This window comes from Humulus lupulus, chromosome 1 (genome assembly GCF_963169125.1).
Source record: "Humulus lupulus chromosome 1, drHumLupu1.1, whole genome shotgun sequence".
Taxonomy (NCBI): Eukaryota; Viridiplantae; Streptophyta; class Magnoliopsida; order Rosales; family Cannabaceae; genus Humulus; species Humulus lupulus.
The window spans coordinates 226,896,971-226,969,059 of NC_084793.1; the positions used below are offsets into that span (position 1 = coordinate 226,896,971).

Consider the following 72,089-nt stretch of genomic DNA (forward strand, 5'->3'; position numbering starts at 1 on the left):
CTGATGGGCTTGGACACTGCTGCGAGGACTGGATGGTAGCATCTTGGCACATGGGCAAGAACGTTCAAAGCAACGTTGATGGAGAAGCAAGGTAGGAGCTCCGGTAGCGGTGCAGTGGTGGAGTCAGCTCGGTGTTTTTTTGGTTGCGATGAAAGGCATGGCAGCGTTTTCCTAGTTGAAGTAATTTGGGACCTGAATTCAAAATGAAGAGAAATAGTCGAGCATTTATAATAGTTTTTGGCTTGCCGACTTTCATATCATGGATGGGTAGATATTTATCTTGAAATTCAATTAATTTTTTTTTTAAAACAGTATATATATTTAAAGCGAATTGGTTTGACTATAGTTTCACTTAATTGTGAAGTAAACTTTTAAAAGATTTTTAATTAAGTATATTCTAGTGAATTTAATTTGTAAAATATACTTAAAATAAAAATTATAATTCAGGTTTGAGGCAATTATATTAGTTAATATCTAAATTTAAGTTAATTTTTTTACTTATTTATATCTTGCAGCCTTGTGTATTGTAGCACATCAAATTTTATTTTATTAATTTTGTGTTTTATTTTTTTTTAATAATTGTTAAGTGTTAGAAATTATTTTAAATTTGTTTGAATTGTTTGGTAGGAATTATGTGAATTTAATTGTAGTTGTTTTATTTATTAATTAATTTAATTAGTAAGAAAATGAGTTTTGGTTGAATGCATCAAGATGCATGGTAGGTAGTGATGCACCTTAGCACTTGGGTGTATGCATGTGCATGGTTGCATGGTGAGCATGCAATAGTTTTTTTTTTCCTACACATTATTTCCTTTTATTTGATTTATTTATTTAATTATAAGAATTAAAAAGAAAATAAAAGAAAAGGGAAATGAGAGAGTGATAGGCGTGTGAATGGGAAAGGAAGAAGAGGTTTTACCTTTTTATTCCTATGCTAATTCCTTTGATTATTTTTGTAATTTATAATAATTGATTTATGTGAGGATAATAGGAGTTTGATTATGAAACATACCCATTTCATTAGGCTAGTTATTGCTCTAAGTTAGATAGAAAGGAAAGGAAGAAAAAAAAAAGAGCCATTGTGCTCTTGGTGCCGTCGGCTAGGAGAGAAAGAGAGAAGAGGCAGCATGTGGAGCTAGAGAGAGAATGAGAGAAAAGAAGGAAGAAAGAGAGAAAGAGAGAGAGACCAAGGAAGAAGTAGAAAGAAAGCTTGGCTCAAAGGTTGTAGGTGCCAAAGAGGAGAATCAACAATGTGAGATTAATTTTTATCAAGGAGGTAGTAAATCTAACCTTTTGGTTGTTGTTGTGATGAATCTTAGTTTATGATTTTTTTTGTTGGTTGTGGTTTTGATGGATTGTGTTGATGGGGGTTTCGGCGAAGGATGTGTAGGGGATTCCCATTATTTTGTTTATTTTGTGTCATGTTCTAGGGTTCTTGTTTTTTTTTTCTCTTGAACTTTGATAATCACACTTAAGGATTTGAGAGATGATTATTTTTTTTTGAAAAGCATGATGAGTTTAAATGATGAATTTTGTTGTATGCTTTTATTATAGACCTAATGCTTTATTTTCTTAAAAGGCAAGAAAATTTGGTGATATATTTTGTAAATGGTACTTTGGATGTTTCGGCCTTGTATGTATGATTTAAGATGGTTTGATGATTTATTTCATGTTGTTGGTAATGTCAAAATACTTAAAACAGGTGTAGAAACATGCTAGGGTTCATGTGGATGTGAATGAGAATGTTGATACTTTATGTGTATGTTCATATGGGTTTCAGCCTATAGGGTATTGATGCATGTTGGTATTTTTATTTTATATCACATACACACATTAGAAATATGCTAGGTTATTTGGCTAAATTGAGAATTTGTCTTAAGTCTCTTATAAATGATGATTTGATGATACATGAAGGTTTTGGTTTGAGTAATTGTTTAAGCATGACTTAAAAGTGAGTTTCATGTTCATTATGCTTGCTGTTTTTTTTATTTTTTTATTTGTGAATATAATGGTGAAACAATGTCACTACAAGAAATTGGACATTTACTTACCAATTTTATTTGTGGGTAAAAATGGTGCATTGGTAGGTAAATCCTTTTACCTACCAATTTTGACCAATAACCTATTGGTAGGTAATAGTTAGTCGAGAAAGGTATTATTACCTACGATTAGTATATTGGTAGGTAAAAATCGTGTGGACCCCACAAAAAATGAGTCATCATCATTGACTTAGTGTTTGACGTGGCATTATACGTGGCAAGTGATGTGGCACTCCACGTGGCGCATGACATGACAATTATGTATCAGGAAAGATGACATGGCAAATGACGTGTCTTCCACAGTGGCAGGTGGCGTGGCAAATGATGTGGCACGTGACGGTAGCTTATTGGGCCACGTGGCAGTGTATTAGGTTCGGACATTTACCTACACTTAAATATGTGTAGGCAATAATTTAATTTATTGGTAGATATTACATATGACAGTAGCTTATTGGGCCACATGGCTATGTATTAGGTTCTAACATTTACCTACACTTAAATATGTGAGTATAATTTATTGGTAGGTAGTATTGAATTATTATTTTGGAAAATATTTAAAATTAATTATTTATAGATGATAAATTAATTTAATTAATTAAAAAACAAACAACTTTTATAAAATAAAATAAAAATATATTATAAAATGTTCAAACAAATAAACATAAAAGATAAAATGTCCATAATAATTTATCTTTAAAGTTTTGAATTAAAAACATAAAAAAAAACTACGAATCATCTTGCTCCTCTAGAATTGAAGGGACGGGAGAATTTTCGACATTTGCATCAGAACATTGATCTGATGGAGGTGGTGGCATCATATTGTTTTTCTTTAGTATTTCCACAACAATACTTAGTTGGTCATTTGTAAAATCAAGTCGGTTGTTTGCTTCATCAAGGCGTTGGGCTAGCTTATTATATGTTGGCTTATTTGACTCAGTTGGATTGCGTTAGGAAGTAGAAGTTGTACTTGAAAAAGATCGACCCCAACCTTTCATGTGTGCAGAAGAGTGTCCAAGAATACGCTCCATAATGTCTTTATCAGACATTTCTTCTGGAGTGCAGAAGAGCGTCCAAGAATACCAAAGGCAATTTTCTTAATCTTATTAATTTAATTTTATCATAAAATAAATCATTTTATTTAAATTTTACCATAAAGTTTCTTTATTTTATTGAGTCAAATTTGATCATAAAATCAATTTTTTAAATTACTTTATGATTACATTTCATAAAACAAATTATAAAATTTTACTACTAAATGGGGAAACAATTTCTAAATTTTATTAATAAAATCTCTTTATTTAAAATTTACCCTTATGCACATTATTTTTTTAATTAAATTTATTAATAAAATCCCTTTATTTTATTTATTTATTTTCTTTGGAAATTTTAAAGATGAATGCTTTAAAAAATAAAAAAATAATATTTTTGGGTCATAAATTATTAATTTCAATAACATTTTAAAAAAATTACCATTTTGAAGTTACATTTTAAACTCAAATGAGTTGATCATTGAGAAAAAAAATTAAAAATGATAAAACATTGATGCTTTATTTGATTACTTCATAAAGACTTTTTTAATGGGTTTATACCTTTTTGGACCTTGTGTTTTTTCTCATTACCTGTTTGGACCATGTATTTTAATAAATTACTTTTTGGACCCTATGTTTTGTAAAATGGTTAAAATAGAACCATAAACTCAATTTTGATGAAGAAAAAATTGAATATAACAACACAGTTTTTAAGTAGAATGATTTTATTTTTGTTCTGAATTATTTGTTTGGTAAATTATTTGTGATTTTAGTTGAGAAAACATTGACCAAAATCGGGTTTAGGGTTCTATTTTAACCATTTTACAAAATATAGGGTCCAAAAAGTAATTTGTCAAAATACAGGGTCCAAAAAAACACAGGGTCGAAAAAGGTATAAACCCTTTTTTAATAGAAAAAAATATGAGTACATTAAGTTTATCACTTGTTGGAAAAAAAAAATTCATAACTAAACTTTTTTATCTTTGCAACTAATTTTTTACCAAAATATTTTTTATATGTTGCCAAACAATATTCATTGATAAGATAAACTTGAGGAACATGAGACAATTAAAGATAAACTTACTAAATATTCAATAATAAACTTAAGATAATATACAAACTTTTGTACAATCCGAATATTTCTACTTGTCATTCTTCAAAACTTAATACAATATTACATCATTATTGTAAGTTAATACAAATCAAATATCGCCACTTTAGCTCAACTTTCTCTCTGCCATGTCGCGGAGACGAAAACTTGTGCAGAAGCTAGTTCAGCAAGAAGCTAGGGAGGAGCTCCCTTCATCCAATGATGATTCAGCTGTTTTGCCTCCATCAGGGAAGGATAGCGAGACTGTAGACATAGAGAATATGAATTCAGAGATCCCTGAGATAGCTGGTAATGAGGAGATAGCTCCTTCTCAGGTAAATCAATCTACTCCTGATTTGGGTTCATCATCGTGGGCGGAGGAGGTAGAGGCCCAATCATTCCAAGAAGCTGCTAAGGAAACCTGGTCTCGATTTAGGGAATCTCTTCCCTCACATGGGTGTACAAAACTGTAATTTAAGGAACCTCTTCAGAAGGATGGTAAAAAAATTGTTCAGTTGGATATTGAGGAAATCGCAGTAGAAGCCTCATTCTGGAAGTCTGCCTTGATATGTGTGGTGATTGGTGCTAATCCTCCATTATCAGTTTTTGAAGGATTCATCAATCGCATTTGGGGGAAGCTAGGGGTTGAACATGTGGCAAGAATGAATTCTGGTTTCACTATGGTCAAATTCAAAGGTGAAGCAACTCGTGATTTGGTTCTAGAATCAGGGGTGGTACATTTTGACAAGAAGCCAGTAGTTCTTAGGCCATGGACAACTGATATTGATTCTTTGAAATCAATAAAATCGGTACCAGTATGGATCAGGCTTCCAGATCTTGGGTTACAATATTGGGGAATAAATTTTTTGAGTGCTCTTGTTAGCACAATAGGGAAACCTATAATGATAGATAAGATCACCAAAGACAGATCGATGATAAAATTCGCTTGAGTTTTAGTGGACATGGAGATTTCAGAAACAGTTCCTCAGTATATTAGTTATATCAATGAGAGAGATAAAGTTATGGATCAATTGATTGATTTTGAGTGGCTACCCACGAAGTGTTCCCAATGTAAAAAGTTGGGACACACAGCTACTTCTTGCAAGTTTGTGAATGGAGCCATTTGGAGGAAGAAGGAGGTTTTGAAAGCACCAGTAGCTGACCATACTGAACCTAAAGAGATTGGTAGTATTTCAGAGGCTGTTCAGACATCTTCAGCTCACGCTCAATCAAAGGAGAAAGATGGGTCTCAACTTGAGGAGCTTCCAAAAGATAAAGGGTGGGCTTATCCGAAAAAATTAGGGACTCTGACACCAAAAAATCCAGCTCCATCCCAGAAAACAAGGAATTCATTAAGTGTTCTTCAAGAACAGCAGCAGGTACTCATTGACCCTTCCCCGTTATTGAACTTGAATGGAGAGTTTCAACTTAATGAGCTGGAATGTTAGAGGGTTAAATAAGAGGAATAAGCAGATGTCCATTTTAGATATCTGCAAGTTGAATAAAATTGATATTGGGGCTCTTCTTGAAACTAAACTTAAAGGATAGAAGATTAAGGAGGTTATGGGTACTAGTTTTCTGGGTTGGGACTACTATAGCAGTTCGAGATTGGAGGGCAGAATTCTTTTGATTTGGAAGGCCTGTTGGGTTAAAATAGAAGTAATAAAGGATCATGTTCAATTTCTCCATTGTAGGGTTCGGCTATGTGCTACAGACCAAGCTTTTTTCCTTACTGTTGTTTATGGCTCTAACTAGCTGGAGGCCAGGAGAACTCTTTGGTCTGAGCTAACCAATTTAACTTTCCTTGTTAAACCTTGGCTAATTGTAGGTGATTTCAATGCTGTTTTTTATTCAAAAGATAGAATGGGAGGTAAGGCTATAACAATGAAAGAGCTAGAAGATGCTAGACATTGGCTTGATCTTGGCATAGTAGAAGAAATGAAGATTCTGGGTTCGTTTTATACTTGGTCGAACAATCAGGAAGGGGGAAATCGTATTTTTTCCAAGTTAGACAGAGTGTTCTTCAATGAGGATTGGCTAGATTCTTTTCCTAATGTCATTGCAATAGCGAATTAGGAGGTAGTTTCAGATCACTGTGTTATAATTTTGAAGCAATTATCAGTCCAAAAAGAGGGTATGCAACCATTTTGTTTCTACAATATGTGGAGCCAACAGTCTTGGCTAACTAGTATAAGCCTTTAAAGGCTGAGGGCCGAGGATTGGATCAGATAGATTGGAAGCTTTCTCGGCTTAAGTATGAGCTGAAGAAGTTTAATTGGAGGGTTATAGGAGATGTTGTCAGGAAGTATGAGGAAAGCAAAAGAGTTTATCAACAAGCTAGATCTAACCTTTTCTCTGACCCGAAAAATCAAAGCTTAAGTTCAGCTGAAAAATCCTCTTTTCTAGAATTTAAGAAGCAGGAGAAAGCCTATGCTTGTTTTCTTTATCAGAAGAGTAAGATAGATTGGCTCCATTTTGGTGATGAAAACTCCTCCATGTTTTATGCTAGTATGAAGAAAAGGAAAATCAATAACAGGATAGTGTCTTTTGTAACTGAAGGAGGCAGAGTAGAAGATAGTTATCCAAAGGTGATTAACCACTTTGTTCAGCATTTTCAGTCTTTCTTGGGTTGCTCAAGTAAAGCTTCAGGTCATATAGATTCTTCAATAATAGACTTGGGTCCGATTATGAAATTTGAAGACCCAAGTAGAGCTGATTAAACCTTTCTCTTATCAAGATGTCAAAACTGCCATGTTTAGTATAAATGCTATCAAAAGCCCTGGTCCAGATGGGTTTGGAGCTGGTTTCTTTAAAAGTCTATAGACAGACATAGGGAAAGAAGTGTCTAAGGCAGTTCTTGAGTTCTTTGACACAGGATATATTCCTAAGTCATTGAATAGTACTATTTTAGCTCTCATTCCTAAGGTTGATCATCCCACAAATGCTACTGAGTATAGACCTATCGCTTGTTGTACTACTCTGTACAAGTGCATCTCAAAAATGCTTTGTAACAGACTGATTTCTATTCTTCCTAAGCTGGTCAATCAAAATCAAGGGGCTTCTGTTAAGAATAGATCTCTTGCCCATAATGTCCTCATTCTTCAAGATCTAATTAAGGGTTATAATCGAAGACAAAGTTCTCCTCGTTGCTTGATGAAGATAGATATCAGTAAAGCCTATGATTCCATCGACTGGGATTTTTTAGAAAACTTGCTGAAAGCATTCAAATTTCCTGGCCAGTTCATTAGGTGGGTTATGATCTATCTTAAAGGCTCATCCTACTGCTTACTCATGAATGGTCGGATCTAAGGCAGTTTTCAGGGAGGTAAAGGGCTTCGTCAAGGTGATCCTATCTCTCCCTTACTCTTTGTATTAGTAATGGAATACCTTACTCGAGTCCTTCATGAGGCTTCTAAGGATAAAAAGTTCAGATTTCACCCTTTATGCAAATCCTTGAATATTATTAACCTTTGCTTTGCTGATGATTTACTTCTTGTTTGCAAAGCAAATGCTAATTCTATTCAGATTATTCAAAATTCTTTTAAAGCCTTCTCTGATGCATCTGGCTTGTTCATTAATAACCTTAAGTCCCGAATATATTTTGGAGGCATTTCAGATTCAGAGAAAGCTTCTCTGCTGAATCTTTCTAAATTGATAGAAGGGTCATTTCCATTGATTTATCTTGGCATGCCGTTGAGACCTACCAAATGGAAGGCTATGGAATGTGATTTAATTCTTACGAAAATAAGGCTGAGATTACATGGTTGGGCCAGTAGAAATCTGTCCTATGCTGGTTGTGTGCAGCTTATTCATTCTGTCTTGTTGGGGATAAGGAATTACTGGATGAGCATCTTTCTTTTGCCTCAAAGAGTCATTAAGGAGATAGATTGTCTTTGCAGGAATTTTTTGTGGGGAGTTAAAGGTACCAGAAGAAAGTTTCACTTAACGTCCTGGGATCAAGTTTGCCAGCCTAAAAGTCATGGTGGTTTAGGCTTTAAAGAGGGGCATCTCTGGAACAAAATCAAACTTGCAAGATACATTTGGGCTATCTCTTCTAAGCAGGACCTCTTATGGGTTAAATGGGTGAATTGTATCTATTTAAAAGGGGACCAGATTTGGGACTATGTTCTGCATCAAGATTCCAGCTGGTACTGGAAAAAGTTGATCAAGCTGAGTAAAACTCTATCTAGCTCGACCTTGAATGCAGCTGTCATACAGGGGAAACTCCAACTGAATAAGTTGTATCTGCTATCAATTCCTGGTAATCCCATTAATAGTATGAAGGCGGTTTGGTGCAAGCTTTCAGTGCCCAAATATAGGTTCATATTGTGGCAGGTGATCAACCAGAAATTACTCACTAGGGACTTGTTGCATTACTGTCACATATCAGTTTCTTGTCTGGCTTGTCCGGTCTGTGAGTCTAAATTGGAAAGCCACTCTCATCTCTTTTTTGACTGTATATTTTCCAAGAGAGTGTTTCAAGTTGTTGCTGGCTGGCTGGGAGATTTCATCTAGCCTGAGAAGTTTAATGACTGGTGCATCTGGCTGAATGAAACCAGAAAAGGCTGCATGGCTCGGGTAGTTTCAGCTGCTCTGGCTGCTTCTGTTTACTACCTCTGGCTTAATATAAATAAGTGTTGTTTTGAAAGTAGTTGTTATTCTGTTTATCACTTAGATTCCTTGATTAAAGAATCAGTCAAAGCTAGAGTTTCTAGTTTTAGCATTAGAACTAAAAAGCTGTCTTTCAGAGAGAAATTGATGATCCATTTTATCTCTAGTTTGTAATTGAGGGGGAGTTCTTTGCTCCAGCCTTTAGGTTGTTTCTGATTGTTTGATCAATAATATATCTTTTCTTGATCAAGAAAATATTCCCACTTTGATCATCACAAAGATTTCAGAAATTTATATAATATGAATTAGTAAGGGCATTTACATGACTTGATATATATATATATGGGCACAAGAAGCCACATAATTACCAAACATAACAATCATAATCATTTTTAAACATCATAGGCCAAAAAAAAAAAAATTAAAACAAGACAGATAATATATATATATAAATCAAGACATATCCAAAAAAAGATGCAGATTTTGAACATAGCAAATAAGGTAGATAGATTTCCAATTTAATTCCCCAATCTTTTTTTATAAGAATGGAAAAAATAGCAAAATAAATAACTAAGTACCTAAAAAATTAATAACTGAATAAACAAAGATACAAAATTTATACAAGTATAAATAAATGTTCAAAATTTTATTCAGAAACAAATAACTAGATTTATATACACAAAGTAATGTAAAAAGCATTTCTCTTCAAAATAAGAAAGCATAGGAGAAGTCTCTGAGCATAAAAAAAACCCCAACACAAATAACAGTTCAAAGACTAAGGACAATTAAAAAAAATAAACTAGAATATAACAATGAAAACATAAACTAGATTACAACAATGACACATAACTGAAAAACTCTAAACAAAATCATAGATAAATAACAGTGAAACAACTGAGATCTGAAACACAGTAATCATAAAAACAGAATTTTCTCAAAGCATAGCAACGAAAACATAAATCAGATTACAACAGTGACACATAACTGAAAAACTCTAAACAAAATCACAACTAAATAACAATGAAACAACTCAGACCTGAAACACACCCAAAACACAGTAATCAACAAAACAGAATTTTCTCAAAACATTCACAAAGCCTCAGAACAACAATAACAAAGCCTCACAACAAAAATAACAAAGCCTCCGAAAAATGAATCATCATTAATCTTTCAGATTAGTGGAGATTTAATAAAAAAAATCATAGATTTATACCTCAAAGCCACCAAGCCAATTTGTTCGAAACTCAAAGCCACCAAAAACCAAACTTTCAAAAAATTTATAGCCACCAATCCAACATAAAAGCCACCTGAAAAATCTCAAAGCCAGGCCAATCCACCCAATTCGAAATAATCAAAGCCTCTAAAGAAACCAAAATCAAACCTTAAACAAACAATCAGAGACATTACCAACAGTAATTACAAAGGAATTACACAAGTCTGAAAATGAAAAATTGCCCAAAGAGAATTGACCAACAATGGTGGTGGCATAGAGAACTCAACAAAGATGGAGGTTTCTCAGAGAACTCAAAAATGATGGAGGCAGCTCAGATAACTCAACAACAATGGCAGCGACTTAGAGAAGTGAACAATGATGGTGGCGGCTCAGGGGTTCGAAGGATGATGGTGGCAGTTCGGAGATTCGAAGAAAAATGGCAGCGGCTCAGAGCAAGTGTCGATGACCATGGACAGAGGTCTGAAAATGCCAATCGACCACAGAGAGAGGTTCGAAAATGGGAGAGAGATGTTGAGAGGGAGTCTGTAATGACCCACTAATCTAGACTCTTGGACCATTATCGAACTATACATACAAAGTCTTACTAAAACATACATTTGCGAAAATACCATAATTTATTATAAACTTGTAGAAACAAAGGTTACTTTCATAAAATTTAGTAGGATATGGGTACCCATTGTCTTTAAAACAAAAATAACTTAAGTGAAAAGAGTTACATAGAAAATGCGGAAAATACATTTAAAACCATAAAAACATAAACAAGACTACATCCTCGAATCGAATAACGCTCAGCTCCTTGACTCCATTCACCATCGATACACATCCTCTAAGCGTCACGAATCTTACCGCCTCTAAAGCTTATTTTCCTGCACATAAAACAGAAAGGAATGAGCCTAATGCCCAGCAAGGAAAAATCTAACACATAGTCATACACATCAATTTCATAATAACGTAAAGACATATCATAACACATAATACACTTATTATAATGGCCATTATTACTTGGGGTCCCTTAGACTAAACAAGCTTATGCCCATGAGATTAGTGGGGTCCTACCAGCTAAATAGGCATATGCCCACAATCTTTTTGGGGTCTTGTTAGTCAAAAAGGGCATAAGCCCAAGCCTACAAACATACACATTCATAACATATTCATAACATATCATAACATAACACATAAGATAACATAAACATAAACATATAGATTCTAGCCTATTTTCCTTACCAAAGTTACCGGGATATAATGGACTGAGTTGGGACTTTTGGAACACTCCTAAAACCATATGAGAAAGAGTGAGTCTTAAGAAGAAGAAGAAATGAAAATGAATAGGAAGACTAAACCATTGAGAATTATGCTTACCACAACTTATGTGCTTAAGAACTTGGATTCCTAACCAAAATAAGAATGAGGTTAGGAAACTGAGTAGAAGACTAAGAGAAGGGAAACATAAATCAAATGAACTAGAGTTTCGGGTTTACCTCAAAGACTTGAAAGACCAATCTACACCTCAACCGAAATACTATAGAACCTCACTTCCCAAAGTGTTTGATAAGCTTATGATGTTTAAGCTTATGATTTTCCCAAACCAGGTGTTTACACTCTCACACTCAATTAGCACTAGCATCTTCTGAACTTAGAGTAAAAGGTGAAGAAATGGCTGGGTACTAGGTCCTATTTATAGAGTTTGGGATTGAAAGTATCTTGATTTTACTTGAATAAAAATAATGGCTTTTTAGGTGAAAATCATTTGAATAATCGTTCAGCAGAGGCTGAAGACTCGTTCAAAAGATGCTGGACTGTTGAAGGAGTTTGAATGGCTGAAAGGAAATGAATTCAAAAACGTTTGAAAACATACTGGAGGAGGCGATATATCGCCCCCTGTAGGCGATATATCGCCTGGGCTAGTATGCCCGAGGCGACCGTGCATCGTCTCGTGTTTTCCGTATCTACGTACTGCGATATATCGCCCCCTATAGCTGCGATATATCGGCACACGCTGAATAATTAAACACGAAATTACACATTTTTAGCTAAGTTTGAATGGAGTAAACAGCCTTGACTAAACCCTCAACGTATTCAAAGCTGCTGACTGACCCTATAACATTCAAACTTTACTCCTTATTAAATTTAATCCTCAAAAATACTTAATCCTTAATCACCATTCATAACATGTGCTTAAAATCCTATTGGTTGATGTCTAAACCTTATAATATAATAAATATAATCCTTAATATCAGTCACATTAATCAAACCTTAGGTTAACTTAATATTCTTAAACTATAGATTAAACTTAGAAAATCTATAAGTACTACTATGAGTGTCCAAATAATTCCCGGTCTGAACCAAAAATCCACAGTAACAATGATAATACTATACATACTATCATACTACTATCTATCTTAGCTAAGTAAAGTTCTTAGACTCTACAGAGTCCAAAAATGGAGAAGAGGTCGTGAGTAAGGGAGGCGACAGATGTGAGATCTGGTGAGAGGGAGTCGAAAATGGAGAAGAGATCGTGAGTGAGGGAGGCGACAGATGAGAGATTGAGAGATAAATGTTAGGGTTAGATAGATTTTAGGTTTATATAAAAATATATTAAATTAAAAATAATATTAATTAAATTTTAATTTATATAATTTTATAATTTATTTTTTAAAATACATTATTAGTCCCACGTGTCACGTAGTGATATGCCCACATGTATTTGTCACTTGACATGTCACCATATTCATCACATGTCAGCAGTCACATCACCTTTTTTTTAATTATGTAAAAATGGGAGGGAAAAATAAGCGGGAATCGTTAAAAAATTTCCCAACAAAAATAATCGTAGGTAAATCTAATACCTACCGATACTAATGGTAGGTAATAATAAATTTTATAGCCCCACAAGTTTTCTTAAGGAATCCCCTACCAATAGTCACTACGAAAATATAATCGTAGGTAAAAGAAGTCTTTAGCTACCAATAAATATATGTAGGTAAATAATTGGTAGGTAAATGCCGAATTATTTGTAGTGTGTTTGATATGCTTAAGTGATGCCTCAAAATGATATATGAGTATATGTAAACAAAAATGCATGTTTATTTCACATTTAAATTGTGTTTTTATCCAATTAATACAAGCAGATTTTTCTATATATTTTATGAAGAAAAATATAGTTTTTAATCCAAATTTGTGATTTTGAATAAATAAATAGTTGCTGGAATTTCGAAATAAAATAAGAAAGGTCTTTTAAATGAGATAAATAATGCTAGTGCGTCAAATAAATTATATCCTAAGTTATGTATATATAAATGTGATATACTAAAAATGTAAATATGAATTTTTTGTTAGGGTTTTATGCCCTAATTAAAACTCAAATTCTTTGTAATCTCATTTTATAATCAATAAAAGAATAGAAATCATTTTTTTGACTTGGTCAATCACTTTGCTCACATGTGTTTATTTTCATGATTATTTGTTTAATATAAACTTCTATTAAATCCCGAGCATATAGCTAATCTTATTTATAGTGACGTAATCACAGTAAAATATAAATATGATTATATGTTCAAAATAAGTTAGTCCTAAGATTAGTCAGTGCACAAAATTTACACCGACTTGCCAATCTACGATATGATCTACTTACACATTACAGTGTTATGTTCTTTCCAGAATATTAGCAAAGTAGATAAGATCGGATGTATTTGTTACATCGGACTGGACTGATATTGACAGTTGATAAGACAAGCAAACATGCTGTTATTATCTATGCTAATCATATCATATAGTTGACCATAGGTCAATTCAATCTCAATTCTGAGTGGTTAGTATTCTCATTGATTGTATTATTTGAGTTCTTTGACTTATTCGTTACCAGCTTACCCTACGGACTAGCCCATACTTACATCTCGGGAACTCAGTAGTATAATTGACTGGGAGTGTTAATCATAGATATGAACATCTATAGTTTCTGATGAAGAAGTGAAACGATGGTTTCCTTTTAGTTTAGTTCAAGGTGTTAAATGATAGAGATCTAATTTCAGTAATTAAATTAGTTTACTGAAATATCATTTACAAGGAACCTAGTGTTTTAAGGATAAAATACAATGAGGGGGTAAAACGGTATTTTAGTCCTTTCTCATTTTAGACCGTCTATAGAGGATTGATTGACAATTATGGTTGTAACAATGGATAATTATTAGCGTATCTATATTCGTTATAGAGCGTTCTACGAATTTGAGAGTGCAATTCCGAGTCTATAGTGGAGTCACGAGGAATTAATAAGGTAGTAAATTTATTTGTTAGATTTATGATAACTTATTGGAGCTTGATTTCATAGGCCCATGGTCCCCATTGTACCTTGGATAAAATCATCTAGATAGTCTCAATTAATTAATTTAATTATCAATTAGAATTATCAAAGTTGAGTAGGTCAATTTTGGATAGTTTCACAGAGTTATGTATTTTTTAGAAGAAATGAGAAATTATGGAAGATTTATTAATTAAGATAAATTGGTATCTAAATTAATAAATAAGTTTAAATCAATGTTCAAATTATAAATAATTAATTTGATAAAGGATTTAAATGATTATTTAATTAATTAAATCAATAGAAAACAAATGGGCTTATAATCAAATGGGAAATTGTACGGGCCTAAAGCCCATGATAATTTCGACCTATGGCTTCAAATTGACTATTATTTTATTGATTTTTTAATTAAATTAAATGGCCTATTTGAGTCTATAAAAGGAGTGCTTAGAGAGAAGTCAGAAGTTTAGATTTCTGAGACAACAGATAAGTTTAATTACTGGTTTTCTGATAGTTTTAGATTCTCTCTAAACACAAGTCATTTTCTAAGCCTCTTTGTTATTTTCTTTTCTTCTCTCTGTATCTATCTCATGTGTTGAGAATTGCGACACTAGTCTAGGTGATTATAAGGATACATTGGAAGACTGTGAAGAAAATAGAAGATCGGTTCATTTTCTTGATAATACTCTGCGACAGAAAGGATACAAGGGTTAGAGAAAGTGAAGGAGGGACTCTTTCATTCCGCTGCGTATACTGTAAGTATTATTGTCTTTGTTTATCTTTGAATTCAATTTTAGAAACATGTTCTAGGCTATCTCATATTAATTTGTTTAATATTAGATCTACATGAAAATAAATAAAGATTATGTATAAAGTTTCTAACAACTAGCCTCAGAGCGTTTGATAATCTTTATTTTCATGCATGAACATGTTAAACATTGGATTATTTGATGTGTTTGAATAATTGGATGGATTTTCATATTTTTATGAAGCATATTGATTTTATGTGATTATTAGCAATTTTTAGGTTATTTTGTAGTGTATTCTATGCTATTAATTTTTATATATGTTTTATTTTGTGTAAAACATGATAAAAATTAATTAGAAAATAGTTTTAGTTTGAAAAATTTCTCAAAAATCTTTTTTTGAAAATTTTTGGCCTGACTGCCCATGCGCGCACCAGCCACCAGCGCTGTGAACAGTACCCATGGGTACTATTCATCCAAAAAAAAAATTTAATTTTTTTTAAATTTAAGAAAAATAAAATTTGTGAAAATAAATTATTTATAATCAAAACCAAAAATATCTTTTTTGTTTTATCATTTAAAATTATTTTTCTTAAATAAGATATTTTTGTTAGTTGAGATTTAAATAATTAAATATTTTCTACAATGAAAATAGACTAACAACTTAATTTTAAATCTTTTAATATATTAAAATATTATAATTAAGATATCAGATATTTAAGATATTTTATTTTAAATTATTGATATTTTTATTAAATCTTTATTTGAAAATATAAATATCTTTTTATTCTATAGTTTTTAATATTCAAATTATTTTAAATTTGAATATTGTTAGTTAGATATTTTCATGGATATTTGAATTTGATTAACTGTTTTAAGATATTTTAGGGTTGTTATAACTATTAATATATATTTATATTTCAAAATTATTAAAATATTTGCTTATAGTTGTAACAACACAAGATATTTTTGAAAAACAGTTAAGATATTGATTTTAAAATTTAAAATTGGTTAAATTTTGAAAAATATTATTTTTTTTAACCAATTAATAAAATATTTGTTTTAATAAATGGGACTTAAATTAACTTTGGTTGATTGTTTATAAATTCTATTTAAATTAAATGAATATTTTTTTCAAATTAACCTAAACCAAGTTGATTGTTGATAAATGAAATTTAAATTAACTATTGTTAATTGTTGATAAATTTCATTTAAATTGACTTATTTTTTGTAAAATTTTTATTAATTTGATTTTTTTGATAAATTCTAGATAATTAATTGTGGCATTTTTGCAAATGTAATAAATTATGGTATTTTTGCATAAATTCATAGAATTTCTCATATAGTAACATGATTAGGCCCATCCAATTATAACATGTTTGTCTGCACTATACGTGGTATTTTTGCAATTGGGCTTTGATGCATATAGTAGCCCATATGTTTGTTAGATATATGGTTTTTGCCATATAAAATATTCATAAAATGATAGGTTTTATTTGAGCCTATTAGAAAATGTAAAGTTTAAATTCCTCTCTTGTGGGTGATTCCACTTGTGAATGCCCATTTGTTTTGCATGAATATAGTGGGCCTAATCAATAAATAACAATTAATAAAACGAATGTTTAAATTCCTGCCTTTTGGACCTTGTATGGAAGATTGTGTGCCTTTGTAGTGGGAACGACATACTGGATCTAGCCCTCCTCCATACAAGCCCAATTGTTAAGGCCCATTTACCTGAGTTGGACTTAATTGTATGGGTTCATTATATTAGTTAAACCTAAATATTGATTAGCAACAAATTAATTCTAAATTAATTGGATTTGTTTCAATGTGACACTTTAGAATTAATAGGAAATTATATGACTTTGGTTTTAAAAATTTTAATCTATTTAATTTTTTTGGAAAACCATAGTCATTAATTTTCTAAAAATAAATAATAAAAATACTATTTTTTTAATTTAATAATGAGCTTATTTTAAGAATTTTATTCGATCGGTTTAACATAGTCAATAGCTTAATGGGGCCTCGATGCGCTTTGATTCGTCCCCCTACGGAAGGTGTTCATTAGCTATTTTGACAAGGTTAGATTTCGAAAGATAGATAATCATAGGTCAAATTCTACTAGACTCACCCCTACGGTGACTACTATGACTAAATCTATGATTATCGAAACCGTGGGTCAAGCTCATAAAATAAGAGATTTTGTTTTCTTATTTTGATCGAATAGTATGTTGTTAATAGTGGTGTCCATTATTAAATGAGTTTACAACTCTATTTAACTAGTGGTATTTTTGATTCTCGCCAACCGGGACAAGGATATTATAGATTAGTTAAAAACCTAAAGAAATAGAGATATGATTATTTTTGGTATTTTTTCTCATATCTTACGTATTTTTGGTATATGTTGTGCTATTTCTTGAAATTTGTGTGAATAGAAGTTTTATTGAGCAAATGTGATTGATTTCTATTTTATTGGTAATTTGTAGTTTTAAGTTAAGTCTGAGTCTACTCCCATCCTTTCTCAACTTTCGATGGAGAAACTCACTGGAGAAAACTTCCTTAATTGGAAGCAGAATATCAACATAGAGTTGATTGGTGACAACTCCGAATTCTTCATGATTGAGGAATCCCCAGAACGAGCACCGTGTTCACACGTTAGTGATGGCACCATTAATGCTCGTGATGGTACGGTAAATGCTTGGAAAGCACGGTCTCCGCACATACGTGAAGACACCGTAAATACTCGAATGGAATCGTGTCTACACATTCGTGATCAACTCAACTATGGTCTGATGCATCTCATGAGCGAGCTTCAGATTATTGAGCCTATCATGGGTGGACCTAGTAAAGGAGGAGAAGATAAGACTACTGTTGTTGCTGCTGATCCAACTAAGGCTAAAGCTAACCAAGCTTCGTCTTCGAAAGCTAGAAACAAGCGGAAAGGTGGACAAAACAACAACCCCAAGCCTGCAAAGACGAGTGCACAACCAAATGCACATACGCCTAAGGGGAAGAACAAGAAAAACAAGAAAGGTAAAGGTAAGTGTTTTCACTGCAAAGAGAAGGGGCATTTGAAACAGGATTGCCCCAAGTTTCTAGAAGCGAAAAATAAAGGTAATGATTATAGTTCATTTATCTTAGAAACATGTGTTTTAGAGAATGATAAATCTGTTTGGATTATTGATTCTGGATCTACCAACCATGTTTGCAACTCTTTACAGCTTCTTGAATCATGGGAGGAAGTGGATGAAGGCGGCTTAAAGCTTAGAGTTGGGAACAAAGCGTTTGTTGCGGTCCAAGCTAGAGGAAGAGCTCGTCTGAAGTTTGGAAATAAATTTTTAATTTTAAAAGATGTCTTTTTCATTCCGAATTTTAGTAGGAATTTAATTTTAGTTTCCATGTTGCAATTAGAACAATTTGTTATGACTTTCACAAGTTTTAATATGTCTATTTCTTTCAATGGATCACAATTGTGTATTGCATGTTTGGAAAACGGGCTTTATATTCTGCGACCTAATGAACCCCTTGCTCTTAACAATGATTTATTCAAAGTAGCTAAACCTAGGACCAATAAATGTCAAAAGACCGATAACGATAATATGACGTATTTATGGCACTTGAGACTATGTCACATTGGCTATGATAGGATTCAAAGACTTACAAAGGACGGGCCTTTGAGGGAACTCACCTTAGGTGAATTACCTGTCTGTGAATCTTGTCTAGAAGGCAAACTGACCAAACGTCCATTCTCTGCAAAGGGTGACAGGGCCAAAGAACCACCTGAACTTGTTCATTCATATGTTTGTGGACCTTTGAATGTACAAGCCAGGGGTGGTTTTGAGTATTTTGTCACTTTCATTGACGATTACTCTAGATACTCATGTCTTTACCTAATGCATAGGAAATCAGAAACATTTTCAAAGTTTCAGGAATTCCTAGCAATGGCTTAGAACTAATTAGGTAAAACGTTAAAGATCTTGCGATCTGATAGGGGTGAAGAATATTTGGATATGCAGTTCCAGGATCATTTAACTGAACTTGGGATTTTATCACAACTTACTGCCCCAGGTACTTCGTAACAAAATGGTGTAGCGAAACGCCGGAACAAAACTTTATTGGAAATGGTTAGATGCATGATTAGTTACTCAACTCTACCAACTTCGTTATGGGGACATGAAATTGAAACCACGAACGGAATTTTCAATGTCGTGCTGTCTAAATCAATCCCCAAAACACCTTTAGAACGCTAGAATGGTCGTGAACCTAGTTGACACCATTATAGAATCTGGGGGTGTCCCGCTCACGTCCTGAGGAAAAAGGAGGGGAAGCTAGAACCGCGAACTGAAGTTTGAATGTTTGTTGGCTATCCTAAAGGTACTCGAGGTGGACTTTTCTATAGTCATTTAGAAAAAAGAAAAAAAGAGTTTACTTCTACAAATGCTACTTTTCTGGAAAATGACTATGTCTAGAACTTTAAATCTCACAGCAAAGTAGTTTTAGAGGAGATGGTTAAAGAATTGACTCCAACCAATGTTCCATCGTCATCAACGCGAGTTGATGATGAAATTCCCACTCTTCATGTCCAACTGACACAAGTCAATTTAAATGAAGAAAATACCACTGTTCCTGAGCAAATAGTCATGGAGCCTCGTCGTAGTGGGAGGGTTTCTAGGAACCCAGTTCGCTATGGTTTGGATGGTGTAACCAATATGGTTGTTGGTGACACTAGTGATGATAATCCATTGTCTTTCATACAGGCAATGGCTAGCCCTAAAAAGGAACTATGGCTCGAAGCCATGAAACAAGAAATGGAGTCCATGTACTCAAATTTCATCTGGGATCTTGTAGAAGCACCTAGTGACTTTAGGGCCATTGGGTGCAAGTGGATCTACGAGAAGAAATGAGATGTTGATGGAAATATCTAGACTTATAAAGCTTGATTAGTTGAAAAGGGTTATACCCAAAGAGAAGGCGTGGACTATGAGGAAACTTTTAGTCCGGTAGCCATGCTTAAGTCCATTCGCATCCTCCTATCCATAGCAGCCGCTCTCAACTATGAGATCTAGAAAATGGACATCAAGACAGATTTTCTTAATGGAAAGCTTGATGAAGTCATTTAAATGGATTAGCCAGAAGGATTTAAAGTAGCTGGACGAGAAGGAAAAGTTTGCAAGTTGAATAGGTCCATTTATGGACATAAGCAAGCTTCTCATTCCTGGAATCTTAGGTTTGATGAGATAATCAAAACCTATGGCTTTGAACAAAATATTGATGAGCCCTATGTTTACCAACTGAAGGCAAATCAAATAGTGGTATTCCTGGTTCTTTATGTGGATGATATCTTACTCATTGGAAACAATGTTAAGAAATTATTAGATGTGAAGAATTGGCTGAGCACTCAATTCTAGATGAAGGTTTTGGGTGAAGCAAGTTATGTTCTAGGTATCCAGATTATCAGGGATAGAAAGAACAGACTTTTAGCTCTATCTCAAGCAGCTTACATTGATAAAGTGCTTGAACGTTTCTCAATGACAAATTCCAAGAAAGGGCGTCTACCGTCCCGCCATAGAATTCATCTTTCAAAGAAGCAGTCTCCCCAGACTCTTGAAGAGGAAGATGCAATGAGAAAAGTTCCTTAAGCATCTGCAGTTGGAAGTCTGATGTATGCCATGTTGTGTACTAGACCAGATGTCTGCTATGCAGTGGGAGTAGTGAGCGGGTATTAGTCAAACCCAGGACTGGAACATTGGATAGCAGTTAAGCATATCCTGAAGTATTTGAGACAGACTAGGGATTATATGTTAGTTTACAAGGGTGGTGTTCTGAACCCCATAGGCTACACTGATTCAGATTTTCAGACTGATGTCGATGACAGGAAGTCTACTTCTGGAATGGTATTTACTCTTGGGGGTGGAGTTGTGATTTGGAGAAGCGTAAAGCAGTCTGCAACCTCAGATTCCACTATGGAGGCTGAGTACATAGCCGCGTCATAAGCAGCTAAGGAAATAGTCTGGCTAAAGAAGTTCTATTCAGATCTTGGTGTTATTCTAGAAATGGATAAATCACTTGTGTTGTTTTGTGACAATACATGAGCGATAGCTAACTCGAAAGAACCTCAAAGTCACAAGAGGAGTAAGCATATAGAAAGGAAGTATCACATTATTCGAGAATATGTGGCCCAGGGAGATGTGAAGGTTATGAAGATTGCATCTGAAGACAATCTTGCGAATCCATTTACAAAGACACTACCAGAAGCTAGATTTGATAAGCATATCAAGGAAATGGGATTAGTAGAATTAAGGCATTAGTTTCAATTAGTGCAAGTGGGAGTTTGTTGGGGTTTTATGCCCTAATTAAAACCCAAATTCTTTGTAATCTCATTTTATAATCAATAAAAGAATAGAAATCATTTTTTTGACTTGGTCAATCACTTTGCTCACATGTTTTATTTTCACGATTATTTGTTTAATATAAACTTCTATTAAATCCTGAGCATATAGCTAATCTTATTTATAGTGATGTAATCACAGTAAAATATAAATATGATTATATGTTCAAAATAAGTTAGTCCTAAGATTAGTCAGTGCACAGGATTTACATTGACTTGCCAATCTACGATATGATCTACTTACACATTACAGTGTTATGTTCTTTCCAGAACATTAGCAAAGTAGATAAGATCAGATGTATTTGTTACGTCGGACTGGACCGATATTGACAATTGATAAGATAAGTAAACATACTGTTATTATCTATTCTGGTCATATCATATTGTTGACCATAGGTCAATTCAATCTCAATTCTGAGTGGTTAGTATTCGAAATGATTGTATTATTTGAGTTCTTTGACTTGTTCGTTACCAGCTTAGCCTACAAAGTAGCTCATACTTACATCTCGGGAACTCGGTAGTATAATTGACTGGGAGTGTTAATCATAGATATGAACATCTATAGCTTCTGATGAAGAAGTGAAACGATGGTTTCCTTTTAGTTTGGTTCAAGGTGTTAAATGATAGAGATCTCATTTCAGTAATTAAATTAGTTTACTGAAATATCATTTACAAGGAACTAAGTGTTTTAAGGATAAAATACAATGAGGGGTAAAACAGTATTTTAGTCCTATCTCATTGTAGACCGTCTATAGAGGATTGATTGACAATTATGGTTGTAACAATGGATAATTAATAGCGTATCTATATTTGTTATAGAGCATTCTATGGATTCAAGAGTGCAATTCCAAGTCTATAATGGATTCACGATGAATTAATAAGTTAGTAAATTTATTTGTTAGATTTATGATAACTTATTGGAGCTTGATTTCATAGGCCCATGGTCCCCATTGTACCTTGGATAAAATCATCTAGATAGTCTCAATTAATTGATTTAATTATCAATTAGAATTATCAAAGATGACCAGATCAATTTTGGATAGTTTCACAGAGTTATGTATTTTTGAGAAGAAAAGAGAAATTATGGAAGATTTACTAATTAAGATAAATTGGTATCTAAATTAATAAATAAGTTTAAATCAAGGTTCAAATTATAAATAATTAATTTGATAAAGGATTTAAATAATTATTTAATTAATTAAATCAATAGAAAATAATGCAGGCCTTGATTTTAAGTCCAATGGGCTTATAATCAAATGAGAAATTTCACGGGCATAAAGCCCATGATAATTTTGACCTAGGACTTAAAATTGGCTATTATTTTATTGATTTTTTAATTAAATTAAATGGCCTTATTGAGTCTATAAAAGGAGTGCTTAGAGAGAAGTCAGAAGTTTAGATTTCTGAGACGACAAATAAGTTTAATCACTGGTTTTCTGATAGTTTTAGATTCTCTCTAAACACAAGTACTTTTCTAAGCCTCTTTGTTATTTTCTCTTCTTCTCTCTGTATCTATCTCATGTGTTGAGAATTGCCGACACTAGACTAGGTGATTCTAAGGATACATTGGAAGATCGTGAAAAAAATAGAAGATCGGTTCAGTTTCTTGATAATACTCTGCGACAGAAGGGATACAAGAGTTAGAGATACTGAAAGGACTCTTTCATTCCGCTGCGTATGCTGTAAGTATTCTTGGCTTTGTTTATCTTTGAATTCAATTTTAGAAACATGTTCTAGGTTATCTCATATTAATTTGTTTAATATTAGATGTACATGGAAATAAATAAAGATCCTGTATAAAGTCTTCAACATTTTCCACATTATTATTTAGGTACAGTTTTTTTTTTATTTAAATGAGAAAATATTGTGGTTTAAATGCACTTATGATTTTTAAACAAAATAAATAGTTGCTGAAACTTTGAGCTATTAAGCTAAAATAATTATTTTGTTTAAAATTAATAAAATCTTACACCTAATTAATTTAAGTCTTAAATAATATAAGTGAAATACATTTTTTTCACACTTTAATTATAAATTTTCACATTTAAAACATGTAGTTTTTTTTATTTATTTAGAAGAGTTATTTTCTAAAGGAAACACGAAATTTATTAAGTATTTCAAAATGGCTACAAAATTTGTCACTTTTCTATGCTATTTAAAATAATAAATGGAATTATTATTTTATGAGAAATTAAGAAAGGCTAAATGAATTATTTTATAAAGTAAATATAATGTATTAAATTGTTTAGACAAATTTTGGGATTTAAAGAAACAAATAATGGTTTTTGAATTTTGTTTGAAAGGACAAGAAATAAGCATGTAGGAATTATCATTTTAAAACGTTAAATTTTAAGAACGCTCTCACGTATGCATGTCACATGCAAATGCATTTTTACGTTCAAATATATGTCTATTGTTCAAATACATGACTTTTATTTTGTAACCATGAACGGTTAATAGGTAGAATTAGCATTATTCTTTTATGATTTTATGTGAAAATGTGTATGTTTTGAATTATTGGACAACTAGTACCACGTGTGCATGGCCCATGCACACGTGGGGTATATGTGTTGGGCATGAGTATTGTTATGTGATTCTAATAGACGACATTTGATTATGATTATAGGCTCGTTGTGAATTTTTTCTCATTTTTGCCTTGCTCGAACCTGAGGTAAGGAAGTTAGATAGAATTTCTATGTTTATGCTATGAAATGGTAAGATTTGTATGTCATAAGGAAATGATGTGCTATGTTTGCTGATAAACTATGTAGTATGAAAAATTGAGTTCTATCTTGAAATGTTATGATGAGTATGATGCAACATGTGTTTTCCTTTGTTTTGATGTGAAATGGATTACATGTGTTTGTTTGATGAATGAAAAGATATGGTGGCTAGCATGCTGAACGCACACTACTACAAAAAAGCCATTTGCGTCAGTTTCTAACTTCCACAATTGAGTTTTTGCGCCAGTTTTAAATGTAACGCAAAATTTTATGACGCAAACCAGACTGACATTTGCGTCAGTGGGGAACTGTCACAAATCTGGCATTTGTGGCAGTTCCCAGGCGTTTGCGTCAGTGGTTTGCGTTAGTGGGGAACCGCCACAAATGTTAAAAAATGAGTTTTTTTGCTTCAGTTGGGAACTGTCACATAAAAGTATTAACCAGGTAAATTGCAAATGTTTATGCCAATTTCCTTGGCCTATTTTGATAAAAAAAAATAGCAGCAGAAATAGAAAAACAACAGTATAAATTTTTTAAACATTTATGTGAAGTTAACATTTGTGATCAAATCTACAAAAGTAATTCACATTTCAAAGTTAATCTATGCATATAGGTATAACTCTTGTGTTCTAAATTTCTAAGTATTAAACACTTAAACTAAAATTTCCCCACCAACTTGCTCATTTGCTAACTGAGATACACCATAATTAATTTAGTCCACTCATCCCGTATCTCGTTGATTTCATGAGCCGAATATGGTGCCGTATTCATAAACTAATTAGAAAATATTTAAAATAATAACTTAGAAATCATCCAAATAAAATCATGAGCGATAATTTAAATTAAAATTAAAAGGTAAAATAATACCTCATTTTTCATGTAGGTATTTGGTCTAGGCTGTGAAATCAACTCTCTAAGCAAACTTCATAATGTAAAAGCCACACTCTGTTGGCCCAGTTTGGTTTCGACACTATTACAACATATTTATCCAAATGTAAGTATTATATTTAGCAAGTTATTATAATAAAAATATGTCACAAACTTTAATACAATAAGTAATATAATTTACTTACCTTAGGAACACAAACTTTTAGATTAATGGACTTTTTATGTCTTTGGTGTGTGTCATATTAAACCAATTCCCTGCACAAATATTAATATTTTTCTAGATATGAGTTTCAAATGAAATCATAAATTAATTAAGTAATATGTATAACTTACATGATAATTATCCCATTGATTTCCGGACGAAAATGTGAGTTTACAAGATCCAAAAATGCTACTGAATGACTGTGTGGCTTAATTAATACTAACATCCAATGATAGTTACAGCCAAAAAAACTTGTATAAGATATTTATCGATAAACAAAATATATGAATATAAAATTAAGTTGACTTACTTGTTGTTCCAAGGACAAATTAGAAACTGTGTCTCTAGCTCCATCTGTAGAAACCGATCGAAGATATTTTTAGCATGTGCTTCATTGGTTCCTGCATTGGTGGACACTAAAGCGGGGTGCATGAAAGTGTACATGTGGTTCAAACCCTTCGTTTGCACTAAATCATCGAGCAAGCTACATATAATTAAAAAAAGTCAATAAACTATTAAATTTCAAGTTACACTAAATAGACTAAAAGATTATAACCACCATTGTACAACATATATAATGCTAGCTCAGTTTGTCCGATCATCTCATAGTTGCAAAAGTGGATAATATCATATTTCCCTAATTGAGCGATAGTTTGGAATCCAAATACCATTTCTACAATTGGAATTTCTACCATGCGGTCAACTTTCCATTTATCAATAAACTTCACCAAACACTTCAACATTCTTGTCATAGGCACTTCTGTAGGCTCTTGTGTCAATGCCTCTATTACCTGCTTTGATTTTCTTGGTTGTTGAGTAGAAGGCGCAAGTGACTCTTTCATTTGTTGATTAGTAAGGACCCAATGCTGTGGCCATCCAACATCGTACCAGATTGCTTGTCCAACCACTGTATAACCTTCCATTCTAAGCAGTTACGGTAAGCTAGCATTCTCTTGAATGGCTATCTCAAATCTCACACAATAATTTCCAGGAGACAGTTGAATGATGTATATTTTTGTGTAACATGTACTTAAAAGTTTCCCCTCTGCAACTATATTTTGTGTCAAACCAAGACACAACTTACAATTAATTTGTTACATTAGATTTAATCAGTTAGATTTTTTGATAAACTAGTTTATTTTTACTTTATCCAATATATGCAATAATGAATAAATAAGAAATTATTACCTCATCAAGAAAATTTGACTGTGGTGGTGGGGGAGCACTTGGTGCCTATGTTGGTGGTGGAGGAGCATATGGTACCTGTGAGGGTGGTCGATGAGCATATGGTTTCCATGTCATGTTATGATTGGTTAAATACAAATGATAAAGTGTTAAAATACAAGCAAGGTATAAACACTTAGTAGAATTCACATAGTGAAGATGTGAATTTGAGTTTCAAATTGTAGGCACTTGTAAAATGCAAATTTGGGTCTAAAGTGATACATAAAAGTATCTAAGGGTTCCCAAAAAATTTGGTGGCATTTGGAGCATTTTTTGGACCCTTGGAAGTGTCCAAAGTCAAAGGGGGTGGCGATATGTCGCCACCTAGGAGGCGACACATCACCTGGAAGCTAGGGTTTCCAGAAACCCTAGCTGGCGACGCATCACTTGCTGTAATACATGGATTTACGTAAATACTCAAAATAACATGTTTTGCAAGTCTAATCCTATTGGTTAGACCTAATGACGGTGCCTACTCTACATATGGGTCAAAACCAGTGATTTGGGAGACTTGATCACTCTCTCTAATATATCTCTACCCTCATTCTCTCTCTAGCTCCAAGAATCTCTAGTTTTCTCCAAGAACTCTCCAAGAAAGTGCTTGACTTAGAGAGTTGAAGGTTTAGAGAGTTGAAGGTTTTTTCAATCTCAATCCTCATTTCCTCAAGAGAAGGCCTTAAGCATCAATGGTGGCTGAGAAATAGAGTATTAGGACAGTGTTTCTCAACGTGTATAAGCCTTGGTTTTGTGTTTTGGTTTGCTCAAATTATTTGTTCAAAGTGGTGATTTGCCTAGGGTTTGAAGCTTCATCAAAACTTGAAGAACACCATTGTTCTACTAGGGTTTGCAAGTTCTTTCTCAATCTTTTTTAAGTCTCTGTCAATCCAAATTTTGTGTAGATTCTTTTTTTTGTTGTGTTGTTATCTCACTCTCCCCCAACATTCTAATACACTATAATCTGAGATAGCATATCATGGAAGAATGTAACTCTCTTTCGGCTTTGAGATTCATGACACAAGACTTTGTTAGATTAGATAGATTTGATGAGACTAATTTTGTGCATTGGCAAGATAAGATTAGGTTCTTACTCACTACTTTGAAGGTTTTCTATGTCTTGGACAAAGACTTAAAAGCCTTGGAAGAGCCCAAGGAAGATGACACACAAGAACTTGTCAAAGAAAGGAAGAAATGCAGAGAAGATGAATTGATTTGTAGGGGTCACATTCTCAATGCTCTATCAGATAGGCCCTATGATCTCTACACCCACACTAAGACCGCCAAGGAGATTTGGGAGGCCTTGGAAAAGAAGTACAAAGAAGAAGAGGAAGGTACAAAGAAATTCCTTATTACTCGATATATGGAGTTTAAATTTTATGATGATAAACCCCTTCTCCCTCAAATTCACGAGCTGCAAATTATTGTGAATAAATTGTCTACTCTTAAAATTGTATTGCCAGAACAATTTCTTGTTGGTGCCATTATAGCCAAGTTACCTCCTTCATGGAGAGGCTATAGGAAAAAGATGCTCCATAGAAATGAAGAGATTTCTATGGAGGAAATTCCCAAACACTTGATAATTGAGGAGGAATCTCGTTCTAGAGATTTGAATGATGAGAAGTCCAATGGAGAGACTTCTAAGGCCAATGTTGCGACAAATCCTCCTAACAAAGGCAAGGGAAATGGCAAAGGCCAAAAATCCTTGAGGCCCAAGAAGAATGAGGGGCAATTCAAGAGTTCCAAGGGATCTTGCTATGTGTGTGGCAAGAATAGCCACTTTTCTAGAGATTGTAAGTTCAAGAGGAGCCATAACAATGATGCAAATGTCAACTCGGCTCAAGAGGAGATAGTGGCCACACTAAGTGAGGTAAATGCCATTCATGGAAAGGTGAGTGAGTGGTTGTATGATACTTGTGCCACCATTCATGTAACCTATGATAGATCTCTATTCAAGACCATTGAATCTTCAAAGGAAGGGCATGTAATTCAAATGGGCAATGAGAAAAGGTCCATGGTTGAAGGAAATGGAATATTGACTTGTTCTTCACATCCGACAAGAAGGTTGTACTAACTAATATTTTGTATGTACTGGAAATGAGTAGAAACCTTGTGAGTGGCAATTTTCTTGGAAAATCGGGAATCAAGGTTGCGATTGATTCCGACAAGCTCATTTTATCAAAAGACAATGTTTTTGTTGAAAAGGGATATGCTTGTGATGGCATGTTTAAACTTTGTAATTCTATTGACCATGTGAACAATAAAGTCTCTTCTTCTTGTTATATGCTTGACTCAAATTCTATTACTTTGTGGTATGTTAGACTTGCACACATATGATTTAGCACAATTAAAAGGGCTGTTAAATGTGGATTAATTGATTGTGATAATGTTGAGCATGAAAAATGTGAATTATGTGTTAAATCTAAAATGGTAAAGAAACATTTTCCTAGTGTTGAAATAAACTCTAAGTTGTTAGATTTGATAGATAGTGATTTATGTGAACTTAATGGAATGTTGACTAGACGAGAAAGTAGATATTTTATTACTTTCATTGATGATTGCTCTAGGTTCACATATGTATATTTGTTTAAAAATAAAAAAGAAGCATTTGATGTGTTTAAAGTATAATCAACTTGAAAGGAAAATTAAAATACTTAGGAGTGATATGGGTGGTGAATATTTTTCAAATGAATTTAACTTGATTTCTGATGAACGTGGAATAATTCATGAATGTACAACCCCTTACCTTATACTCCATAACAAAATGGTATAGCAAAAAGAAAGAATAAAATATTTATTGAGATGATTAATGATATGCTATTACATAGTTAGTATATCGTTTGAACCTTCCTCCACCAACACATAGTTAGTAAATCAATTAGAATTTAATACATACATTAATCATTATAATTAAAAAAAAAATTGAAGAACACTTAAAATCCTCTTCACCACTTCTCGAGCTTCTTCATCAATAACTTCTCCTTTCTTATTCACCCGTGCCCATGTCCACATCTCAGATCTGTCATATTCAGTCAACTCATGACCCAATTGATGTTCCATTTGTTGCTCTACCAGTGCATAACCACCAGGCCCTGAGTGATGTGGATACTTGTTCTGAGCCCGAGCAACTTGTTTTTTTTTTCCTCATCTCTTTCCAATCTGGGGTTAGTCTTTTCGCAACAAATTTTTTCTAATCTTCACATTTGTAATACTCACAGTAGTCTGATGGCGGCTTGGCAAGAATCTCAGGAGCTACATTCTTATATACATAAACAAGATCTTTTGTTAGTCTTGTTTTCCAGTTTCTCATTGTTTTTCCTGCTTCTTTGAGGATGTATGTTTTAGGAGAATTTGGAAGTTTGAACGTAGTCTGCATAAACGAACACAAAAATATTAAACTTTTTTCAATAGATTAATTTGTTAGGATAAATTTAATAGTTAATACTATAGCTTACCTGGATTTGACCCCATATAGTCTCTTTTTTATCCTTCGACATTTGTTTCCAATTGTTGACATCTAAAGGAAGGATTGTGTGTGATAGAAGACCAATTTGCGATCTCACTTCTTGCTTTGAATACATCACTACAAATCGATTTGCCCCTATACTTCTTATCTTGTGTATTTGTTGGTGCGGTAGGATTAACTCCCTCCAGACCATTACCATCATCATCAACAAACTGACCACCCTCATCATCATATGGTGGATCCATAATCAATGAATCTGCAGTTAAGTGAACAAAAATTGTATATGTTAGTATCTGGTATAAACCTCACAAAATACATAAAAACAAAATCCCAAAATTAATATATATATGCCATTAATTATCCACCCACAACCCTTCACCATTCTCGCGTATATAGTCATCATCATTATCAATGGTGACATCAATAGGTGGTGAAGCAATTGTAAATATTTCTTGTTCAAGTATAATATCATCGCTCCCAGACTCTTTGAACAGATAATCTTTCGGTTGACTTGTCAGGAAAATTGACCATCGAGCATCTACTGGATCACTCACATAAAATACTTGCTTAGCTTGTGACACCATTATAAAGCGGTTAGTTTTATGTTCATCTTGTGCCCATTATTTATTCCGAGACTTATTAGGATAAGTGTTCTTGATCCAATTGAAATGTTCTCTTAAAAAAAAATCATTTATATCAACAAACTACATTCATTACCAATATGATGAAAGAGCAAAATAATATTGACCATGCATATGTATAGGAACTTACTCGATGTATGGTTGAACATCATCAATATTTTTGTGATGTGCTTCATCTCTATCAGATTTATTTACTTTAGAAACAACCAACCTCTTCCATCTTTACTTATTTCAAACTCAATTTTAGAAAAACATAGTCCAATGCTCGCAACACATGATAAGTATTCTGAGCAGAACTCCATTGCTTCTTCAACGATGTAGGATTCAACTATGCAACCCTTAGGTCTACTTCTATTTCTAACATAACCTTTTAAAACATTTATATACCGTTTAAATGGGTACATCCATCTCAAGTATAATGGTCCACACAATTTTACCTCTCTCACCAAATGAACTATTATGTCAAAAAATGAAGGTGGGAAATACTGCTCCAACTCACACATAGTTATCAGGAGATTTGTTTGAAGATTATCCAACTTTGATTCATCTACCACTTTACAACAAATAGATTTAAAGAAGAAGAATAGTTTTGTAATATCGTATCGAACTTTTTTGGGTAACACAAAACGGATAGCTACTGGTAGAAGATGCTCAAGTAGTGTATGATGGTCATGAGACTTCATTCCAACTAAATTCAAAATTTTCATATCTACCAAAGAATAAATATTTGAAGAATAACCTTCCGGTACTTTCACATTCGACAAAGAATGACATGCAACTTTTTTTCTTCTTCGAACATGGTATAACACGCAGGTGGTAAATATGTTCGTCTCTCACCAACCTCTAGTTGTAACTTACTGCGTATACCCATTACTTTTCAATCCAACCGAGCTGTAATTCTATCCTTACTCCGACCAAGAATATTTAGCAATGTACTAATTAAGCTATCCGACATATTTTTCTCAATGTGCATCACATCCAAGTTATGCCGCAAAACCAAATGCTCCTAGTATTCAAGCTCAAAAAAATAGATTTCTTCTTCCAACAGTCTGTCGCACCATCTACAACCTCTTTTGCTTTTTCCGAACTTGCAATGGATTTTGTTCAACTTTGTTAACAATTGTCCTCCAAGTAAAGGTGGTGGAGCCTTTCCAAATTCAGGTTTACCATTGAAGGCATCTGTCCAACTTCGAAATGTATGTTCTTTGGATAAGAACTTTCGGTGTCCCATATAACAAATCTTTCTAGAGTGTTTTAAATATTCAGAATAAGTCCCCTCTTCACAAATGGGACATGCCTTGTATTATTTACACTAAATCCAGAAAGATTACCTAAGGTTGGAAAATCAATAATGGTCTACAAAAACATTGCTTTAAGATTAAATTTTTCTTTCTTATAAGCATCGTAAGCATTAACCCCCTCATACCACAATGTGCTCAAATCGTCAATTAAAGGAGCTAGGTATACATCAATATCATTTTCAGGTTGTTTAGGACCAGACATCAACAAGGTCAACATGGTAAACCTCATCTTCATACACAACCATGGCGGTAGATTATAGATTACTAGCATTACAGGCCAGCAATTATATTTACTACTAAGGGAAGTGTGTGGAGTAATTCCTTCAGCAGAAAAACCCAAACGAATATTCCTCGGTTCATTGCCAAATTCAGGCCATTTAACATCGACTATTTTCCAAGTTGGTGAGTGAGCTGGATGTCTCAGCCTACCATCCTTTACTCTATCTTTGGCATGCCAAATTAAATTTTTAGCATAATCATCATTTTGGTACAACCGAACCAAATGAGGTATCGGTGGTAGATACTATAAAACCTTTCCAGGGACACCTTTTCTAACCGCATCTGGTTTTTTTTTCTTTTGCCATCTAGACTTGCCACATGTCGGACATGCAATTGCATTAACAAATCTCTTTTGATATAAGATGCAATCGTTAGGACAAGCATGCATTTTTTCATATTGCATGCCTAACGAACGCAATGTCTTCTTTGCTTCATAAAACAAAGATGACATTTCATTACCTTCTGAGAATAATTCTCCTAAAAATGCTAACAAATCTGTCATTCCCTTATCACTCCACCTATGTTAGGTTTTTTTGTTATACAACTTAAGCAGTGCTGATAATTTAGTAAACCTTGTACAATTAGGGAAAATGGGTTTCTCAGCATCTTCGAAGATTGACTGAAATTTAATTGGATCCACATGTGATTCATATTGTGCATCTTCAATCATTTCTGCAATATCATCAACTTTATAATCCACATTAAAATACTTATTATTCTTAGATGGTCCCTCATCAGTGACTTTCATTCTTTCTCCGTGCAAAAACCACACTTTATAACTTCTGTCTATTCCATTCTTAAATAAGTGATCTTTTATTTTAACAATTGTCATCCTGATAACGTTACCACACTTAACACAAGTACAATGAATACTATTAGAAGATTGAGTATTCCTTGCACAAAATTGTAAGGAAAACTCAACTCCATTCCTATATTTCACTGATAACCTATCCGTTGACATCCAATCCCTATCCTTTGTCAAACTTCACATAAAAACAAACAAACAAACAAAGCAACAAACATTAACAATTAGGTTCATGAATTACCTAATTGACAAGTATATAAAGGAAACAATATGTCCAAAAAAAATTGGGCAGCATTTCCCCTATTTCTATCACATTTCCCAAATTTAAAATGTGCATGTATACAACACATGATATAGACAAAAGTATTCAACAAATCAATCAAACATGCATAATTCTCATATTACTAAATCTAAAAAAAATTGGGTAGCATTTCCCCTGTTTCTATCACATTTCCCAAATTTAAATAAACATATATTCATCACATAAACACAACAAACCAATTAATCAATCAAACATGCATAATTCCAGCCTTATATCACCACAACACACAATCCCAGAACTTATCTCCACTATTTTATAATTCTTACATTCTACTAAGTTCAATATCTTAATTGTATATTAAGGTTAAAAATATTACCTCCAATATAAAATCCTCCAAAGCTTGATCTCACCAACAAAGTTGTCAACAAAAAACCTATTCAAATATAACAATAAACAACAAAAAAGAAAAAGAAAAAGTTAACCAAATATAAATAAAATTACACTAAAGTTATATTCTAACTAAATAAACAATAAATTGGAACTTAAAGAAAACACGTAATATGTTATATATACTCATTTAAATACTTAAACCTGAAATTAAATATATATATTTTTTAAAAAGTTAACAAAGCATAAAGAAAAATATACTATAAATATCCTAACTAAATAAATAATAAAATAGAACTTAAATAAAACAAACAATTTAACATATATACACATATTTAAACAATTAAACCAAAAATTTAAAAAGTTAACAAAACATAAAGAAAAATTTACTAAAAATATCCAAACTAAATAATTAATAAAGGGGAACTTATACAAAATATATACATTAATATATATACACACTCATTTATGTAACGCCCTACTACCCAGGGACCATTACACTGTGTATTTTAAATAGTGCTAAACTCGCTAAACGAGTCGTTTGGCCATAATCGTGTAACTAAATGTGATTAAAAATTTAGGGTTAAATTTTTTTGTCAAAGATATACAAATGTTTCACTAAAACGTTTACTGTATACATGGGATCCCAAAATACATTTAAATGGTTAATTACAATAAAAGAGTTAAAATTGCCGACCTAAGTAGCAAAATAGGGTTTGACCCTAGTTCCTCTTTTAAACTCTCCGTCGTGGTGGTCGAGCAGCCGCATATGTACACATTGTCACCTAAGCTCTCCAACTCAAAGATGGTCCAGGTTTCTTTTCCCTTTACCTGCACCACAAAGCACCAGTGAGCCAAGACTCAACAAGAAAACTTAAACATGCTCATAAGCAGTTAACCACGTATATCCAAATCATAACAAGCATGCCTAGGAGTAATAACCCTACTCATGCATGCATACCAATCATATAATTGACTACAGTATCATATGGGACCAATTGCCTTGGATAATTGATCAATGAATCATATCAGGGCCCAATGCCCAAAATACATGATTATGGAATCATACTGGCGCAACGCCCTAGGATATGGGACTAATGAGTCACCCTGGGGCCCTTTGCCCTGTCCTCTGTATAACCAGCCTTGGAACTGGCCCATCGTACCTGACGCTTTAGTTATCTCCGACCCATAGGTCGGTCAAGCATATAATGCACTCCTGGTTAGACTAAATCATATGGACCAACGATCAGCGCTATCACCATGCTTGACTATATAAGTCAATGCCTTACGACCAACACTTAGTGTGTTAATTCCGTCCTTGACTAATAAGTCAATACCTTACAACCAACACTCACCATGCTAATGTCGTCCTTGACTAATAAGTCAATGCTTTATGACTAACACTCACCATGCTAATGTCGTCCTTGACTAATAAGTCAATGCTAGGATATGGGACTAATAAGTCACCTCGGGGCCCTTAGCCCTACCCTCTGTATAAGCGTACCTGGCACTGACCAGCACTCAATGTGCTAAGGTCGTTCTTGACTAATAAGTCAATGCTAGGATATGAGACTAATAAGTCACCTTGGGTTCCTTAATCCTATCCTCTATTTAAGCATAATTGATGCTTCTAGTTAGCCTAACCCAAACGATCAGCACTCAACACGCTATTGTCGTCCTTGACTAATAAGTCAATGCTTTACGACTAGCGCTCAACGCTATTGTCATCCTTGACTGATAAGTCATCAATAAGATAATGCAAACAAGCATATATCATATGTCAAATATCCAGATATCAACATTCAACATGCTTAATCAATAATCACAAGCATAATCATAATCATTCACATTTAGAGAGACTCAAGCTTTGATCAATTCTATATTCAACATTTAGGTTAGGCCATGCCATAATCACATGTATCACATACTGGGTGCAGTTTTCTTACCTTTAGTCCAAGCATAGGTTACCAATAAACGACCCTCAAGCATGATCTCGATTTTGAGCCCCTAGCGATAACCTAGTCACAACCCATAATATAGAATCCCATCAATAATGAGCGAATAAAGGCTTCTGGATCGAGTCCTAGCCTCCGAGACATCGAACTCTACTAAACCGAGTATTAGGATCGATCCCAAGCCCCTAGGTTTAAGTTCCCATCACTAAAAAACCCATTTTGGCCATTTTTCCCCTTTTGGACCGTGACCCCAAAAACCCGAGCCACGACTTGCTCAAGAACAGGGCCTAACCCCTTCTCTGTCTGCGCTGCAGCCTAAGGTGCCCCAACAGCCAAATCCTCCTCCTTCTTTAAGCTTGGGCCGCGACACACAAGAAAAAGGTCACGGCCTAACCACGAACATAGCCAATAAAACTCCATTTTCCCATTATAAATCCTTCCAAAAACCTATCCAAACATACACAAATCTCAAAAACAAAGTTCCCAGTCATCTCAATGGCCCAAAACCATCAAAACCCAAGCTTCAAATTATTCAAAAACTCCTCAAAACATAAATCCAAATTCAAAACTTAAGAAACTTTAGGAAACAGAAACTCAGACATTCAAAGCTTAAATTACCTCTGATTATGTCGTTTCTCGCTAAATCCTTCGACTAACAAGCTTCTAGTCTTCCCTAGAATCGTTATGACTCTAACCTTGCTTGAATCGGAGTCCTGAAACTCGAGTTTCCTTCGAAAATGTTAACGGGCGTCAAAAAGAGAATAGGAGAGAGAGAACGTAACTGAACGTTTTTTTTTATTTCTGACAAGTTACTTCGAGCTTAAGTAACCTCAAACAAATCCTAATGCTAGAGGTCCCAAAAACACCCCCGAGGGTAAAATAGTCAAAATTCCCAGAATTCCCTCCTGATCTCACTAACTCCCAATGTATAATCAAATAATCATTCATATTACCCAATATCTCGGTAATATACTAAATATCCAAAATATCATTGACTCACACCGAGTCAAGTACGAGTCCCGTTGTAACTTTCCCACTAAGTTGCTCCCTAGGATTGTCTCGTGCCGAATAACCCAAATATATTCACATAATAATGTGATCGCACACATATATCACATATATGTCAAATATACCCATAACGGGCCAAATTACAAAAATTTCCTTTTTAATAAGAAATGGGTCCACATGCATATTTAATACACCAAAACATGCATATGAAGTCATATTATAACATAACTCACATAATCACATATTGATACACACATATATATCACATAATCATATAATTTCATAATTTGTCATCCTAGCCCCCTAATCAAGGCCCTAAGCCTTATTAGGTAATTATTTATGAGATAAGAGACATTTTTACAAAGTAATAGAATATGATGCTTTACATGCATGATAACAAACAAAATATTAAATACATAAATATTATGTAAGTTTTTAGAAATACATTAATCTATATATATATATATATAAATGAGAGTACCAAGGAGATAATGTGACACTCTAAAAATTCTTCAAACCATTCTACCTATTTTCTCCTTTAATCTAATTTTTGTATTCATTTTATAGATTATAATAATAATAAATGTAATTTTTAAAATTTATAAGATATTATTATTTAAATATAGATAAATATATCTTTGTGAATCTATATATATTCTAAATATTCTCTATTAATCTTATATTTTCCTCTACTCTAATTTTTTTTTCTCTTCTTCTCTCTAAATTCTATCTCAAAATTTGATTGATTTACATGTTAATGATAATACAATTATATCAAATATTTATTCAATTATTAATGTTCGTTAATCTTTAAAGTTTGAGTATTTATTCAATAATTAATGTTTGTTAATCTATAAAGTTTTTATTTTAAATTATTGATCTTGACATTTTAACATCTTCATCTTATTTTTCAATCATGTAAAAGGAGAATTCAAGTCAAAATCTCTAATTTATTTCTAATTTTTCTACATTTTTATCCTATTTTATTTAATTTATGATTATTAAATAATTTAAAAAAAACAAAATATCTAATTAAATCTATATCTATATCTATATATTATATAAATGAGAGCTTTGACACTATAAAATTTCTCTAAAACACTATAGAATTAGTCGTATAAAGATTGATTCATATGTTGTTTAGTTAGATCCTATTTGTTAGGATATTAGTTAGTTAGCTCCTATTTTATCTATTGTAAATTTTGTATATATAGTGCTGTAACTTATTCATTCATTTAATGTTGAATAGATAAGAGTTTTCTCCCAATTAATTGCTTATATGGTATCAGATTTAAAGCAATTTTTTGGTTGAGAAAATTCGAATTATTTTGGAATGAGCAAGACAGATGGATCTGATGTCTCCTTGGTCACCAATCAATCAACTCCCACAATCACTCCCACCACCCTTCCCACCACCAACGTTACTTCCACAAACCTCACTCCAACCAACCATACTCCCATCGATGGTAATTCCTTACCTTTCCAAATCACAAGCTTCAAATTAAATGGTCAGAATTACCTTCAATGGTCTCGGTCGGTTCAACTCATCATTTGAGGAAAGGGTCGTTTTGGCTATCTTGATCCATAACTGTTTGGTGTGATAACAAGTGTAATGCCCCAAATTTCCTAATAAGGTTAGGACCTTGATTAGGAGGCCGGGAGGGCCATCATTGATTTATTATGTTTTTAAATGATTATATGCATGTGTTAGGTGTATTAAATATGCATGTGAACCAATTTATGATTAATTGGGTGATTTTCGTATTTTGGCCATTTCAGGCATATATGTGATATGTGTGTGGTGCTTTATTATTATTTGGTTACGCTAGGGTTACTCAATATGAGACGATCCTAGGAGGTAAGCTAGTGGATTAGTTACAATGGGATTTATTCTTGACTCGGAGTGAGTCAAGGGAGTATTTAGCATTACCGGGTTATTGGGTAATGAGAATTAATAGTTAGTGATAAATTGGGAGTTAGTAAGATCAAGGGGAAATTATGGAGGTTTTGACTATTTTTTTCCCAGGGGTGTTTTCAGGATCCCGAGCGTTAGGATTTGTTTGAGGCTACTTAAGCTTGAAGTAACCTTTTAAGAAATAAAAAGAACGTTCAGGAAGTTCTCTCTCCCTCTAAGTTCCATTTCTGTCTCCCGATCGCATTTTCGAAGGAAACTTGAATTCTAGGACTCGGATTCAAGCGAGGATCGAGGCATAGCAATCCTAGGAAAGATTAGAAGCTTATTAGTTGGAGGATTTAGTTGGAAAACAACTCAATCGAAGGTAATCCAAGCTTTAAGTTCTAAGTTTTTAAAGTTTTAAGTTGGAATTGGACTGTGTTTTGATGAGTTTTTGATTGAATTGAAGCTTGGGTTTTATGGGTTTTGGATCATGGGGATGTTTCGAAACTTTGATTTTTGAGTTTGGAGATGTTTGGATAGGTTTTTGGAAGGTTTTAAAAGGTTAAAAACGGAGAAAAATGGCTGGTCCGAGGTTGGGTCGCGACCCTGTTCTTGGGTGCCGCGGCCCAAGCTCGAAGAAACAGGTGGAGAGCTTTCAAAGGGCTAGGGATCGCGGCGCTTGGATAGGGGGCCGCGGCGCTTGGTGCTGTTTATGGAAAAATTGATGTTTTGGTTAGGGAACTCAAACCTTAGGCCTCGGGATTGTTCCTACTACCCGGTCTAGTGGAATTCGATGTCTCGGAGGCTAGGTTTTGGTTCCGGGTTTGGTTTTAGAACTTGAACTCATTGGATCACCATTTGTGGCTGTGACTAGGATTTTCACTAGATTCTTGGAATTAGGATCGTGCTTGTGGCTCGTTTATTGGTAACCTGTGCTTGGACCAAAGGTAAGAAAATTGCACCCCATATGTGACATGCATGGTTATTCTTGATGGATGTTGGATGTTTAATTGTGAACATTGATAGCATATCAAATGCTTAGCAATCTTGGTCACTTGTGTATGATTATTATTGAGGCATGTCGAGTGATTAAATGTGATACATATGATGCACGAGAAATATGTGTTTAGCGCATGCCATGAGTGTTGAATACGAGACTAATCTGAGCTTGAGTCTCTGTGTTTGTGCATGATCATAATTGTGCTAGCAACTGTTAAGTAAGCATGCTGAATGCCCTACGTTTGGATATTTGATATATGATATATGCCTGGTAGCATTGCTTACTTGTGCGTGGCACTGACTCATTAGTCAGAATTGGCAATGGTGTCAGTATCAACTGTGAAGCTGTGACTCATTAGTCAAGTTCGACAGTGGTACTGAGTATTGGTCACATGAGATTGACTCATAAGTCAAGTACGACCTAAGCGTGTTCATGCAAGCCGATAAAAGATTAGATCTAATCGACATCTGCATTGAATGACTCAAATGAGCATTAATGTCGGACTGACCTCAAGTTCGTTGAAAACTAAAAGCGCTTGTCTAGTCTAAGGGCTAGTTATTTAGAGCCAGAGCCAAAAAGGCTAAGGTGACCTACATGTCACATGGCTAGGAGGGTATGGGACCTCCAGAGTGTGACTCATTAGTCACCTATGCAGAGTGTGACTCATTAGTCACTAATACAGAGTGTGACTCATTAGTCACCTATACAGGGTATGATTCATTAGTCATCCACACAAAGATAGACTCATTAGTCTTCTATACAGAGTGAGACTCATTAGTCTCCTATACAGAGTGTGACTCATTAGTCACCTATACAGAGTGAGTATCATTAGTCTCCTATACAACAAGGCTGGAGTTTAGGGCGGTACAACAAGGCTGCAATCTCAATTTCGCACAACCCTATCCATCATGATAGGACAAATCATGTTGAAATTGATCGTCACTTTATAAAGGAAAAGATTGATGAAGGGATGCTTGAGGTTTTCTACATACCTACTTCAAAATAGACTGCAGATATTCTTACAAAAGCTCTCTTTAAGCCTATGTTTAAATGATTAATAGACAAGCATGGGATGTATGATATATATCATCCAACTTGAAGGGGAGTATAGAATTAGTCGTATAAAATTGATTCATAGGTTGTTTAGTCAGGTCCTATTTGTTAGGATATTAGTTAGTTAGTTCCTATTTTATCTATTGCAAATTCTGTAAATATAGTGTTGTAACTTATTCATTCATTTAAGGTTGAATAGATAAGAGTTTTCTCCTAATTAATTGCTTATAAGCACTCTATCTATTTTCTACTTTAATCTAATTTTTTATTTATTTTATAGATTATAATAATATAGTAATTTAAAATAAATGTAAGCAATTACATATTTTTTAAAATTTAAATAAGATATTATTATTTACTCTATTTATTTTACACGTTTAAAAAACTAAAATTGCTCCAAAGCACTTTATCTATTTTCTCCTTTAATCCAATTTTTTATTCATTTTATAGATTATAATAATATAGTAATTTTAAAAAAAAATGTACCATCACGTTTTAAAAAATATGTAGTTACATGTTTTTTAAATTTAAATAAAATATTTACAAGATATTATCATCTACTCTATCTATTTTACACATTTGAAAAAATGTAGTCATAATAAAAAGCAAAAAAAATGTAACTACTAATTACGCTTATACATTAATTAATACATTCAAAAAATATATTTTATAAATTAATGTAGTAATATATTTTACGTAAATATTGTTTTATTTTAGATATATGTGTTTTAAAAAATGTAGTTTAAAAATAACATCTATCTATAGATAAAAAAAACGTAAAGAGCGCTATTAATTAATACATAAATATCTAACTTTAAAAAAAATAAAAAACACAAAGGTAAAAGGTAAAAAATTTCAAATTCCAAATAAAAAATATCAATATATATATATATATACACATAATATTAATTTGATTAAAAATTTATTTAAAGAGCTATTAAAACGTAAAAAAAATTCAATTATCATCAATTATCAATATTAATAATTGTATTTTTCTCTCATTTGATATTTTATCAAGCTTGTGACAAAACGATATTACTAATAGTATTGTTTGGATTTGTGATTTGTTTTCACTAGAGTAAATAAATATTTTCTAAATTATAATTTAGTAGACATTCCAGCAGCAACAAAAATTGAGGAGGTTGATGTGAAGCACAAAAAATCTTTTTTAGAAACAAGGAGCATATTACGAATTAAAAAGTATATAATTATGACAATTGATATTAATATTGTTTGTTAGCTTAATTGTTTTTACATCTCTTGCTTTTCAAATGTTATTATACATTCTATTAATTTCTTGAAAGAAAAGAGGAACAAATAATTGATTAATTAGATACTTTTAATACAATTTTACTATTAGAGCATAACTTAAAAAAATGGAGGAATTACAAAAGGTATAAAATTTTCACTCACATTATACAAATTATAAAATTAATCAAACAAATATAGAAATACGTTAAATATATATAGTTGAATTACAAATTGTATAAATTCAAATTATAATATTTATCAAACAAACATAAAATTACCTTAAATATATATTAAAAATTATCATAAAAAAAATTACTCGAAGGCGGGTATATTTTATAAAATATTTATATGATGTGACACTCTAAAATTTCTCTAAAACACCATTTCTATTTTCTTCTTTTTTCACATTTTTTTAATTTGAATTCAAATTTGATTAGATATTTAATTACGACAGCTATTTAATTAAATTATAAATATAAATAACAGTTAAGTTTTCTCATTTTTTATTTTACTTTTCTAATTTATGGCTATTAATTAATTAAGGAAAAAATCTATCTATTTTCTCTTTGTTCTCATTTTTATTTTAATAAAAATAATAATAGATGTCAATTAAAAATATCTATATATAATAATAATAAAAATAAATAAATAATCTATCTATTTGTAATTTTAACCTTTTGACAAAACACATGATCCAAATGTTAATTTTTAACAATAAATGATCCAAACATGTAATCAACATTTTGACAAAACACAAGGTCCACAAGTTAATTTTAAAAAATAAAGAGTCCAAACGGGTAATCGGCTAAAATACAAAGTTCAAAATGGTGTGAACCCTTATAGAAAACATAAATTATATAGATAATTATAGATATATTTATATAATTTTCTTTATATAAAGAATTTTTAACACTTTGAATAAATACATGGTCCAAAGGTTAATTTTTAAAAATAAAGAGTCAAAACGAATAATCGACCAAAATATAGTGTTCAAATAACCGATATATCTATATAAAAGACAAAACTTGAGGTCCACAAATTAATTTTTAAAAATAAAGGTCCCAACGGGTAATCAGCTAAAATAGAATGTCAAAATAGTGTGAACTCTTATAGAAAACATAAATTATATATAAAATTTATTTTTTATAAAGAATTTTGAACCTTTTGAATAAATACATGGTCCAAATTAAATTTTTTTAAAATAAAGGGTCAAAACGGGTAATTGGCCAAAATACAATGTTCAAATAATCGATCTGTCCATTTCTATATTTAATATTTTGGCAAAATATGAGGTCTAAAAGTTAATTTTTAAAAATAAAAGATTTAAACGGGTAATTGGCCAAAATAAGTCTTACACAAAACATAAATTTTCTTATACATAATTTATACTTTTTATAAAATAAAAATTAAGCAAAGCATACAATAATGATAATAATAATAAAAAATAAAAACACACGTACAACAAGTTTTTTGAACTTTGTTTTCAGCACTTTAATTATTGACAATTTTTCAAAAACCTGTAAAAGGTTTGCTATATAATAAACAAACAAAATTGTGGTCAAGACGCCCTCATGTGTCCATATAAAAAACATGTTATACGAGTAGGGTGTAAAGAAATCCCTACCCTACAATCTCCTAAAAAAATATTTTAAAATATGTATAATTTTTAACTGTGTTATGTTTTCTAGTTTCACTATATTATTTGATCAAATAATCGAATAGCTGTAACTATTTTAATTTTTTTAAAAAAAACGTATATCATTGTATGAGAAATTGCACTAAAACCCTCTAAATTAAAATACATAACAAACCTCTTGGGTCCATGACCAATCTTTCTTTTCTCCAAAGAGTTTTCTCTGTAGTTCTTCTCCTTTTCTCCACGTACCTCGATTCCCCACCGGCCAACCTCTGGATTTCTCTGGTTCTCCGCCAAAGGTTCCTCCTCTAATTCCTCCAACATTTTCTCTGATGACTCTTTCGGCTTGTTTCCTTGGTCTGATGGAAACTCTACGACGTTGGGCGGTGGTAGATCAATGCAGCGACCACTGAGTATACGGTTCTCTATGATGGTTGCTTGGATTGTGGATGCAGGGAGTGATTCGATAAATACTATGTTAACTATATATATTTTATATATATCACGTATATAGAAGACAGAAGGCAAACTTTTTTATTATTCTCTGAACTACTCCAATTCGTACAAGCACTTACTCTTTATATAGAGCTATTAACCAATGGTTATTGCTAGAAAATAGGATCACTAACTACACACTTCACACTACAGACCACTACTACACTAACTCCATTAGAATAGGACAATTCCTATAGACTAGGACAACCATTACTCTACTGCATATTTAGACTATGCACTTCCTCACCTAAAGACACATGCAAAACATATTAATTCATAAATTTATTTTTTCTAACATTCCCTCTCTTAAACTGATGTGTTTACAAACACTCAGTTTACTCCCCTCTCTCAAACTTGATCATCCAAGGCACATATACCAAGCATCTTCCTTAGTTTTTGAAATGTAGGCAATTCGAGAGGCTTTGTGAATATATCAGCAACTTGATCTTCACTTCTGTAATAAATAAGATCAATAACGCCTTTCACAATACGCTCCCTTAAGTAATGATACTTCACATCAATGTGCTTGCTTCTACCATGAAGAATTGGATTTTTAGAAAGTTTAATTGCTGAGCTATTGTCACAATAAATTATGGTGGCTCCCTCTTGCTTGAAGTGTAACTCTTCAAGAATCTTCCTCAACCAAACAGCTTGACAGGCACTAGCTGTTGTAGCTAGAAACTCTGCTTCAGTTGTTGATAATGTGACAATTGCTTGCTTCTTTGAAGACCATGAAACTGCTTCTGAGCCCATCATAAAAACATAACCAGATGTGCTTCTTCTATCATCCAAATCTCCTGCATAATCACTGTCAGCAAAACCAACTAAATCTGCTTTTTCTCCTTTCTAGTAGAAGAGCCCAAAATCAGTTGTACCCCGTAAGTACTGAAAAATTCTCTTTGCAGCAAGAAGATGTATCTCCCTTGGACATTCCATATACCTGCTAATAAGACTCACACTATGCATTATATCTGGCCTTGTGGCTGTCAAATACATAAGGCTTCCAACTATTTGCTTATATAAAGTGCTATCAACCCTCTTTCCTTTAGGATCTTTGATAAGCTTCAAACCAACCTCAGTTGGAGTGCCCACAGGATTGCAATTCTTCATTTGGAACCTGTCTAAAATTTCTTGGACATATTTCTTTTGAGAAATAAAAATACCATCATCAGTTTGTTCCACTTCTATGCCAAGAAAATATTGTATTAGTACAAGATCAGCCATTTCAAATTCAAGCATCATGGATTGCTTAAAGTTTTCAATCATGGCACTATCATTTCCAGTATAAATCAGATCATCCACATATAAGCAAACAATGAGCATTTTACCTCCATCTCCAAATTTAATAAAAAGTGTGTTCTCATATGGACATTTATGAAAACCTTCCTTTAAAAAATAAGCTTCAATACGACTATACCAAGCCCATTGAGCTTGTTTTAGTCCATAAAGAGCCTTTTTTAATTTATACACTTTATGCTCATTTCCAATCTTAACATAGCCAGGAGGTTGATCAATAAATACCTGTTCCTCCAGGTCTCCATGTAAGAATGCCGATTTTACATCCATCTGGAAGATAGCCCATGAGTTCTGTGTAGCCAATGCAATGACCAGTCTGATTGTATCATGTCTCGCCACTGGAGCAAAAACTTCTTTGTAGTCCACACCAAACTCTTGCTTATAGCTTTTAGCCACCAGCCGTGCTTTGTGCTTGTCAACTTTGCCATTTTCCTTCAGCTTCGTCTTGTACACCCACTTAACACCAATCGTCTTTTGCCCATTTGGAAGCTCCATCAACTCCCAAGTATTGTTTCTTTCTATGGCTGCGATTTCAGCATCCATCGCCTTTCTCCACTTTGATTCTTTAGCAACTTCTTCATAAGCTACTGGATCACAATCTGGAAATAAACAAAAATGAGTGAGTGGGTCCTCTTTAGAATCATCAGATTCAAATACCTCATAATCCATCATCCATGCAGACCTTTTCCTCTCTCGTTGAGGCCTTTTTTCAGTGGGTGCTTCATTAGCAGATGGACTTTGAGTGATTGTTGTTGTTGGTTGTTGGACTGTCTCTGCAGGCTTCTGCTGCTGTCTTTTCTCTTCATCACCATCGAAGTCTACTGGAATTTGTTGCTGAACAATGTTCTCGTTCCATGCCCAGGTTCTTTCTTCATCAAAAATTACATCACGGCTAATAATGATCTTCTTGGTGTTAGGATTGTATGACTTATAGGCTTTTGATTGATCACTAACGCCAAGAAAAATGCATTTTTCTCCTTTGTCATCTAGCTTCTTCCTCTTCTCATCTGGAATGTGGGCATAAGCAATAGACCCAAAATTTTTGAAATGATCTACCGCTGGTCTTCGTCCACTCCAAGCTTCTTCTAGTGTCATATTTTGGACATCAAAAGTGGGACTTCTGTTCAAAATATGAATACTCCAATTGACTGCTTCTGGCCAAATTTTTTTTGGAAGTCCACTCCTCAACAAAAGGCTTCGCACCATATTAATAATAGTGCAATTTTTCCTCTCGCATACTCCATTTTGTTGGGGTGTGTATGCTGCTGTGAGCTGCCTCCTAATTCCATGAGTCTCACAAAAATTTGAAAAATCATGTGAGTTATGTTCTCCACCACGATCAGTGTGAAGAACTTTTATAGGGTTGCCAACTTCTTTCTCAACAAGCACTTTAAAACTTTTTAAGGCTCCAAAAGCTTCAGATTTTTCCTGCAAAAAATAAACCCGTCTTCCGACTAAAATCATCTATGAAGGTAATTATATATCTTTTACCTCCATTGGAAGATGGATTTATTGGCCCACACAAGTCTGAATGAATCAGCTCCAATGGTCTGTTTTCTCTCCATGATTGTCCATGTGGAAATGGATTACGATGTTGTTTGCTAACAACACATTCTTCATACACTTCGGCGGGAGCTGTGATTGAAGGAAGACCAGTCACCATATTTTTTTGCTGCAAAGTCTTCAATCCACCAAAATTTAGGTGACCATAGCGAAAATGCCATAGCCATGATACATCCTTCAATTTTGCTGATAAGCATGAATGAATGGTATTGTGGAGATAAAGCGGGAACATTCGATTTGCCGTCATGTTAACTTGAGCAATTAAGCCCAACTTTGCATCTTCAATCCGACATACTCCATCTTTGATAGAAATATCATACCCCTTTTCTTGTAGTTGTCCCACACTAAGCAAATTGGTTTTTAAATCTGGAACAAAAAGAACATTAGAGACAGTGTGGGTAAAGTTTTCTTTAGTTTGGATAGTTACCCGTCCTTTTCCCATGACAGAAATTGTGGAGTTGTCTCCAAACTTGACGGTGGTGCGAAGTGATTCGTCCATCTTAGAAAATGCTTTCTTATCTCCACACATGTGGTTGCTGCAGCCAGTATCCAAATACCACATGTTTTGTTGAGTTTCTTCTTTGGCATGACACACCATCAAAAGTGACACTTCTTCTTCCTTTTCTGCAAAGTTAGTTCTTTCCCCACTTTGTCTATTCAAATTAGTACGACATTCATATTTATAATGTCTGTACCTATGACATCTGTAGCATTCCACATTAGACTTGTCTGCTGACTTTGGTCTATTTGATTGGTGGCCTCCTTGTCCTCCTCCTCGTCCTCTTCCATGAGAGTCATGGGAATAATTGTCTTGGTTTTGGTATGCTGCTGAGTTCCACGATCATTTCCACCTCTGGCTCTGCCTCGACCTCTGCTTCCACCTCGTCCTTTGTCCCCTCTTGGCTTTGAATTATTGTCTGCTGAAGCTTTTAAGGCTTGCTCCTCCTCCTCCTTCTCCCGCTGGTTGAGTTTGTGCTCATGAACTAACAAAGAACCTTGCAATTCATCAACTGAAAGTTCATCAATATTATGAGCTTCTTCTATACAATGAACAACATAATTAAATTTTGGTGTCATGGTTCGTAGTATTTTCTCAACTACGGTAACATCCTTCATCTTGTCACCATGGATTCGCATCTTATTCACAATCGCCATTGTTCGAGTGAGATAATGTGACACCGATTCTCCCGTCTTCATTCGAAGTGTTTCAAACTCCGTATGAAGTGATTGAAGTTGCTGCCTCTTTGCCTTTGTAGAGCCTTGATACTTCTTCTTCATAGAGTCCCAAATATGTTTGGAAGTGTCCTTGCAAAGAATGGTCTCCAAGATTGTGCGATCAATAGCTTGGAAAATATAATTCTTTGCCTTGAGATCTTTCAATCGTTGTGCTTCCAGCTCCACTCTTTGTCCATCCGTCACTGCTGTGCCGGCTGCTGGCTCGGTAATTCCTTGGGAGACAACTTTCCAGTACTCCTTGGATCTTAGAAAATTCTCCATCAACATGCTCCAATGATCATAGTGACCATCAAAGCGGGGAATCGCCGGTTGAACAAAGTTGTCAGCCATATTGTTGCTGCAAAACAAAAGAGAAAGTGAAATAAAACAAATAAAACAAATATAGCTACTGTTATATGTATATATATTTTATCTCACAACCACTCTTTTTTTTTCACGTCTCACTCTTTTTCTCTAAATGGCTATGGTACCACTGTTAACTATATATATATATATTATATATCACGTTGTTATCCCCATTTCCTGCCTGGGCCCGGGATGGTGGTCCAGGCCCACTGTCTGGGCATTTGGATTTGGACCCAGCCCAGGCCCGCTTGGCAGGGGAATGACCGGGAACGACAGCCCAAGTATGGGTCCAGACCCGGACGGTGTCCAGGAAAGATGATCCGGGACGATCATCTGGGAGACGTACAGCTAGTTGGGGTTACGGTCGAGGTGTACGCAAAACAGTCCCAGAGCCTGGTAAACGATCCGGGCCTACGGTAAACGAAGAGGGACAGAGGTAAATGAACCCGGGTCAAGTCCTCCGGGTTGGCAGGAAAACGCATCCGTGACCCTGAAGCCCCCCCATGATGCGTGGGGGCTGTCCCCACTTTTCACCTGCGGAAAAGGCCACCTCGGGATTGCACGCCGCTGGTTCAGACCTGTGCTGCCAGTACACTGACTAATTTTGTCCCCTGAATCTGTCTCGTAACTCGGAATGCCAAGACCAAAAGCCCCATGTTGTCGGGCAAAATATAGATCTTGGGCTGTCCTAGTGGGTTTTGGTCATTCTTAGTATTTTGTATTTTTATCCTTTGTATTGGGCTTCCGACAGAGAAGCCAAGGGTATTTATATCCTTGATGGGCCCGGGTCATGCCCGGCCCAAACCCAGTGCTCCTGTGAGCCTATAAATATAGGTGACAGAGTACTGGAGAAAGGACCTCTCTTCGGCTTGTATACAGTTACTCTGTTAAAACATAGAGAGAAACTCCATTGTAAAAGACTTTCCAAGCTCTAATACAACTGTCTCATGGACTAAGGCTCATTAACTCCCCAACCACGTAAAAATCTTGTTTATATCTTCTAAATTCCATATCATTAATCTCGCTTACTTTTCATTAATATAGTTTCCAAAAATCTCGGTAAACATTTTGGTGCTTTCATTGAGAGCCTGAGAAAGCTAGTGCTAACACCAAACCTCTACTACAATGGTGAATACAAGACACACCACTTTCGACCCTACTAACCCAGAGCAGGGCAATGGAGAGCCGTTACCTTCCCAGCCTCTTCCTCAGAATCCGCCTGAGAACGCTCCTCCTCAGACGTCTCACCTTGACGAGTCACAAGACTATGAGGGTCGAACAGAGTACGAAGAGGAGAATGAGGAGGAATATTATGAAGAGGAGGAGAACGAGGGGGAATACCATGACGAAGCTGCAGATCTCGAGATCCCAGGAGGAGATCCTAACCGGTAGGACCTGGAGGTGACTAGACTAAGGCAGCAAGTCCTGGACCAGTAGGCCAGGATTGCTGAGCAGGCAGAGGCGCATCGGCGGATGCAAGAATCCTTCCAGGCCCTGCATGCATTCATAGTCGCGCAGGGTCTGACGACCAACCTCTCAGTTGGCCCGCTTCCGGGAGCGCAACAGCCTGCTATGCAAGCCAGAGCCGGAGTCCCCGAAGACGTGAGGCCGACCCCTCCTCGGGAACAATTTCCTGAGCCAGTCCCAGGAAACCCGGACCGGGAGAAAAAGAAGGCCGGGGGAAAGACCTGAAAGAAAGACACCCCCGTCGCGAATGCCGAGACCCGTTCCCGACCGCTCCCTAGGAAAGAGAAGGTGCACCTCGTCCCAGGACAGGGCCACCCGACCGATCCGCAGGGGACGTGGCCGCGGGATGCGTGGCCCCGGCACGCCCTAGGGCGAGACGGACGGGAAAGGTCTTTGCATCCCAGTGCCTCGGTAAACAAAAATCACTGGGAACGCCTACGTACCGAAGAGCGTCATGCCCTTAGTTCAAGGGACGACACATCCCAGATAGACCTATGCGACGGAATGAACGCTCGGAAAGAATGGGCTCGTAAGGAAAAGATCCTCCCCAGAGGTGGCGACCTTAGGAACAACATCAATAACAGGAGGAACGAAAGAATCCCCCGGGAGGATGGCACAGCCAGGCAGCTCATGGAGCAGCTGGCCGCTTTGAAAAAGGTCACGGACCGTTTGGTCCGCAAGCAGGAAGGAGCAGATGCCAGCTCCGATGAAGAGGACAAAGAGCCCTATGCGAGGCACATCCTGGACGCTGTGCTCCGCAAGGGGTTCAAGATGCCGAGCCTCACCGCCTATACCGAAAACACCGACCCCAGGGATCATCTCTCCTGGTACAACTGGCTTATGACCGTGGCCCACGTTAGTGATGACGACAAGTGCCTCTGTTTTTTGATCACTGTAGGTGGTCCCGCTGAAGAGTGGTGGAAGAGACTTAAGCCGGGATCCATCCAATCCTGGTCAGGGCTGCAGTTGGCGTTTTGCATGTAGTTCGTGGCCGCCATGAGGATGGATATGAAAATCAGCGCCCTTGCCAATATTAAACAGCTCCCCGCGGAGACACTGAGGGCCTACATCCAGCGTTTCACTGAAGAGGCCTCCAAGACTAAGGTGGACGATGGACAGTGCCTGGTGGCATTGCAGCCCGGGATCCGAGTTGGGTCCCCTCTCTGGGATGACATGCAGCGTACCAAGGCGGCTACCCTGGAAGAATTCATAAGGAGGGCCCAAGGATTTATCAACTGGGAAGAGGCTCAGATCCAGGCTTTCGGATGGCCTCCGGCGCCACAGCCCGGTGCCCAGGCGTTCCTGGGGTATGGGGTGCAGTTCCCGGCGCAGTCCTACGTCACGTCCCCGATCGCTCCGGGATCGGCCGTTACGCCTGGGGTTACCTACACCCCTACGGTGTACGGTTCTGCCTCTTCAGGGTATGCCCCAGTCCAGTCCGCCCACTTTTCTGGATATGGAGTCGCGCCAGGGGGTCACAACGTTGTCCTCGTCAGGGCCCAGCAGTCGCAAGCGAGAGTAACGTAGGCAAGCGTGAACCCCTCCCGGGGGAAGAGATCTGGCAAAGGCCAAAATTGGTCTGAGCCGGCTAAGAAAGGAAAAAGGGGTTGCGAGCCCCAATATTCGGAATACACCAATCTAGTGGACACTAGGGAGAACATCTTCCTGGCCACAGAAAGGGAGGTTCACTACCGGAAGCCTAGCCCCATGTTCAAAGGGGGGAGAAATCCGAGGGATACCAACAAACGGTGCGCCTACCATAAGGATGTGGGCCACACGACCGAAGAGTGCCGGCAGCTCAAGGATGAGATCTAGAATCTCATTAAGTTGAGGCATCTCCACCAGTGGGTCAGGATGCTCGTGGGAGTCTCGGGCATGTCAGCAGGTCCCGAACAACCCGCGGTTCAGGGTGCGCCCAGGGCATATCCGCCTTCGGGAAGGTATACGCAGGGTCCGACGGTGCAAACCCCTCAGGGGGTCCCTGTCACGCAAGCACCCGGACCTGGAATGCCTTATCCATCAGGGACGACACCCCCTCCCGTGGATGGACATGTGGCCACCATCTCGGGCGGACCTCACCTTGGAGGGCTGTCCAGGAACGATCAAAAGCGCTACCTAATTGAGCTCGACCATGATCAAGAGGTGTGCGCCCTGGTCCAGGCCCCAGCTCAGTGCCCGAAATTGATGAACCTCCCTATCACCTTCATGGAGGACGACGCCTGCAACGTCCATTTCCCGCACCATGACCGGCTGGTCATAGATGCGCAGATCGCCAACAAGTTGGTGTCCCGCGTGCTGGTAGATGACGGGAGCTCCGTCAACATCTTGTTCAAGCCCGCCTTCACCACGATTGGCTTGACTGAAGCGGATCTGGCATCGTGCCCAACCCAGATCTATGGCTTCAACGGAGACACGTTACTCCCCATGGGGAAGATCCAGTTGCCCGTAACATTGGGGAGTGAGTTGCAACACTCGTTCAAGTTCTGCACCTTCGTGGTGGTGGATTGCCCCACTGCTTACAATGTCATTTTTGGCCGGCCCGCATTAGTCGAGTTCGGGGCTATCGCCTTCATCCGTCATCTTTGCATGAAGTTCCCTTGCGACAACGGAGGGGTGGGGACTGTTCTGGGAGATCAGAAGAGCGCCCGGAAGTGCTACCACATGTCCGCCCGACCAGTATACATGGTCCGAGACGAGCCCTTTGAGGACTTCATCGACCCGGTTCCTCCCCCACCTGCTGAGAGAGTGATCCGGGAAGAAGATGAACTGGACCCGAGGATAGGAGACGACCGCGTCTTGGAGCCCATGGACGAGATTGAGGAGGTGTGCATTAGCGACACCGATTCGACCAGGGTCATCCAAGTCGAGAAAAATCTGCCGGCAGATGTCCGAACCGCCATAATCGCCCAAGTTAAGGAGAACCAGGATATTATGGCCTGGTCTCACTCGGATATGACGAGGATCGACTGTAACATCATCTGCCACGCGCTAAGCATCGACCGGAACGCGACCTCGGTCCGCCAAAAACGCAGGCCCTTGGGTATAGAGAGGGTCGAGGCCTTCAAGCTGGAAGTAGAGAAGCTGTCATCTATCAACTTCGTACGCGAGGCTGTATAACCCGTGTGGCTGGCCAACCCCGTCCTGGTGCCGAAACCGAACGGAGCGTGGAGAGCGTGCATCTATTTCACGGATCTCAACAAGGCTTGTCCGAAGGATTGTTTCCCGCTTCCCCGAATCGACCAAATGATGGATGCGACATCCAGGTATGAGATCTTAAGCTTCATGGACGCTTACTCCGGCTACAATCAGATTTCCATGCATGTGGCAGATCAGGAGCACACCAGTTTCCAAACCGACAAGGGAATATACTACTACATCGTCATGCCCTTCGGACTGAAAAACGCCGGGGCAACCTATCAAAGGCTTGTCAATCGAATGTTCCGGGCCCAGCTGGGGCGAAACATGGAAGTCTATATCGATGATATGCTGGTCAAGTCCAAGACATCCGGGAAGCATTCGGACGACCTGGCCGAAGCTTTCGAAGTCATTCGGAAGTACGGGATGAAGCTGAATCCGAAGAAATGCACTTTCGGCGTGGCCTCTGGAAAGTTCCTGGGCTTCATAGTGAGCTTCCGGGGAATAGAAGGCAATCCAGATAAGATCAAGGCACTGGTTGATATGCCCTCTCCCTGGAAGCCTAAGGACGTGCAAAGTCTGACCGGGCGGATAGCCGCCTTAAGTTGTTTCGTCTCCAAAGCTACAGACAAGTGCATCCCGTTCTTCAACGTCCTTCGAGGAAGCCAACGGTTCAAATGGTCAGTCGAATGCGAAGAAGCTTTTCGAAAGCTGAAAGAGCACCTGGCCCAAGCGTCGATCCTGGCAAAGCTGGTGGACGGGGAGCCTCTGTACCTCTATCTGGCAGTGACCGAGCACGCGATCAGCGCCGCATTGGTACGGGAGGAGGAAAGGACCCAGATCCCGGTATACTACGTGAGTAAACGATTATTGGGTGCTGAGTCTCGATATCCGCTAATCAAAAAGCTCACTTTTTGCCTGCTGATGGCGCCCCGAAAACTCCGGCCTTACTTCCAGGCCCACGCCATAAAAGTCCTGACCAACCACCCCCTGCGGCAAGTGTTACAGAAGCTCGAGTTGTCGGGAAGAATCCTAAAGTGGGCCATGGAACTAAGTCAGTTCGATAGAGCCTACATTCCTAGGGTCTCCATCAAGGGGAAAGCCCTAGCCGACTTCATCGTGGAGTGTTCCGGGATATCCCAATAAGGCGATCCCGTGGCCCCTGCGGCGCCCGTGTGGAAGGTTTTCGTGGACGGGGCCTCGAATGAGAATGGGGCCAGGGCTGGGATCATCTTGGTATCACCCCAGGGACATCAGTTGCAAAACGCCCTGCGTTTCCAGTTCAAGGCATCGAACAACGAAGCTGAGCACGAAGCCGTGCTGGCCGGGCTGCGCCTGGCTCAGGAAGTAGGGGCCACGAACCTGGAGATCTACAGCGATTCCCAGCTGATCGTCAGGCAAGTCTCAGGGGAATATCAAACCAAAGGAGAAAGAATGGCGGCTTATGTGACTCAGACGAGAGAGATGCTGCAGGCGTTCAAAAAGCACTCCATCCGCCAGATCCCAGAGAGCAAAATGTGTTTGCGGACACACTAGCAAAGTTGGCCACCGACGCCGAAGCAGAGCTGGCCAAACTTGTCCCTGTTAACCATCTCCCCATCCCAAGTATCCGAGCCTCCACGGTCAACACCATTGACTACTCCACGTCTTGGACGGGGCCTCTTATCCGCTATCTGACAACCGATGAGGTGCTCGCAGATAGGACCACGGCTAAGAAGCTTCAGTACCAGGTCCACAGGTATGTCATGATGGATGGGAAGCTCTATCGCCGAGGGTTGTCCATGCCTTGCCTCAGGTGCGTGTCCGAGACAGAGCTAAGCGCCATCATGCACGAGGTGCACGAAGGCTTATGCGGCGATCATACAACCGGTCCTAGTCTGTCCAAAAAGATCCTGCGCCAAGGATATTTCTAGCCGACCATGAAGAAAGAATGTATCGACTACGTCTGCAAGTGCGAACAGTGCCAAAGATACGCGAAGGTCCCGCGGGCCCCGCCGAAAGAGATAACCTTAATGACTAGCCCCTGGCCTTTCGCGGTGTGGGGGATCGATCTGGTAGGATCGTTCCCGATCGGGAAAGGAGGAGTGAAATACGCCATCGTGGCCGTGGACTACTATACCAAGTGGGTTGAGGCGGAGCCCATGAACACGATCACTTCGAAGAAGGCCCTGGATTTCATCATCAACAATATAGTGTGCCGATACAGCCTCCCCTACAAAATTGTATATGATAATGGGAAGCAGTTCGACAGCGTCTACTTCACAGATTTTTGTCAAAGACATGGCATCATCAAAAGCTTCTCCGCGGTCGCCAGGCCCCAAGCAAACGGGCAAGCAAAAGCCGTCAACAAAATCTTGAAAAGGACGCTAAAGAAAAAACTCCAGGCCTACAAGAGTAGCCCGAAGAACTGCCCCGCGTGTTGTGGGCCTACCGGACCATCGAGAGGACATCCACCAGGCACACTCCTTACTCCACGGTCTATGGATGCGAAGCCTTCATCCCTATCGAAACGACCATCCCGTCTCACCGAAGAGACACATATGATCCCGCCTAGAACCATGCTTTACTCCAGGATTCACTAGATCTCATCAAGGAGATCCGGGAGGAGTCACAGGTGCAGTTGGAGATGTACCAAGGAAAGATCGCACGACATTTCAACTTAAAAGTAAAAAGACGAAGGTTCGAAACTGGCGACTTAGTCCTGTGAAGAGGCTTCCCTGCTACTCAAGATCCGGGAGTAGGGGTTCTTGGCCCGAATTGGGAAGGGTCGTACGGGATCCAGCATGAAGTGTGCCCCGAGACGTACTGCTTAAAGTGGCTCGATGGCTCGGAAGTCCCAAGAGCCTGGAATGCGGAACATCTCCGTAAATACTATCAGTAGTCAGGAGAACGTGTTCCAATTTTATATTTTCGTTCCGTAAATACTATCAGGGCGATCCCTTGAATAATGAAAATGGCGTGTGCAAAATGCCATAAAGAAAAGTTATCAATCAATGAAAATCTTACTCAAATGACCCCAGACCAGTCTCCGCTCACTTGTGGGGTGTATCCCGGGTATGAGCAAATACCAGGCGGGGCGCAAGCCTAAGGGCTATTCCCGGCCTGGACCGACAATGTCCGGGGGATAAAAACCCCGTGGGACCAAGCCTCAAGCTGGTCCCACCCCAGACGAACGATGTTCGGAGATGTAAATTAAGTGGACCAAGCCTCAGGCTAGTCCCATCCCGGACGAGTGATGTCCGGGGGTATAAATTAAGAGGACCAAGCCTCAGGTTGGTCCCACCCCGAACAAGAAATGTCCAGGGGTATAAATTAAGAGGACCGAGCCTCAGGCTGGTCCCACCCCGGACGAGTGATGTCCGAGGGTATAAATTAAGAGGACCGAGCCTCAGGCTGGTCCCACCCTGGAAAAGCAATGTCTGGGGGATACAAACCCCGTGGAACCAAGCCTCAGGCTGGTCCCACCCCGGACGAGCGATGTTCAGGGGTATAAATTAAGAGGACTGAGCCTCAGGCTGGTCCCACCCTGGACGAGCAATGTCCGGGGGTATAAATTAAGAGGACCAAGCCTCACGCTGGTCCCATCCTGGATGAACGATGTTCGGGGGAATAAATTAAGAGGACCAAGCCTCAGGCTGGTCCCACCCTGGACGAATGATGTCCGGGGGTATAATGCATCCGGTATGCCCCAGGGCAAGGCCGTGGCCCGCGAATGGCACAGTAAGGGAACCAAGTTTCGCAGTAAACTCTCTGAACCCCGTTGGCCCAGGCCATTAGGTTTTCGAAGTTAAAAATTAGGCGGGTAGGACTGAGACAATTTGACAAGCTAAAGTTAGAATTGGTCTAGTCCAGGCCGTTGGAACTGGGACCAAACCCTCAGAATTAGTCGTGCACGGTGATAAAAGGAAATTTCTAAGGAATAACATAAATAAGATAAACCAGAGGAAGCAATACAAATCGTCTTGGACGCGTACGCGTCCGAAAAATTTATTACAAAATTATAAAAAAGAAAGAAAAAAGAGGCAAGGTGAAGATCCGGGCCTAGGCTTCATCCTCCAGAAGCTCCGCGTCTTCCTTCTCCTTGGACTCGAATTCAACCCTCTTCGATTCCGGGTCGAAAAAGATCAGGAGGTTCATGCTTTTCTCCTTGCGCCAAGCCATGTAGATGGCCTCCTCAAAGGTGACGTGCAGCAAGCCGTCCGCCCGCTCCTTTCCGCGGTGGGCCTCCTCATGCACCAGCATCTCCTCACGAAGAGAGCCATCCAGCTCGTGGACCCGGGTCTCCAAGTTTTGGATCTTCTCCCCGTCCCGGACAGACTGAGCCGCAGACGCCTCCAGATGGGCTGCCCTCTCATTGGACTCGGTTTCTTTCAGGGACAAGATCTCTTCAAGCCTGGCCTTGACTCGGTCGAACTCTACGCGGTCCGCATCTGCCTGAGCAACCGCTTTGCTCAAAGTCTCCCGAGCTTGGGCCATATCCCTGGCCAGGGCCTCCTTGGCGGCCTCCCTTTGACTCACGGCCGCCTCCAGCTCCAGCTGGAGCGTCTCCATCTTCATGGCTGCCTCGGCCACTAGGTCAGCATTCCGGTGGGACAGCAGAGCGTCTTGGAACAAAGCACAGTTAGAAGAATCCTTACAAACGAATAAAAAGGGAGAATAAAAAACACGAAGCAAACTTACAGTGGTGGCCTGATGGCGGAGGGCCTGGGAGATGAACAACATGTCCGGGTTGGCGATGGTGGCATACCGTTTGAGTTGGAGGTTAGACATGGTGTTGCCCACCTGGTCCAACAAGTTCGCCGCAAAAGTGGCCGTGTCCTGCCCCAGCTTGGGGCGAAAGCCCGTCTCGGCAACTGGCCGATCCACGATCGGCTGGGGTACGCTAAAATCCACCGGGCGCTCAGCAAACTCAACCTGACGATGAATCGTGAGGGCCTTGTACGTCTCATCTCTCTAGTCCCGGCCACTCTCCCAGGTCTAGGAAATTAGCCGAGATTGCTCGTCCCGCAAGACGGCTTCCCCCTCCTCAGGTAGTGCCGGATGTATGGGGAGGGCTGGTAATGCGGTAATATCCTTTGCGGCGAGGCGGCTTTCCCCGTGCGACTCACCGGGTGAGCTAGCCCGCCTCGTCCGGGGCCTCTTTTTCCCGGTGTCGGCCTCCGCCGCGCCCAGGTCCAAGGCCATCTTCCCAGAACTCCGACTTACCGCGGGTTCCAGCTCCAAATCGATCACCGGGGGTTAGGCAAGGCCAGGGATGGCAGTCGGGTTCACGGCCATGGCAGGGACCGCGGCAATTGCACCCTCGTCGGATCGAAGATCTGCCCCTGGCGTCTCCTTGTTGCGGGAGGGGTCCGGGCCCGGCGCCTCTGGTTTTTTCTTGGCAGCCTTTTTTGCCACGACCTTTGCCGCCCCTTGCGGCCTGGGCTTCGAGGAGTTGCTTCATCTCGTCCACGGGGGTACACATGTCTGAGTCTCTTGCAACAAACACAAATAAAAAAGAGTTAGTACGATTAAATAGGAGAATCGAAGTCAAAACTAAGAGTGACCCGGGACGAACCCTTCTCTAAGCCCCAGGTGTGACTCAACTCATCTAATGCGAAAAAGTAGACTCGCTCCCCCATGTTTTCCAGGTTCAAGAAATTCCCATACTGAAGGAACCCGGACGAGAACATGAGAAATTTCGAGCCTACGGGGATGGGAGACGAAGGCCTCATCTCCCTGTCAGCCTCGAACGCGGGGCCTCGAAGTGCTAGCCTATCCCTAGCTAAGTTCCCAACTTGAGGAGCATAAGTTAAGATCAAAGGTGAGTTACCTCGCCTTGATACGCTAGCCCTGGGGGTACCCGTGTTCGGCAGGGCCTTCTCGAAGAGGGTTTCCAACTCCTCTGAAGCGGCCGCCTCCGTCTGGGCGAAGTTCCTCTTCCGCTTGGCCACGTCCGCTCGCGCCGCAGTCTCCACCTCCACGATATGCTCCAGGGCCAGCTGCTCCCATATGATGACATTCTTCTCGCACTGAATTCCCCGAAGGCTCGGGATGACGATAGTCTAGTGGGCTGCGAGCATCCTGACCAGTCGGAGGTTGTCCGTATTGACAGCCTCCTACGTCCAGGTCTTCTACGCTCAGCCTGAAGTAAAGCCTCCTCCGGTCCAAGATGAACTGGCTGAGAGGAGTCTGGGCAAAAGGTCCTGCCACTCGAAGTAACACGATGAGAAACAAAAAAAAAAGAAAAAGAAAAACCAGCCAGCTAAGGGTCGGGGAAGCACTTACCCACTCGTCGGAAGTCCAGCAGCAACGTGGGGTTCTTCTCCACGAGGAACCCGGACATCATGAACTAGTAGCACCGGACGTCCGGGGGATGCTTCCAGGAGCTTGTGGGAGTGGGGTAGCTACCTCGCGACTTCAGCCTATAGAAGCCATCCAAGGTCTTGTCCTTGGCATTGACCTGCGGTTCCATCTTGTAGAAGTGCAAGATTTTCGCGGGGGTCAGCTCCGCGATCTCTTTTGTAGCGCAGAAGACACGCCATTCTGCAAGCAGTCGGTAGGCTTGAGGCGGAAGTTGGAAGGGTGCGATTCCCACGTATGTCAGGAACCGCACGAAGTAGACGTGAAGCGGGAGTGTGGCACCCGCACTGATGTGACCAGTGCTCCAGGCCCCGAACCCTTCCATGGAAGTATGCGCCCGCTCCTTTATCCTGGTCAGGCGGTTGTGGAAAAGTCTAGGAGTGGACTCTATGCCCAGGCGCTTCTCTAGGACGTACATCATCCGGTAGTTCCGGAACAGATTCGGCACCGTGTCCATCTCCCATCTGTTGCCTTTGGGGGTCCGGGACCCGAGGAGGGTGACGGGGGCCCTGTTGACTTCCTCCTCCGAGTGAAGGGTGACGCCCGACGTCATGGCTGATGATCTAGGAGCAAAGAAAAGAAACCAAGCAGTCAATACCAAAACCCAAGAAAGTCGGTTACGGTACGGGGGGCCTCCTACGGACTACTTGGAGTCCCCTCTGGATCAGGTCCGGGTTCACCAAAGAACCACGAGACCCAGATCGGGAACGCAAAATGGGCTACTAAATAGGCTCCACCGTCTGTCCAGGAAGCATCCGGACCCGGAGCTACCCAGACCAGGCGGCCTTCCTAGCACTATTCCTAAGCGTAAGCAAGTTCTACCAACCTAAGCATATGAACAAAAGGACAGCCTACGTTCATGTATTTACAAAGAAGAAAGACAGAAAGGCTTACTGTGAATAGCTAGCCGTGAAAGATGGTGGTTGTCCGACGGTAAGGATGACAGAATCTCGTTCTTGAACTGGTGAAGGCGGTTCAGCAACTCGTCGATAGGATAGGCCCAGGACATGTGCTCAGGCGGAGGTTCAGACACTAGGACTATTGGAAAAAGGCGACGGTGCAGAGTGAGCAGGCGCTGAAAGATGTCGTCGGCGAGATCAGACATAAACAGATCCTCAGTTCTTGAAATGGCTCGAGAGTGTAAAAGTTTCAAATGAATGTTTGAGGAGTATTTATAGAGACCCAAATCCTGGTCTCTGATCTAGCGGATAGAAATTCCCCCATCGGACGATCCAAGATCGTGTAGGGCATTAATGATCACTCGAGAGCTGGATCCTCATCATTTCAATCCTATGTCCCAGGAGAGGGGAATTTCAAAGGTCGCTCCATCCTATGGTCCACCTCAGCGCAGAAGCATTAATGAAGGACCCCCATGCGGATGGGATGCTTCAGAATCTGTGCTGTCGCACTAGCCTAGGCCTAGCGACCCTTGAGGTGGTTAGGTGACCTTTCGAGGTCAAGTGCCATCACTGCAGCAGTCGCTTGGCGACACGTGTATCCCTCACCACTAAACGGGACTTCAGTAAATGGACCCAGACATTGGTAAATGGTCCGGGCTCCGCGTGCGCCCAGCGTCACTGCCCACACCGCGGACCCACGATTCTAAGCAGGAACTGGGAAGGCCACCGTGGAGTATCCGGGAGCAAGGCAAGCCTCCACCTCGCGGACCCAGGCGAAGGCTTGGGGGTTAAATGTTATCCCCATTTCCTGCCTGGGCCCGGGATGGTTGTCCAGGCCCACTGTCTGGGAAATTGGATTTGGGCCCAACCCAAGCCCGCTTGGCAGGGGAATGATCGGGAACAACGGCCCAAGTGTGGGTCCAGACCCGGACGGTGTCCAGGAAAGATGATCCGGGACGATCGTCCGGGAGACGTATAACTAGTTGGGGTTATGGTCGAGGTGTACGGAAAACGGTCCCGGAGCCTGATAAACGATCCGGGCCTACGGTAAACGAAGAGGGAGAGAGGTAAACGAACCCGGGTCAAGTCCTCTGGGTTGGCAGGAAAACGCATCCGTGACCTTGAAGCCGCCCCGTGACGCGTGGGGGCTGTCCCCACTTTTCACCTGCGGAAAAGGCCACCTCGGGATTGCACGCCGCTGGTTCAGACCTGCGCTGCCTGTACATTGATTGATTTTGTCCCTTGAATCTACCTCGTAACTTGGAATGCCCAGACCAAAAGCCCCATTTTGTCGGGCGAAATATAGATCTTGGGCTGTCCCAGTGGGCTTTGGTCATTCTTAGTGTTTTGTATTTTTATCCTTTGTATTGGGCTTCCGACAGAGAAGCCAAGGGTATTTATATCCTTGATGGGCCCGGGTCATGCCCGGCCCAAGCCCAGTGCTCCTGTGAGCCTATAAATACAGGTGACAGAGCACTGGAGAAAGGACCTCTCTTCGGCTTGTATACAGTTACTCTGTTAAAACATAGAGAGAAACTCAATTGTAAAAGACTTTCCAAGCTCTAATACAACTGTCTCGTGGACTAAGGCTCATTAACGCCCCAACCACGTAAAAATTTTGTTTATATCTTCTAAATTCCATATCATTAATCTCGCTTACTTTTCATTAATATAGTTTCCAAAAATCTCGGTAAACACACGTATATAGAAGACAGAAGGCAAACTTTTTTATTATTCTCTGAACTACTACAATTCGTACAAACACTTACTCTTTATATAGAGCTATTAACCAACGGTTATTGCTAGAAAATAGGATCACTAACTACACACTTCACACTACAGACCACTACTACACTAACTCCATTAGAATAGGACAATTCCTATAGACTAGGACAACCATTACTCTACTGCATATTCAGACTATGCACTTCCTCACCTAAAGACATGTGCAAAACATATTAATTCATAAATTTATTTTTTCTAACATACTAGAATCATACAACATAGGTTCTTTTTAAATTCTGTGGTTGACTACCTGAATCTTAATTGGTACTCGTTCTACATAAATCTTCTTTCAAGACATGCATTTATTGTTTTGAAATTTCCGGTTGTCGAAGTTTTTGTTTTCTTTTTTATTATTCTTCTTTCTAATGAATACACAATAACGACCGCCATTCTCATCTCTCTATCCTTATATCTCTTTTTGTTTCTTCATCATTTTATAACCTAGCAATAATTATCAGTATATGAGTATGTTTGGTGCCGCGTACGTTAGTATTGTATTATAATGAATTGTGTTTTATAACATATTTTTATCTAGTACTAATATAGTACTATATAAAAATATGTCATAAAATACATAGTACTAGATAAAAATATGTTATAAAACACAATTAATTATAATAAAATACGCTACATTAAACAAACTTTAGGTAATATTTGGTTGATAGGAATGGAATTGACATTTATTCATTCTATTGTTTAATTCTCTTTTATTTTTTGAAAGTTGATTCCCTTGGTAATTACAATTCATGCAAATAAAATAATCATTTTTCATAAATTAAACCACTTGAATAACAATTTATTTCCAACACTTTTTGGGATCGTTTGGTATGCAGGAATCTAGACACGGGAATGAGAATCTGAACACTTTCCCATGTTTGGTACTGGGTTTGAGTTTTTGTAACCTGGGAATCTGTACTCCAGAGGTTTTAACTTTTCCTGATTCTAGGTTCAAGTGAAACCCATCTGACAAGTGGTTTTCAGATACCCAGAAATGTGAAACACTTCAAAATTATTATTATTTTTAAAAAATAAATCTTAAACCAATAATTTTTTAGTTAATGACTTATTTAATTTTTGAAGCTTATAATATAAAAACAAATATACATATATCAAACTATAAAATGATAAATAATATTTTTTTATTTAAAGAAATTGATTTGTAAAGCATTTATATCATTACTTTAGTTTAAAATAACAAATGAAATATTATTGAAAATAAAATAAGGGTATTTTTGTAATTTTAAAAATTATACTTGATTCTAGTATTCAATAAATGTATTTTTTAATTCTGTTAAAAAATATTTCGTGAGTAAAATTGTTTATAAATTATTTTGATGAAATATATTATTATACTAATTTTATGAAAATATGAAAACTTAACAGATTCCTATGCACAACCAAACACAGAAAGTGATATTCCCAGGAATCACAGATAATATTACGGTGCACAACCAAACACAATGATGTAAGTTTCCAGTCTATCAGATTACTCTCTTCAACTTTCCCAATAATATGAAAACTGTTAATTCCTCATACCAAATGACTCCATAATGTCTTACCTACCCTTTTCTTCTAGACGTTTCATACCCAAAATTATAGTAATATTAAAAAAAAATTAAAACTAACTTGCACATATTTTAATTTATTGTTAATGTGAATATACATTTCTTATTTTGTTAATATAATGAATGGTTGTATTTATAACATATTTTTTTTACCAAAGTAATAAAGTCACTATGTAAAATAAATATTATAAAGATTCACCTTTATATTATCTCAATACATAAAAAGTATATTTAATTAAGTATTAACTCACTAAATATTAATGTATAATACATTATTTATTTATTTAATTTATTATATAAAAGTAATTTGGTCTAATAAATATAATTTATAATAAAAATAGTATTTTTTGACAATATAAAAATAGCAATTTGGTATATAAAAAAAATGAATATACAATGATAATAATAATAATAATTTGATTAAAATTAAATTTATAAAACTAAGGGTGTTTTGATCAAAATAATACTAATTTTATTTTATTCGATAATATAACAAACATAATCATCCTTAGTTAGTCATTCATTCCAAAGTACCTATCAAACAAAAGAATGGAAATTCCATTCCATTTTCTATTCTATTCCTATTCTCATTTCATTCCTATTACCATTACCATTACAATTTTATTTTGAAATCAAAGGCCACCTTATATATTTTTAAATGTCTCATTGAATTATTGTTTTCTTTTATACTCGTAACTATCCGATTTGTTTCTTACTCACCAATCCTTCAAATTTCTCATATTCTTTTCGAACATTTCTTGCATCTTATATACAATTACTCATATTGGTAGAAAATTTGTAATTTTAACAATATCTCTCTCTTTCTTTCTCTCATCTCTTCATGCATTGGGTGAATGTCATGTTTCATTTTAATTTGTTCTACATTCTCTTTATTGATGTCAAGTCAAAATCATATTCATTTCTTAGGTATATTACTTAAATTTTCACATTTTGTATTCTGATGTTGAGTTTTGTTCAATTCTATTATTGTTATGTTGGTAATCAATTTTTTATTAGATTTTTCTATCTTTTTCAAGAATTAATTATGATTTTCTTCTATTTTTTGAAATGATATGATTATTTTTTTACAATTCTTCTCTTTGACTCACATAACCGTAAGTTAGTTTCTTGCATTGTTTTGTTTGAACTGGTTTATAAGATTCAATTTAATTGCTCTTCTCACTTAGTAGTTATCGTTAATATCTAACCAAGTTTTAATAATTATCCAAAATTTTCAATAAAATGTTGTGACTAATTATTGACATCTGTTCTTTTTATTTTAATTAATTTAGTAAGTATTATTATTTACTTATTTAGTAAATTATGTATATCTTAGTTATCATGTTATTGATGTTATTGTGTTATTTAATGTTATTATGTTATCATTAAAGTTATTCTTTATATTGGTTATTTGACTTTGTGTTTTGTTATGTTAAGTCTTGTTTGATTGAGTTCTCAAAGTTGTTGAAAACTTTTGCGAATGTTGAAGAATGAAGCACTAATAAAAGATAAGTTTTAATTTTAATTTTTTATTGTAGTTATATGGTGAAATATTCAATTTTAAATTATTGTTATTATTATTGACATGTTTATGTTATTGTTTTCTCTTGATTTCATTCTTAAGGGTTTAATACTCGTATCAATTTTATTTTTTTTGTATTTTTTGTATGTTGTTTTGTTATCCAATGAGAATGTGTGACTTCAACGATGCTATTGGCAATAGTTATACTTCTCAGATAAGTTTTTTATTCTTTTATCCATTATAATTGTCATGGTATTTAATATTATTTTCCTTTAAATTTTATCATTAATTTAATTTCATTAATTAAAGTTGATTTTGTTTGTATGATATTTTATTTTGTAGGTTTCTTCTCAGTTATACAAGCGAAATGTCTGAAATAGATGGTGGCATTAGATTTGATTCTTTGGCTAGATTTTTCGATGGATGTTGTGGGTACATATTATTTAGCAGTTGTGTCTACTTTTTCTAAGAGAGCTGCATTTTACAATGACCTTGAGTCTTTGTTAGAGGTTATAGCAAGTTTGGTTTCCAGATTTCCAGGAGTGTCCCTAATCCATGATTCGTCATTTCATAGTTAGTTGTGCATACTCTTAGAAAAGAAAGACAACATGTTTAGTTAGAAAATATCTCTCATTTTTTAGATATTTATGGTTTTTAGGTTGTAAGATATTATGATATTTATCAGTGAAGTTATCATTACTAAAAAAATATACATAACAAACATTTTATCAAACAAATACCTATACGTTTGTAGAATAGTTGTAAGAAAATAAATTACTATCTCTTATTATTAAAAAATATATTTTAAAATACATTATATTCAAGTCTTTTTTTTGTTTTGTTTTTAAACTTCAAAATACTTACACTACAAAAAAAAAAGAATGAAGTATAGCAAAGAGTTGTTGTCCTAACAATTTACCCCACTCATTTGAATATTGGATTGTTATATTTTATTTGATTTATTTGAGCATTTGCAACAATTTAATTAGTATCTGTGTCACCGCCGAAGAGTTGGAAAAATAGTGGGAAATTTCTGCACCAATAAATTTACTCATGAGACTATTTGTGTTGTTAGGTTTATAAACTTTAGTGACATTCTTCCCATAAAAGGGTTGGATATTTTGACACCAAAATTTGATGGGAAAATTCCCACCAAAAAATTTGGCGGCCATTTGCGATGACATGTCAGGCCAATTGCTGCGACATATGAATCTACAATTGATATTAGGGTTTTTTTTTTAACTTAAGTTGAACGACATAGTTTCAATAATTACATGGACTATTGAGGGTTTTTGTGTATTGCTTTAATTTGTAATGTTTGTGATATTATTTTAATTTAGAACAGCAAAAATTATGTTTGATTATTTTTCTATATGATTATAAAATGGAAGTTTGTCTTCGCCACCACTTATATCGTTCCACCACCACCTTCTAGGTGTTGCGAACCCGAGCCCTAGCCGCTGCAAACTTGTTTTGTACAATTCTAATGTGCAAGTGTACACAATCACGAAGCAAGTAATAAAGTGACAAGAATCAATTATCGTATCCACAAAGATTGTTTTAGTAATAAATTTTTGAAAATTAACACTAACAATTTGGAGATAAATAGTGGATTAGAATATATATAATTTTTGCCCCCCCACCCCCCCCAAAAAAAACTATTACCGCGTTAAAATTGTACCCCCCAAATTTTTCGCGTTGTTAAAAGTTCTTCTCAAACTATTACCACTACCAAATTGTACCCCATTGACAAAAAGAGGTGACGTGGCATACTAAGAAATTGACACGTAACTTTTTCACACCCCTTGAGGTATCGTCACAATAAAGTTGTGTCCCCTGATTATTATTGAATTGTAGAGTTGTCAACCTCGAACTATTATAACTACCAAAACGTGCCCCCCAAATTTTGGATAGAGGGGCACAATTTAGTAGTGGTAATAGTTTGGGGAAAAACTTAAAAATGCGAAAAATTTGGGGGGCACAATTTGAAAGTGATAATAATTCGGGGGGCAAAAATCTTATTTATTTTATTAAATTAATGTATAACGCCCTATTCGATTACTTTGTAAAACGTCTCTTATCCCATGGCTAATTAAAAAATACCACTTAATAGATAAAATTCAGTGGGACATTGATAAAACATGCAAATTGGGTGAAATAGTTTAAAATAAAAATAAGTGTTCATATGCAAAGTTTAAAGAAAATAAAGAAAAATTAAGTCCCACTAGTAAATCTAAAAATTAAAGTCCAAAACATATTTCTTTAAAACTCGGCACTTATGTTTATTGTTTATTCGTTCATACAAAACCCCCACGCCATACACACTCAGGCGTCAGAACTCCCCACATCACAGCGCGTGCCAGAGAGAAACCCTATTTATTACCTGAAAGGGGGAAAGTAAGGGGGTGAGATAAAAGCCTAGTAAAGAAGTACAACAAAATCAAAGATAAGACAAGAAAGACATGTATAACATAATAGAAAAATTCATAGCATCATCGAACTCATATCTCATAATCAAAATGAAACATAGTCATACATCACATTCATTCAACATAAGCATACTCTTTGTGATCATGGGACCTCTGTTGTCCATGTCACATCTTGAGGTAATCAATATAACTGGGCTGGTAAAACCTCCTCTATGAGGTAAACAAGATCTCAGGTTCTTGAATAACCTCGACGCGTCTGCCCTCTGAGATATGTCATATCCTTAGTAACTCCTTTGCTGCGTTGCATTCAGAACGCTAGCAACCATCTCTTTTCATTCATCATACAAACACATGTAATCCATTTCACATCAAAACAAAGGAAATACATATTGCATTATACTTGTCATTACATTTCAAGATAGAATTCCATTTTCCATATCACATGGTTTATCATCAAAACATGGCACATTATTCCTTGTAACATACAAGTCTTACCATTTCATAGTATAAACATATAAATTCAATCTAACTTCCTTACCTCAGGTCCGAGCAAAGCAAAAATGAGAAAAACTTCACAACGAGACTATAATCATAATCAAACGTCGTCTCTTAGAATCACATAAAAATAATCATGCCCAGCACATATACCCCATGTGTGCATGGGCCATGCACACGTGGTACAAGTTGCCCAATAACTCCAAACATACACATTTTCACATGAAATCATAAAAGAATAATGTTAATTCTACCTATTAACTGTAACACCCTGGTTAGCCAAGACAATCACACTGTGTACTTTAAATAGTACTTAACTCGCTAAACGATTCATTATGCCATAAGCGTGCATCTAAGTTATATTAATGGGCCATGGTTAAAATCTCGGTAAAAAGGAATGGATATATTTTCTTAAAAAAATGTTAAACTGTACCTGGGATCCCATAAAAGTGTTTACAAAGATGTTTACAATCCAAATTGGTCATTACAGTTCAAAAGTTAAAATCTGCCAACCTAAGCGACAAAAATACGATTAAACCCTAGTTCCCCTGAGAAACACCTTGGTCGTGGTGGTCAAGCGACTGCATATGTACACATCGTTACGTAAGCTCTCCACTCAAGGTTGGATAAGCTTTTCTTTCCCTTTATCTGCACCACATAGCACCCGTGAGCTAAGGCTCAACAAGAAAACTTATTACTACATGTATAAAAGTATTAATAAATGATCAGGAAATCATTCTGAGGTTTGCAGCCCTAATCAGATGATGACTGTTAAGTCATTCTGGGGTCTTGTGCCCTGAATAGATGACTAATAAGACATCTTGAGGTCCTGCGCCCTGAATAGATGACTAATAAGACATCCTGGGGTCCTGCGCTCTGAATAGATGACTAATAAGACATCCTAGGGTCCTGCGCTCTAAGCCATGTGACCATCAAGTCACCTGAGCCTTTTAACCCTGGCTCTGAGTAACTAGCCATAGACTAGCCAAGCGCTTTAGTTTTCTTCGACCAATAGGTTGGGCGAGCATATAATGCTCTTATTGATTAGATATAATCATATCGACCAGTGTTCAATATGCTATTGCCGCTCTTGACTCATAAGTCAATTCCATACGACCAGTGCTCAACACTATTGTCATTTCTGACTGATAAGTCAGTGCCATTCACAAGTAAGCAATACAACCAGGTATTCACAATGCAACAAATGTCCATATATAGAGCACTCAACATGCCTCATCAATAATCATGTATGTCACATACTGGGTGCAATTTGCTTGCCTCAGACTTGAGCGTAAAATAAGTTAAGAATGACCCTTGAGAACGATCTTGACCTTAGGCCCTTAGCGGTCATCTAATCATAACCAAATATGAAATTCCATCAATAAAATGAGTAATAAAAGATTCATGGACTAAGACCTAGCCTTCGGGACCTTGAATCCTACTAAAATGGTTAGTAGATTCGATCTCGAGCCTTAAGGTTTGAAATCCTGCGCTTAAAACCGAATAAAAACATGCCTGGCAAAAAAAAGACAGGCGGACTGCGACTTGCCCCCAAGGGTCGCGGCATGCCTCCTAGACAGACAAGCCCCCTGTCTGGGTGCCAGGGGCGGGTCGCGACTTGCCCTTGAAGGCTTTGGGGTTCACTCAAGTCGTGACTCCCATGAACTCGGTTGCAACTTGACCCTGCGAACCCAGCTCCCCTGCATTTTTTTCAATCCTAACTCAGCCAAAACTTCCACCAAATAATCCCAATATTAAAACCAAACATCAAAACCACACTACCACCAATCTAGCTATAAAACCCAAGCCTAGCAACACTCAAAACACCACCAAATACTCAATTCTACAACAAAACTCTCAAGCTTTCAAACAACATAAAAACAGAGTAAAATCCTTAAAAATCAAGCTGAGAATCCTGACCTTAATCCCAGAATTATATCTAAGCTTTACTCAATCAAGAACCTAACTCAAATAGCTCCAATTTTCCCAACCTCAAGCTTCAAAAATCAATTGAGTAAGTGAGAGAGAATATGATCGAGAGAGAAGAGAGAACCCATGTTTTCTGCCTTGGTTCCTTCTACAACCTACTTGGTTAAGTATATCTAATGGCCTAAATGACCAAATTGCCCATAGGGCCATCTAAACCTTCAAAGCCACCCAAGGGCGATTTTGTCATTTCCACCTACCCTGTTAATTATAATTAATGTCCCTAAATTCTCGTTACTCCCAATATCCTCAAATAATCATCAAATCATTTCCCATTACCCGCTCATTCCCGGTAATGTACTAAGCACAAAATTACCCTTAGGCTCACCCCGAGCCAGGTAATTAACCCCGTTATGACCAAACCGCTAACTTGCATCCTAGGATCGTCTCATTCCGAATAGCTCGAATATAATCACATAATAATGTGATCTCACCCATATGTCCCATTCATGCACATAAATATACAAATATGCCCTCAACGAGGCAAATTACAGAAATGCCCTTCTAATAAGAAACAGGCCCACATGCATGCAAATATCATCATATAATAATATAACTCACATAAGTATGCATATAATCACATAATAATGCATTAAACCAATTATGACCCTCCTGGCCCCCTAATCCAGGCACTAAGCCTTAGGGAATTTGGGACATTACAACTATCCCCTCCTTACAGAAATTTCATCCCCAAAATTTACCTAAACAACTCGGGATACTGATTCTGCATATCTGACTCTAGCTCCCAGATTGCTTCCTCAACCTTACTGTTCCTCCATAATACCTTAACCAAAGGTATAGTTTTATTTCTCAGGACCTTAACCTTTTTGCCTAGTATCCGAACTGGTTGTTCCTCATAGGAGAGATCTGCCTCAAGCTCTAGATCCTCGTAACTCAACACATGAGTCACATATGACACATACTTCTGAAGAGATGAAATGTGAAATACATTATGCATGGCCGACAGTGCCAGTGGCAAAGCCAACCATAAGCCACCTGCCCAATCCTCTCTAGGATCTCAAATGGACCTACGAATCTAGGTCTCAACATGCCCTTCTTCCCAAATCTTCTCACCCCTTTCCATGGTGAGACTCTAAGGAAGACGTAGTCTCCCACCTGGAACTCCACGTTCCTGTGTTTGGGATCAACATAACTTTTCTGTCTGCTTTGAGAAGTGAGCGTCCGAGCTGTAATCTTCTGAATGGCCTCATTGGTCCTTTGAACTGCCTCAGGACCTAAGTATCTCATTTCTCCTGTCTCATCCCAATGAATGGGAGATCTACATTTCCTACCATACAACATCTCATAATGAGCTACTCCAATGGTCGACTGATAGTTGTTGTTGTAGGAAAACTCTGTCAAAGGAAAATACTTACTCTAATACACACCAAAGTCCAGCACACATGCTCGCAACATGCCTTCTAATATTTGGATCGTCCTCTCAGATTGTCAATCTGTCTGAGGATGATAAGCAGTGCTGAACTTTAATTATGTACCCATGGCCTTCCGCAAACTTCCCCTAAACTTGGAAGTAAATGTGGAGTCCTGATCTGACACGATCGACCTCTGTGCCTCATGAAGGCACACAATCTCTCTCATAAAGAGATCTGTGTATTGGTCAACTGTTTAAGTTTTCCTCATTGGTAAGAAGTGACCTGGCTTGGTGTATCAATCTATGATAACCCACACTGAATCATGTTGACCTACAGTCCTGGGTAACCCTACCACGAAATCCATCGTGATGTCCTCCCATTTCAACTCTGGAATGTCCAGAGGCTACAATAGCCCTGCTAGCCTCTGATGCTCAACCTTGACCTATTGACATGTTAAGCACTTAGCCACATATTCTGCCACATCCCTCTTCTTCCCAGGCCACCAATACAACGATCTCACTTCCTGATACATCTTCGTAGTGCCTGGATGCAAATAGTAAGGAGTGGTATGAGATTCATCCAGAATCTCCCGCCTCATAATAGTGTCCATCGGAACACATATTTGACCTTTGTATCTCAACATGCCCATATTTGACACTGTATAATCTCTGGATACTCCAGCTAGAACATCCTCTCTGATCTTTGCCAGTTGTGGATCACCCAACTGACCTTCCTTCATTCTCTCCAACAGCGT

The 72,089-nt window shown here is 37.2% G+C and overlaps 1 protein-coding gene across 1 annotated transcript; it reads left to right on the forward strand.

Annotated features, from left to right (window-relative positions):
* The first annotated feature begins 7,535 nt into the window (after positions 1-7,535).
* LOC133830374 (uncharacterized) lies at positions 7,536-8,672 on the forward strand. Its single transcript, XM_062260351.1, has one exon. The coding sequence runs from the start codon at positions 7,536-7,538 to the stop codon at positions 8,670-8,672; it is 1,137 nt and encodes a 378-aa protein (XP_062116335.1).
* Positions 8,673-72,089: the final 63,417 nt, after the last annotated feature.

Coding starts and splice junctions, on each gene's coding strand:
- LOC133830374 (XM_062260351.1), top strand. CDS start 7,536: ATGGAATACCTTACTCGAGTCCTTCATGAGGCTTCTAAGGATAAAAAG.